Source organism: Durio zibethinus, chromosome 6 (genome assembly GCF_047325235.1).
Source record: "Durio zibethinus cultivar Kanyao isolate XHJ-2024 chromosome 6, ASM4732523v1, whole genome shotgun sequence".
In the NCBI taxonomy this organism is placed as follows: Eukaryota; Viridiplantae; Streptophyta; class Magnoliopsida; order Malvales; family Malvaceae; genus Durio; species Durio zibethinus.
Window position 1 is genome coordinate 10,537,617 of NC_143167.1, and position 72,089 is coordinate 10,609,705.

General features: G+C 29.9%; 3 protein-coding genes across 9 annotated transcripts; 1 reads left to right on the forward strand and 2 right to left on the reverse strand.

Annotated features, from left to right (window-relative positions):
* The first annotated feature begins 13,227 nt into the window (after window positions 1–13,227).
* Window positions 13,228–23,653, forward strand: LOC111284809 (uncharacterized). Of its 7 annotated transcripts, none has more exons than XM_089762122.1 (10): window positions 13,228–13,345; window positions 13,594–13,720; window positions 15,202–15,273; window positions 16,335–16,424; window positions 16,607–16,649; window positions 17,790–17,896; window positions 18,769–18,864; window positions 20,251–20,441; window positions 20,584–20,653; window positions 22,936–23,584. In XM_089762122.1, the coding sequence occupies exons 2-10, from the start codon at window positions 13,643–13,645 to the stop codon at window positions 23,044–23,046; spliced, it is 858 nt and encodes a 285-aa protein (XP_089618248.1). In that variant the 5' UTR covers window positions 13,228–13,345; window positions 13,594–13,642; the 3' UTR covers window positions 23,047–23,584. The 7 variants fall into 7 exon arrangements, 6 of the variants coding, with proteins under 6 accessions (XP_089618248.1, XP_022729506.1, XP_022729507.1 ...); XR_002689596.2 differs by lacking the exon at window positions 13,228–13,345 and adding an exon at window positions 23,620–23,653 and having other exon boundaries at window positions 13,376–13,720; window positions 22,936–23,541; XM_022873771.2 differs by lacking the exon at window positions 13,228–13,345 and having other exon boundaries at window positions 13,376–13,720.
* A 399-nt stretch (window positions 23,654–24,052) lies between these two features.
* Window positions 24,053–30,714, reverse strand: LOC111284808 (uncharacterized). Its single transcript, XM_022873770.2, has 3 exons — window positions 30,538–30,714; window positions 27,431–30,421; window positions 24,053–26,861 (listed from the first exon to the last, which is right to left on the reverse strand). The coding sequence occupies exons 1-3, from the start codon at window positions 30,712–30,714 to the stop codon at window positions 24,282–24,284; spliced, it is 5,748 nt and encodes a 1,915-aa protein (XP_022729505.2). The 3' UTR covers window positions 24,053–24,281.
* LOC149518422 (uncharacterized) lies at window positions 30,358–32,265 on the reverse strand. Its single transcript, XM_089761563.1, has 4 exons — window positions 32,064–32,265; window positions 31,841–31,979; window positions 31,252–31,799; window positions 30,358–31,151 (listed from the first exon to the last, which is right to left on the reverse strand). Exons 1-4 carry the CDS (start codon window positions 32,263–32,265, stop codon window positions 30,757–30,759), a joined length of 1,284 nt encoding a protein of 427 aa, XP_089617689.1. The 3' UTR covers window positions 30,358–30,756.
* Between the last annotated feature and the right edge of the window lie 39,824 nt (window positions 32,266–72,089).

Sequence of the window (72,089 nt, forward strand, 5' to 3'; positions counted from 1 at the left end):
ATAAAATGGTTTCATTTGAAATTTAATAATAATTCATTTAATTTCTTTTGAAAAAAAAAGTAATTTTATTAAAGTTTATTATTTAAGAATATCAAGAAAACCTTTAAGTTAAAATATTACTTTAAAAGTTTCCAACATCTAGATAGAATTTAAAATAACTCTTTTCATTTAAGATTTATCACAACATTCCTTATGAAAATAACATTATTTGTAAAAGATGATTATTGGTGACTCTCTAACATCTAGCAGAGTAATAAGAATTATTTTCTTTGAAATGTTATTTTTGTTTTATTTGAAAATTTCACATTTTTAAACTACATTTTACAAAAATATTTTTGTGCGAAAAAACTAATGATGGTATAATTAGTTAGCATACGATAATTAAAAGTGCAAACATGTGAAATGAGTACAAATAATAATGAATAGATGCATGTATGCCAATGGATATTATGCAAGGTAATGAAAAACAATTTTGAAATCTGATTCTTAAATATAATGAGACCACCCTAACTCTCCAATATTTAGTTAGAGTTTAGGTGTAACTGTCTATATTTAAAATCCCATTTTATATTTTTCTTAATCATATTATTATTGCTAATTAATGACTCATATGAAAAACTTAATAAAATAAAACTTCTCGAATACCTCATCTTCTGGATGACATTTAGAAGCAAATTACTTCACTTAAGATTTTCATACGTATCCTTAGAGTTTCAGAATGGTTTTGAGTATGGGTTTAGGGTGGAGCTTGAAGGTTTGGTGATGATTTAGGGTTTTGTGTTGATTTTAAGGTTTAGGTTAGGTATAGGGTTTTGATGAATTTTTTATTTAGGGTTTTAGTTTAAGGTTTCAAGATTTTAGGGTTTTGAATTTTAGGGTTTGGTTTTAGGGTTTAGGATTTAAGGTTTTAAGGTTTGAAATTTTAGGGTTTTAAGGTTTGAAGGATTTAGGGTTTGGAGATTTTAGGATTTTAAGGGTTAGGGTTTTGAGTTTTAGGGTTTTAAAAGTTTGAAAATTTTAGGGTTTAGAGGTTTAGAGTTTTAATTTTAAGGTTTAAGATTTCAAGGTTTTGGTTTTAGGGTTTTAAAATTTAGGATTTCGATTTTTTGAATTTAGGGTTTCAAGGTTTTTAGGTTTTGAAATTTTGGATTTTAGGGTTTTGAAACTTAGGATTTAAGGGTTTAGGGTTTAGAAGAGTTTGAGATTTTAGGGTTTCGAGGGTTTTGAAGGTTTTTGTTTTTGAAAAAAATACGAATATTTCTAAAAATCTTAACATTTAAGTGAACTTTCAAAGCAAGTTTGGTTTTCATGATTCCTGAAAATTAATTAAAGTTTTCATATATATATTTTATAAAAATTTGTTATTATTATTATTATTATTAATATTGTTTACTCTTTTTTTATTATTATTTAATAATTTCCAAACATCTAAGCAAAATTATTATTGTTTTTTTAAAAGATAATTTTTGTTTCCTCCATCATTTAGGTAGGAAAATTTTTTTTATCACTTTATTATTTTTGTATAAACTTATTATTGTTATTATTATTATTTAGTTATTTTTATCAGGTTTATTTTAATTAAATTGTTTTAATAAAACTATAAAAAATTTTAAACTTTATTACTCATTATTTATTTTTATTTATTTATTCATTTTACTTTCATTTTTATAAATTATTATTATTAAAAAATAATATATTTATTCTAATAAATTTAAGAGTTTTAAACATGCATAAATAACATTAATAAAATTTAAAATGATACAAATAATAAATTAAAAAATTAAAAAAAATTTTTTACTTGAATCAAATCGGTCAATGGTTCTGTCAACGCCAGTCTAGCTGGACTGGTCGACTAGGCTGAGGGGCTCTCAAGTTAAAATGGAATTGTTTTGACCTTTTTTTTTTTTTTACATTATAAATTTCTTAAGTTTTTTTTTTTATCATTTCAAACCCCTTTAAAAAAAAATTTTTTTCTTCTTTTTTTTTGAAAAAAGTAAAATCTTTTCTAGCTTTAAGTTGCCAGTGAAGCCCCGCCGTGGCCACTGCTGCTCCGTCACTAGCGTAATCACCAACTAGTGGTCTTTTGGCTCTCAAATTTCACCCCAAGCTTCTTTACACTATTCTCTTCCACGTCTTGGCCTTGGTTTTACCAAAAAACACCCTAAATGGCGTAGATCAGGTCTTTAATTTTTGACCAAAAACTTTTTTTATTTGATTTTCTTTTTTTTTTAAGCTGTTGTGGTTCATTCCTTTTAGGGAAGATTGTGATTTTTTTTTGGTTTTTGGGGGAAGTCGTTGAGTGAGAGGTGTACGATGAAGGTTAAAAGCGAGAGATTGGCTAGGCACGTAGTGGTGTTGGGCACGCTATAGGGGATTTTGGCTGGTTGGCAGACTATTGTAGGTGTCACAAGGGTGTTAGGTTAGACACAAGGTAATGGGTCTTGGCTACAGCTAGAGCTGGGGTAGTGGCTGGTTTGTTGGGAGATGGGTATATACATGGGTGTGGATCTCTGGTGCTGTTGTGTTGAAATATTGGGAATTGGCTTCTTATGTCATTAGGTTGTGTGGGTTTTCTAGCTTGTTGATGGGGTGCCTAGGACTGGGTGAAAGGATTAAGAGGTTTTGGGATTGGGGGAATGGTGAGGGGTCGAGGCTCTCAAATGGTGCATAGAGCTAGCTAACTAAGAGGCTGATCTAAGGGAATGGTTGAGTGGGTGCATTGGTGGTGCGTAGGTATTTAAATGGCTAGGACTAGTGTCGATTCCTTCTGTTAGGTTATGGCTAGGTATGAGGAAGTGGCTAGATGATGGGGTTGCTGGACTGGTGCCAGATGGAAGGTGCTTAGGTGTACACCTATTTTTTTTCGTCGGGCGCAGGAAATGGCCTGGATGAGTTTTTTGCTAAGGGTGGGGTTTCTGTGCCCAAGGTAGAGAATGGGGTTGGGGGTTTTAGTTTCTTTCTAGGTATAGGTGAGAGGCTGTGTAGAGAGATGGTAGTGGACTGTGCTGAGGTCAACTGGGTTAGTATATGGTGCTATGATAGTTAGAGTAGGTGAGTAGTGCTTTGCATAACACCATTGTCTCCCATTTTTTTGATTAATTATTAATATATTTAATATTTAATTATTAATTTAAAAAAAATAGAAATCGAGACCTAATCTATAGGTATTGAACAAAATTTGGTGTCTACAGGGTTTGATTTAAGATTTGAGTTTGGTTTAAGATTTATGATTTAGTATTTATGATTTATGGTTTGGTTTAAAGGTTTGGGGTTTGGTTTCTGTTTAAGGGTTTAAGGATTAAGGTTTGATTTAGGGATTTGGTTTAGGGGTTTAGGGTTTATAGTTTGGTTTAAGAGTTTAGGGTTTGGGGTTTGGGGTTTGGTTTTGGAGTTTCCATGATGTTTTTGCAGTTCTAAAAAAATCTTCAATATTTAAGCTGGACTTTCGAAACAAGCTAAAAAACCATGATTTTTTTTCTTTAATTAGGTTTTAAATGAATAAATAATGTATGACAAATGCTTAATGCTCAATGCATGGTGCATGGTAGGAGCAAATGATCAAACACTAAAAAATTCATATAGCCATTTCATCGGACAGTTGAAAAACTGCTGAAAACTTAAATTTTTATTTATCCAACAATTTTAATACACAATGAACAAAAACTTCCTAACTTTGTCAATTTATTCAAACACCTAACAAATATTATAAACATTGAAAATTAAATCCAAAAGGTAGCACATATCAAGCACACATCAAGCAATTAAAGAACGATATTTTATTCAAAATAAAACTTTTATCAAACACCTAATAAACTAACAAAAGAGAAATCAACAATCTAACATTTGTATTCAATAAGACTAAATAAAAATATAATCAAACGAGGCAAACAAAATAATCATAAGACCAATAAATATAAAATTAAATAAATATTTTAAAATATAATTATATATGTATATATATATATATATACTTGAGGCAAGATGGAATATCTTAAACTCGCCTCCAATCCGATCTTGATTTTATAAAAGGAAAAACTTTAATCTGATCTTGCATTTTTTAAAAACTAGCACATATTAGATCGGAACAAATTGAAACTAATGAGATATGAATTGTTTTATCATTCCTACATCTATTTTTTTTTTTTAATTATCTAACTAAGAAAAGTCAAAAACTAAAAAGAAGAAAAACAAAGGAAATGATGAAAAAAGAGTAAGATAAGGTTGTTAGATAATTTATTATATTAAGGTATTAAATAATAACTTTATTAATATAATACGTATATAAATATAAAATTAAATAAATAATAAAATATAGATTTATATATACCTAAACGAGACAAAACATTCAAAATTCTCATCTGACCTAACCATGATTTAAAAAAAAAAAACTTCTATCCAATCTCAAAATTTTTTAAAAAAATGCACTATCATATTCGAGCAAATCAAAGTTTATTAGATACAAGTTATTTTGTTATCCATGCATCTATTGACATTTTTTCTTGACAAATTTTTTTATTGGTTTCTTTTGACGTGAAATTAATCTAATTAAAAAAAATAAATACAAAATAAAAAAGGAAAAATACAAAAAAAAATGAAATACAATACCACATGTACACATTCATTGGCTTTTTAAAAAAAAAAATTAATCTAATTAAAAAAAAAAAAGAAAGAAACTAAAAGAAAAAAATAAAAGATAAAAAATGGAGAAAAAAAAAGAAAAAAATTAAGTTTCCAAGCGACGTTAGCAATGATGAACTCTTTTTTGCCAATTTATATAATAAATTTTAAAAAACAAAAACATAAAAAAAAGCAAAAGTAAAAAACTAAAACTAAAAAAATAGACAAGAAAAAGCTAGATTCAGATACTACATCAACACTTTCGTTAGTATCTTTTCCTTAAAAATTATTTTTTGTCCTAATTTATTAAAAACTTATCTAATTAAATAAAACAAAAAACAAAAAAAATCCATCTTTGTTAATAATATCAAATGAGCCCCACACCAAAAATTTAACATATATAAAAAGTGTTTATTAAATATAGTGAAAAATAAATAAAAAAGATTAAAAAAAACAAAAAAGAATCAAATGGTTTGACATATGATATACTTTTAGTATCAAAATGATACAACAAAAAATTTAAAATATAAAAAAAATTATTAAATACATAAAAATTAAAAAAAAAATGCAAACATATGGTATATCTTTGATATCAATGAGATCCACACAAAAAATTTTAAAATCTAAAAAAATATTTATTAATTATTTAAAAAAAGGAAAAAAAAAGGTTTGGTATCAAGTGAATCTTAAAAAATAAAAAATTTAAAATCTTGAAAAATATTTATTAAATATAAAAGTTAAAAATAAAAAGTAAAAAAATAAAAAAAGTAAGTGACGACACGTGGCAAGACAAACCTATCATATATATACAAAATTAATATATAGGATAACTCTGAAACTTGTAAAAACTAAAGCTTCATTCGGATTTAGTTTTTGTCTAATGAGTTGTGGTTGGAGGCTTAACTACGTTAATGGACAATCTTCAGTGCATTTGGATTCTTCTCATTGCACTGCAGTAGGGGTGTGGAGTCGATCAATTTGGTTAATTCGGTTTGAAAAAATCAATAATCGAATTAATCGATTTTTATTTTATCAGTAACCGAACCGACCAACAAAATTTTAACTAACCGATTTAATCGAACCGATCAAAATCGATTCGATTCGATTAGTTCGATTAAATAACCAAATTTTTCATCATTTTTTCTCTTATTTTGAATAATTATTTATCTACAAATTCAATATAATAAAACTCAAATTGACATACCATTCAAACTAAATCACTAAAGAATTTAATAATTTCTACAATATTTTACAAGAAAAAAGACAAATAAATACTCATTTAAACTTATTTAATCAAAATAAATTAAACAATAAGTTTTAAAAAATATTACTCTAACATATATCAAATAACCAATAAAGCCATCAATACATAATAATTGTCATTTCAACACATAAACAAGTTTTCAAGGATCAACAAGCCAACTTAAAAAAGCAAATCAAGCAAATATGCATCTCATAACTTTGGTGCAAAACATAAAAGACATTTTAAGTTGACAAATTAAGCTAACAACTCATACAAAACATAAAACAAGCTAAGAACACTCCGAGTTGACAAATGGATATAAAAGTTCATAAAAAAACATAAAACAAGCTAATTAAAGGACATTCCAAGTTCTAATAGCATTCTTCATACATGAACCCCATAACTTTGGTGCACATCCTTCATTTTTTCCTAAAATGTTAAAGAGATTAAAACCTTAATTTGTTGCCAATGAATACAATAAATATTTTTTAAATGTAAATATTCATAGAAATTAATAATGAAATTACCTCAAAAGGTCCATGCACCTTTGTTTTAATCAATTACTAGATCTAAGGCAATTTTTGACAAATCTAAAAATATATAAACAAAAAATAACAAAAGTAAGCTTTAAATAAATAAAAAAATAAAAAATAATAATCTTTAAAAAATAAATGATAGTATAAATAAAATATTACCTAAATCCATTTTGTCAAGCTGTATCAAATCATCTTCAAGTTGACATGAATCAAGATTAAAAGATCTACGTAACCAATCTTGAGTACAAATAAGGGCTTGCACAATTTTAGGAGTTAAAGAGCTCCTATATGCATCAAGCACACGACCACCAGTGCTAAAAGCAGATTCGGAAGCAACTGTGGATATAAGAATTGCTAACACATCACGAGCTAGATGGGAAAGGATAGGAAACCTATGGCTATTAAGTTTCCACCAAATTAAAACATCAAAGTCATCACTATCATCATCATCAGGCTTCTCACTCAAATATTTAGCCAATTCTGATTTATGTTCATCTTTGTCATGTTCAATCCTATACCTCTTGTACTTGGACTTAAAGTTTGCCTTTTTTTTTTGTCATTCCATTTCCACTTTCATCATCGGTGGGCTGTGACATTTGGCTCACTTGACTACTTTCACCAACTCGCTCAAACTGAGGTTCTAACATTCTTTTGTATTCATTAAATAAATCCTCTATTGCTTGTTGTACTTTTTTAATCATCAATGAAGCTTTATCAGAAGAATACATTTTCATGAAGCAATATTCAACAAAAAAATTTTTTTTTGAAGGATCAAGAAAAGAAGCAATATAAACCAACATATTCATCTTCTCTATATTTCCCCAATACTTATCATATTTATCCTTCATTCTCTTTGCCATTGCATTCAACTCAACATCAGGATTTAATTGCCATTCTCGCAAAGTGGAATAAACATCACATATATCATCAAGAAAAGTATTAGATGTGACGTAAAAAGTACCTGAAACTTTCACAGTGAGATTATAAAATTATTGCAAGAAAAGGCAAAACTTCCTAACAATTGCCCAATCATTTTGATCAGGTACCCCATCTCCCATCAAAGCTCACTTCTATAATAAGGATCAACATCATCAAATGCATCAAATGCCTTTTCAAACTTTTGAGCTGCATCCAACATCAAATAAGTAGAATTCCATCTAGTGCTAACATCCAAACACAATAAACTTTTACTTTGAATATGTTCATTCACAATACAATCTTTAAACTTAGCTAACCTAGAAGGTGATTGTCTCACATATCTTATTGCCCCTCTAACACGAGCAATTATTTCATTCATTTCCTTCAATCCATCACAAACAATAAGATTAACAATATGTGTAATGCATCTCAAATGAAGATATTTACCTCCCAAAATATTAGTTCCAGCATTGTTAAATTTTTTCCTCAAATATGTAATTGCAACATCATTAGAACTAGCATTATCAACTGTAACAGTAAAAATCTTATCAATCCCTCAATCACGTAAACATTTTTCAACCGCTTTACCAATAGCTTCACCTTTGTGACTAGAAATGGGATAAAAATTTAATATCTTTTTATTTGGTTTTCAATCTTTATCTATGAAGTGAGCTGTAAGACACATATAATTGACCCTTTGTAATAAGGTCTATGTATTAGTGGTAAGAGATACTCTTGTAAAAGATGATTTCATGAATTGTTTCAAATGAGTCTTTTCATCAATATAAAACTGATAGCAATCCCTAGCAACTGTCCATCGTATGGTACACAAAATCTAGGACATGCAACTGACATGCAATGCCTAAATCCTTCCGACTCCACAAATCTAAATGGCAACTCATTTAGAATGATCATTTTAGCTACAGCTTTTCTAACAGTATCTTGATTAAATTTTCAAGTGCCTAAAGATTCCACTCTTCCTGACGGTAACACCAATTTTGTTTGAGTACCATCATCCCCACTAACACGAGGAAGCTTTTTACAAGAATTCATGTGATTCTTTAAAACGATGGTTCCATTCTTTTTAGGATCAGCAAAAAATTCTCTGTCACAATAATTACACCTAGCTTTATGATTACCTTTCTCATTAACAAATTTAGTAAAGTGGTCCTATACCTCTGACCATGGCTTAGATGCTCGTCTCATCACTTTGAAATTTACAGTTTCACTTTTTGTTACCACATCATATGCAGGAAGTTGAGAGGCCAATTGTGTTGATTAGTTGGAGAATCCAAAATCATATCATTCACTTCATTTGACATCTTAAAAAAAAAAAAAAGCAAGTGATCAAATTATATCCAAACAATAAAAAATAAATAATTAAATTATATTAAAATAATAAATAAAAATAAAAGTATATTCAAATAATGAAAAAATAATAAAGTAATATTCACACAATTATTGAACACATTAGATATTCAAATAATGAAATAGTTTGTTAATCAAACTATATATTAGTTGCTTATTTTATCAACAAACAATGTAAGTGTCTAGCATAGTTTAGGCTAATTTATTTTAACTTTTAATTTAAGTATCTAGCATAATTTAGATTAATTAGTTGCTAGATCTAGTAAGAAAGTTAAAACTTAAAAGTGCTAGATCTTTGATAATAGATTTCTTTAAAATCTTTATTCCCGAATAGTTGTGTTTTAAACTTATTTCTTTATGTATACATTCAGTATTTACACACTTTACTTCAAGGTGTAAATCACTTAAACTATTTCTGTCTTTTGCTTATGAGTTGTGGGACCATCCTCGAATCGTCTTAGTCCACATCATTACCATGTTGCCATACCATCAATCATCCCTAAATTACCAAAAAAAAGCAACAAAATCTGTATTTATTAAAGCTACATCTCATTTCATAACCAAATGATCTCATCAATCCTTTGATTTCATTTCTTCTCATTCATTCCAAGTGTGTTCTTCACACTTTCCATAGCACCCTGAGCCATACCCTTCATTTGCTTTCCAGTCTATAACAGTACGAATTCCTATTTCATTAGTTTCCTAACCAAAGCTCAAAATAACGTAAACTTTATCAATTGTCTGTTTAATGTACCCTAAAATGAGGTATTATTGTTATTGAAAAGCAAAAGAATTGATGAAAGAGAATGACAGGTAAAGAAGAAACCTGCTGAAGGAAACCAGCAGTCTGCTGCTGTCCTTGCTGAGCAGACTCTTGAGCTGATTGAGTAGCATTTGTTGCCTGGTCTCTAGCTGTATTTGTAGTATCCTTATAAATGTAGAGCTTGAATTCTGCTTGGGGAATAAACTTAACTGAATCAGCAGATAAAATTCATCAATCTGAGAAAGGTGCACTTCACCACACATTAATTGGTTTCCCCAATCGGCCTCCATGCTAGAAAATAGCATTTTCTTTTACTTTTTCTTGAGTCCACATCATCTTAGTCTGAATAGTTGTTGCTTTCTTTTGGTAATTTAGCGAAGCAAGTCAAAACTGGCAGAAACTGTTATTGAAAATCTTGCTCTCTTCATTTTTATAAGTTAAAGTGCTTTTCTCGACTAAAAGGAGTATTTTCACAGCTTGCTATAGATACTGTAAATCCAGCGTGAGGCGTGGAAGGTTTTGACTTTTGATCTTTTTGTTCCAGAACCTAGTCAATCAACTGGAGGAGTAAACAAGCCACTGAAAGTCCTAGACCTATTCCTTCCAGGCTAGAGATAGGGTCAATCTATCGAATCACTCTAAACAACAAAAGGTATTGAAAAATACCAATAAAAAAAAATTACCGTGGGCACACCCTGGGGCTGAGGTTTGGCTGTTTGGGTTATGCTTTAGCTTAAAACATATAGGAAGAATACAGCTCTAATCATCACTCTAAAAGAAAAAATAAAGGTTATTAAGATTTAAGAACTTACGATGGCATCTTGGGTAGATTGATCTCTACAACTATCTGATATTGTGTAGCAAATTAGAGGGAGCAAGAGATTATGAGGCAACTAGCCAAGCAAGAGAGTAAGAGGGAGGCAAAGATACAACAGATTGAAGGAGAGCAAACTGCAAAGGGTAGAGACACAATAAGCTACAACATAGGAGGAACAAAGAGCAGAAAGGGGAAAACGGCGTGGGTGGATGAGTTAAAAAAGGTAAGTTAAATTTAGGTTTTTTTAAGAGAATTTACATATTTACCCTTAGTTATTATAAGATCGGTTAATTCGGTTAATTCGGTTATCAATTTTAAAAATCGATAACCAATCGATTTAACTAATTTAACCAATCTTAAAATCGATTACAATCGAAAACCGATTAAACCGAACCGAAATGACCATATTTCATAATTTTAGTCGATTAAATCGGTTAGAACCGATATATGCTCACCCCTACACTGTAGTTTAAAAAGCTAATTGAATCTTGTAGGCTCTTTTTTAATGTTCCCCCCTCACCTGATCTTTCTTTCCATTTTCACCCATGTTTTCGTATTTTTCTTTATTAACCTTGTAACGATAATGCAGGGACAAAAATGTCCCTGTGACTTCTAAGTTTTGATTTTGTCTTTTTTAATTATTTGATTTTATATATTATTTAAATTTATATTATAACTTGACAAGTCAATATTATTTTAATTAAAAAAATATTTGATATATTATTATCATTTTTATTAATTTTTGTTAATTTATTTGTAAAATTATTATTTGATATAAAAATAATTTTAATAATTTATTAATTTCATAAATGTCAAATGATCTAAATTTTTTATTCTATACAAATTTTAATATAATATTCATAATGATCATTTTCTTTTATTATTACACTTCACCTTAGTAGTATTTGCATTTAAACATATATTTCATCACTAATTTTAATTTTATTGTTATAATACTTAATCTAATTATTATAGTAATTAATTTCATTGTCATAATTATTTTTAATTTTATTAGAATAAATCTCATTATTCATTCAAATAGATTCTAAATTTATAAAAAGTGCCTTCTGACTTATATCAAAAACCTTAAAAACTTTATTTTCACTTGATCCACTTAGTTGTTTAACTTGATTAGCTTTGATGATATAGTTTCATGAATTACATATTTATAGGCTAAGTTAGAGGATTTTTCGAAAGTGATTCTTTGAAATTGTATCCCGCCATCAAAGAACAAATAATTATTTAAATAATCTTGACTAAATTTATTTTTTAGTTTTCGTCAAATATGTGGATCAATATATGTATCTTTATTTATGTAATTAATGATACATATATCCTTAGGAATTGAATGTGAAAAATACATGTAATTTAAAATTTCTTAACATATGGGTCACATTAAATTAATTTCAACAAAAAGGGTCTAGATTTATGAGAAAAAGATGATACAATTGATTAATTGTCTTTGTTCAAAACACGATTCAATCATTTTAAAATTAAAGTTTAAGGTTTAAGTTTAAATTACATTATCAAACAGAAAGATAAGGATTCAATTGCAAATTCATATAAATTAGAGGGTTAAAGTTGAAAAATATTTGCCTTGTTGATTCCTATAAAACAATGGTTCAATTATGTTAGAAATTTTTATATTTTATGAAAATTTAGAATTTAATCCTAATATTATAATTCATATAAATTTAGTTTTCATATTATTTTAATTTGATAATTTTAGTTTAATCACAAATTTTATCATTTTTTATGGTTAAAAATATTAATATGACCATTGATCGGATAATGTAAGTATTGATTTTGCTGATGTAACATTGATTTATTGACTTGATAATTGAATAGATGAAATAAATTATTAAATTATATAAATTATTCATATACTTAAATGAAATTTAAAATTTAGTTTTTGTACTCATATAAAATTTAAAATTTAGTTCTTCTAATATAAAAATATTTTTTTTATAAATTTTTTAGTTTTTTTAAAATATTATATTTATTTTTTCAATATTTTAGTTTTTTTAATTTCATTTTTGAAAATTTTTGTACTTTTTAAAAATTTAACATTTTGTTTAAACAAAATATTTAATTTTACTATTTTTGTTTTTTTGAAATTTTTATAAAAATATTAATTTTTTTTAGCTTTTATGTTTTTTAGAAAATTTTTATAATAATTTATGTTTTAAAGAAAGAGTTTATAAATTTTAAAATTTTTACATTTTTTAAACTTATTTAAATGAAAATAAATCAAACTAGGAAACTTTTTGTGTTTCATTATTTTTTTTTTTGTTTTACTAATATTTCTATGTTCTTTCATCTCAAATATACCAAACAGAACAAATTCTAAAAAGTCATGTTTTTTATAGTTTATTTATTTATTTATTTTCATTTAAATATTAAAAAATAGAATATTTCTAAAAAAATTAAAAAATAAAAAATAAAAAATTTTAGAAAAATTCTAAAAAAGTTAAAAGAAAAATTTTAAATATTTTGATTAAATAAAATGTTAAACTTTTAAATCATAAAAAATTCAAAAAATTATTTAAAATTTTAAATATTTCAAAAAATTTCAAAAAATGAAATTAAAAAAATTAAAATATTATAAAAGTATTAAATTTTTAAAAAGCAAAAAGGTTCTATAAAATTCAAAATATTTTTATATTAAAGAGACTAAATTTAAAATTTTATATAAGTATATGAACTAAATTTAAAATTTTATATAAATATAAAAATTATTTACATAATTTAATAATTAATTTTATTCATTCAAATTTTTTCATCAATAAATTAATATTATATCAGTAAAATCAATATCACATCAATAAATCAATAACTAAATTAATACTTTTAATGACAAAAAATTAACAAAATTATATTATATTAAAATTATTAAATTAAAATAAGAAAATAAATGTTGGTAAAGCATAAGAATATTTTGAACTAAAAAACACAAAAAAAAAATAGTAAAAAAAAAAATGGGGACAAGAACAAGACAACGAGACTCTGAAACGGTAAACTCCGTTACTCTGCACCCTAGCTCTCGCGGATGACACGACCAAAGAGATTCACGCGCAAGAAATGTACGTGGCTTTAACACTCTTTACTGTCTGAACTCAAATAGAATTTTTTGTTAGTTTTTTCATATTCTCTCTTTCCCTCATTCAAAACAAGAATTCATTATTATTCAATAAAAAAGAAAACCGCAAGAGAGAAAGTGAAGCAAAGGTTTTGTTTTTGCTTTTTATTTTTTTTTTCCATTTCTGTAATTCATGCAAATGGTAAATCTGCCTCAATCTCTATCGGTGAACGCATCTTATGGGGGGCCCAGCGCGTCGAATCTAGCTGCCGCTGGAGCTCCGGCGAATAAGGATCGGAAAATGGAATCGGCGGAGCATTTGGTTCTCGATCTGAGCAACCCTGATCTCCGAGAAAACGCTCTTCTCGAACTATCCAAGGTAATTTAATCTAACAAAAACTTGTATCCTTTATAGAATTTGAGTAAATGATGGTTCTGTTTTTTGGTGACAAATGATGGTTTTTTTTGTCTTCTCTTTTCCGTGTTTGACAAAGTGGGGTTCTGGTTTAAATAAAGTATAAAATTTGGGGTAAATTTTAATTTTTTTTTTCTCTTTTTAGTTGAGGAGGAAACCCATTGAAATTATATGCAAAGGTGTCATTTTTTATATTTGAGTTATTTCTAGAAGGTAAAAAAAAAGATTATAGAAATGGGGATAGGAATAGAAACAGCACTGTATCTAAGATGAAAGGCAGAAACCAATTCCTGTAAACGTGTTACATTTTTTGATTAATTTTTGGGTTTATGGATGGTTATATTTTGAAGAGAATAAAATTCATGAAAATGGGTATGACGTACATTAATGGGAGTTATCGTGGTTTTGCAAAGTAGTCATTGATGGTGTGTGGAAATGAATACGTATGAGAAAACGACAGTGTTTTTGGAGGATAAGGACTATTGAATTATGATAATGGTAATTTGGACGAAATGAGAATATGGAGAACAGTTATTATTAGAAGTTTGGATTGAATTAGAAGAGGGCAGAATTAAGAATGTGTTAAATATGTTCCATATAGAGCTTAAAAATTTTAGACTCTTCTTGCTGATCTACTCTTTATCTTGCATGGTTTCAAGTGTTACCAATCCTCTTGTTTTTTAATATGTGGGTTAGTTATTTGTATGAAGATTGCATGTCCTTTCTTATGTTTGGCTTCTTAAAGGAACGATGGCCTTGAAGGAGATCCTATGTATTCTGCATTTGGTTTGTTTTTAAGATAATGCTCTCATATCTATTCTCTAAGGAATGATGGGTTGGGAACTGAAAATTGCTTCGGCTCTTTCTTTTTTCTCCTTTTCTTGTGATGCATTATAAGTTTTCTCATGCAATGCCTATGGTTTCATTGTAAAGCATTTAGCATTTCATTTAGCTACATTTGCATGCATTATCTTCTGAATATTGAGGTTGAAATACTTGTCCTACCTTGAGAGTAGCAAATTAATCAACTTTTCATCAAAGCGAGTAATATGGACATTTGGGTGGTTGATTGAATTGAATTTATCATCTAGGGTCATCATCTTTAAAAATAAAATATTTGGGTTCAGTGTTATTTATAAAGGTCTAAAAATAAGATAAAGAGCCCCAGATTAGTGGGTTTTATTTTTTTTTTTTTTGTGCATAAAGCTTATTAGGTTAATATCTGTAACTTAATCTTCTCTAATGTTCTTTCTCTGTATGCGGTTATGCAATTTAGCTGTTCAAAATTTGTCTGTTACTACCATAAACCAGTGTCTACCTTTGGTTTATTTTTTAGAACAAGGAGTTATTTCAAGATTTGGCTCCTTTCGTGTGGAATTCTTTTGGTACTATAGCTGCACTCATACAGGTATGCCTAATAAACTTGTTTTTGTTTTTATTTTTAGAAGAGAGAATTATTTCAAGATTTGGCTCCATTGTTGTGGAATTCTTTTGGTACTATTGCTGCCCTTTTACAGGTATGTTATTTATAGTTGATAGTTCAAAATTATTCCCCTCTTTCCTTTCATACCCATTCTCTTTCTCTGCAATTTTTGTAATTTCTTATTCACTGACTTCTATTGAGCTTGATAGAGAACTTGATCAGTTCATTTGATGATTTTTCTTGAATGAGTTATTGATGCCACTGCTGTTCTTTTCTATGCTCTAATTATGGGGCATACCTTTTAGGAAGTTGCTGTCTTTCATGTTTCTGATGTGTTAGTACTGTAAGGTTGGAGATGAATGTCAATGAAAATGAGGATAGGCATCTAAAACATTTTTCGAAGTTAAAGTGAAATGTAATGGTATTATTTCTTCAAAACTAGAATATGAAAGCTGATATGTTTATGTTTATGCATATTGGTTAACATGCTTCATTTTACCAGATCCGTGCATATTGCATGTCTGCATGATTACTGCTGATGTGCCAGTGTACTGTTTGAGTGTTTCCATGTTTGACTTGGGCTTCGTTTGTTTTAAGAGATTTTACAATGTTCAACATTTTCGCCGTAAACATAAAGATATGAGTTCCTTCTGTTTCTTAGTTGTTTGTAGTATTTCAAATTCTTATCTGGTGCAATTTCATTCACATGTGTGTATTATTTCAAATATCACTCAATAGGGCCTATTCAATAAGAAAGGGGATAGGAACAGGTAGAAGAAGTGGTTGTATAAATAGGGGATATGGTAGAAAGGCTTATTACTTTTTGTTTAATGAGAAACTGACTTATTGGGGAAAAAAATCCGTAAGTCAATTTTTACTTCAAAACAAGGGTATATTTGATGTAAACTGAAATTTTAGTTTATTTTACATTTTTATCATACACTTTATTTTACATGGAAACATTTTAAATCATGGATTTTTTTGTCAAAACAGGTGGATTCTTGTCATTTTGAGTCTAATGAACACTTTAGACATGCTAGATGCTTCTTATGTATTCTTTTATTAATTGAGTTGCAAATTGGAAATTGAAAAATTATCATGGTTAGGGGCATACTCTATCTAAATTCATTGATGCTAAACCATTTTTCTTTGCAGGAGATAGTTTCAATTTATCCTGTTCTTTCACCTCCAAATCTAACTCCAGCTCAATCAAATCGAGTTTGCAATGCCCTTGCTCTACTTCAGGTGATATGTTTTTGGCCTTTTCTAGTGCTTCTGTTATATTGAATTTTTACTTTACTAATAGTAACTTATTACTCTAATGTTGAAGGGAAAAAGATAAAGTTTTGTGCAATTTTTGTTTATTATCGTATTTGTCAATTCAAAGGCACTGCCAATGCATCATGATCCTTCATCTTTTCTTACAGTGTGTAGCTTCACATCCAGACACAAGGATGTTATTCCTAAATGGTATGTTCTTAGCTGATGAGCTTATTTGGTCTTGAGTTGTGTACTTTGTTGCTTAAAACATGACAGGATAGTTACTGGTTTCACTGTGCGTTGTTTTTTGTTTAAATTGATTCTTGAAGTTGTGTTGAATGTCAGAACATTGTGAGATTAATTATGGATTATCCTCTGAAATAAAATAATGATGCTGTCATAATGCTTTTGCCACTAAGTACCTGGGTACAAGTCATTCGATTGAGGTTTCCTGTTGCTAAAATCATAGAAGTGGAATATCCCTTGGGGAGAGAGAATAGCCGTTTGAGATTGTGGAATAAACATTTTAACTGATACTTGAAATATTATTTTCACTATAAGATTTCTTTTCTTAAGGAAAATTATCCTATACACCGTAGTGGGATTTTTAAAATTCCACAAGTGGGGTTAAATGGACATTTATGAAAATTGATATTAAATGGATGTAGGCAACCATTTAACCTTGCTTGTGGATTTTAAAACTCCAACGATGGTATGTAGAATAATAATCCTTTTTTTTATGTTGTTATTTGTTAAATTTGGTTTTGTGCTAAAGTAGAAGCACCTCCATAATTCTTATAGTTTTACTTCAACTGTAAGTTCAGTGAAAACTGAAAAGACTGCTAAAAAAATTGTCAACTATAATTTAATGCATTTTCTTAGTCTTTTGAGCTTTTTAAAAGAGAAGAATATTGACAGAGGGTGTAAATCGGTTTCTTAATTGTTCTTAATTCTGAGGTTGTAAGGCAGAAAGCTTGAATTTATGTTGAACATTTGCGTCATTATATTTTCTAGGTAGCTTTGAACTAGAAGTCCTTTCCTCTGCTGACCCTATGCCCTTTGGGCTGTGTGCATATCTTGTTCGTAGAGGGTTCCATTATGTTGGTGTTTCCACATCATCTGTTGGTTGCTTAGTCCATTGCTGGTTATTTAGTGTGTTATTTTCTCCCCTTCTCTGTCTCCTCTCTATAAAACAATATCTTTGGCAAATTTTAAATGCTTTTGTCTTCATGATTTTATGTTCTTTCTTCCTGTATTTACATTAACGAATGACAGATAGTCTTAACATCACCTATATAAAATTGTACGTGTTCTAATTGATGTCTCTGACTAATTATTTTCCATTTGCAGCTCATATACCCCTGTATCTGTATCCTTTCCTTAATACAACTAGTAAATCAAGGCCTTTTGAGTACTTGAGGCTTACTAGCTTAGGTGTCATTGGTGCCTTGGTGAAGGTAATTCATTCTTGCTTTGATTTAAGTTGATTGAGTTGCCAGCAATGTGATCATCATGGATTGCAATGCCATTATACATTTTACTAGAACATGCTAAGCTGAAGGAAATGCATGATCCTAGAAGAGTGTGAAAGAATTCTAAAGGCAAAGCAATGGTCTATGATCATGGGAAGAATTGAAGTGGCTTTGTATAAGATCTATGATAAAAACATAGAGAAAAACAAAGATGTTCTTTATTCACTGCTGAAAATAGGATAGAGGGACTTTGCATGATCTGCAACAGATGATAATAAACTTGGATGGCAGCCTCTGTAGCTTATTGTCAATGAGACTTGCATTAATTGGTGTATAGAAAAAGCTACATAGCTATACTTGAAACTTGTCTGTAATTTGGTTTCCTCATATGTGTCACTTGAAGTTTCAGCTTGCCGGTAGGAATTATCCATTGCTTGCTTATTAGGAGCTAATTCAGTGAACTACATGAACTAGTGAGTTGCCCCATTGTTATGTGCTGTGGTTCATCTCTTTAGTTCAGAGGGTCCTTTAATTTCTAGGTAGTTAGTAGTGTCTTTCCACTTGTAAAATGAAAATTGATGTATAAAAAGAAAGAAAAGAAAATCACAATATTTCTTTTCCTTTGCTTTCTCTAATTTAGTGTCTTCGAAATTTGAGAGGATGCAATAGATGCTCTGTATGTTGGGTTTTGTTTATTAAAGTATTTCTGCTTATTACTTGTAATAATATTTGCTTGCTTGCAACATTTAATGTGTAGGAAAGAGAGATTATAGCAGTCAAATTTGAGCAAAACTAGCAATTATCTCTTTGTTGTTATTAATAAATGTTGTCTTCATAATGATTTCTTTCTTTTGCAGGTTGATGATACAGAAGTTATTAGTTTCCTTCTTTCGACAGAAATAATCCCGCTGTGTTTGCGCACAATGGAGATGGGTAGCGAACTGTCGAAAACAGTTGAGTTTGTTGATTTTGTAACTTCTCTTTTCCAATTGGGTTGAATTATCTACTTTTATGTTTCCCTATGTTTTCCATCTTAATATGTTTGTTATTCAAGGAGCAAAATTTGGGTGGAGTCATGTGATAACTGACATGCATGGCTGGAGGTGCCCATGTAAGGGCAGCCTGCCCAGGCCTGCAATTGCAGTCCATATTATGGGTGGGATACACCAAATTTGCTTTTTTTTTGGCAGACTTGGACACATTCTTCCATGACAATGCCAAAAAAAATATTTTGTAATGCATATTTTTTGCATTCATTATGCTTTATTAAATTTTTTATAACACCATATATATTTTTAATTTAAGTTTTGTACTAAATGGATGGTTTGTGTATCAAAATTTAGGCTCTACTCAAGCTTGGCCTAAGGTAGATTTTAAAATTTTCTTGGACCTGGACTAGGCAAAGTCCTGCCTGTACACACCTGATAGTATGCACATGCAACACATGCAATGTTTCAACTTTGCATAAATTATATATCTGCAAAGTTAATTAGAATATATAATTTCTGGTTTCTAGCATCTTGAAGCGTGTCTTGTCATTTACTCTATATTTAAAGTCAGTTTGGGGTTGAGATAGCATGTCTTTGGGGCCGATGTTTGTGCCATGTATTGTCGGTCAGACCCCCTTTGGTTGATGCCAGAGGTGGTCTCCATTGTGGGTTAAGTTCGGTTTTGGGTGGAATCATTTCAACTCAATGGAGTTTGGGTGTTTGATTCATGCATTGCCACTGTTACTACTATACGTGGGAACTGGATTTGGGTTTAGGTTTAGGCTTTTGAGTTCTTAATTTTAGGTTGGGCTGGTATTGAGGTGATCATTTGGGTAGGTTGGCTTTTGCTATTCCTAGCTGATGCCCCTTTTTCTCCAAAGATGTCTTTTAAGTTATGAACAAAATTTTGCTATACAAATCTTGCCAACTATCTTCACATTAAGAAATTGGGATATTGAGGTTTATATCTTTTGCTTCTTATGTGGTTGCTGAGTTTTGTCTAGCATGACTAGTTCCAAAGGGACTTTGAATGTTCTCATTGTGTTGTTTACTCTTCAAAGAATTAGTCATATACCAGCAAATAAATATGGTAATGAGATCGCCAATTTGCAGTTGTTCCTTTTTTGTCCCCACCCCTTTTTTAGACATTGACTCGAGCTGCATAGGAGGCGTTAGATTTTGTTGAACCTCGAAATATCTGAAATTGATGTGCACTTGACAGCTGTTGTACCTTATTGTTAGAGTTGATTCTGTTGTAGTTAATTCTATTAAGTGGTTAACCTGAATTCATGGGATTATATGTAAGGTTCTTGCTTCCTTGAAGTGTGACAAATGATTGTTTGATGGCAGGTTGCCACTTTTATAGTTCAGAAGATTTTGTTAGATGATGTTGGCTTGGACTATATTTGCACTACTGCAGAGCGGTTTTTTGCGGTTGGTCAAGTTCTTGGAAATATGGTTGCAGCACTTGCTGAGCAACCCTCTTCACGACTGTTAAAACATATTATTCGATGTTATCTTCGCTTGTCAGATAACCCGAGGTTCGTTAATCAAATTGGTCATACGGTCACTTGTCAAATTTTGGCTTTAGGCTCACTCTCTTTCTCTTTCCTTTTCAATTGTTTTGTTTCTGAGGTTTGTGCATTAAATTTACATGTTTTTGGGTCTTTGTTCATAATACAGGGCTTGTGATGCATTAAGAAGTTGCCTTCCAGACATGTTAGGAGATGCCACTTTTAGTACTTGTCTTCGTGTAAGTACTGCACGTTTAATTCATTTTTATAGTTGTTATTTTTGGCTGTAATCAAATTCACATTATTCAAATTGTATTTTACCTTGAAGAGTTCTGCTATAGTTATCCTGTTTCATATGCCTTCATTTATCAACATGGGATAATTCCTAAAATGCCCTTGGATTTCACCCAAAAATACAAGTCACCATCTCGTATTACCTTCAATTAAACATATATAAGTCTATTTAAATGCATAATCTTTTAATGAAGATGTGTGTAATAGTCTACTAAAACAACTAGACTAACTCCTAGTTATGCTTTGTTTGCCGTCATGTGGCATTTATAATGATTTGTTGTCAGCCACATTGGTATTTCCTAGAGAAAAGTTAAAGTAAAAATTAAATATTACTCCTACTATTTTTGTCTGACTTGCAAAAATATTCAATTTTTTCTTTTCCTTTTTTCCTTCTTTCTTGTTAGCTCTTCTTTTTCTTCTTTCTCTCTGTTTTCTTGCCCAGTATGGGTTAGGGCTATCTCTAAAAATCCAAGAAGTATAAACTTTAAAAATTATCAGCACTTGTTTTGCATCATTTGAATTGCAAGCTAAAAATAGAAAAAGTCACCATAGCTTAATAAAACTGCTTCTTATGCGTTTCAAACTTTTCTGGTGCTTGATTGATTTTGCAACAGGATTTGGATTTTGGTAATTGTACCATAGAAAGAGGGAAAGAAAGACCTAAAACTTGGCCTTTGTCTTGTTCAGCTTGTTAATTTGCTTGGTTTTGTTGGTTAATCTAGTGTCCACGTGGATTTGTAAAGGAGATAACTATGAGAGAGAAAATTAATCAGGATTATCATATAAAGAATTTAACTTAATACATCGGATAATTATATTAGGTGGTAATTATTTTATTTTTGTTTGGTGGGAAAGTGAGATAGAGAGAAAAGTGGTAGAGTGGAATTAAAAAAGTATGGAGCCTAAGAGAGAGTTAGGGTTCTTGGAGAAGACTCAGGCCAAAGAGCAAAGCTATTGTCATTTTCTAGGTGTGTGGCACAAGCAAGCTGACTGGTGGCAGGAGAAAAAAGAAACAAGTTTTTTTCTCAAATTTTGTTATCCAAGTGGTTGTACCTAATTTTATGCTGCATTTTTTAAACTAATTTTTTGCCTGCTAATCATGTTTAACTGATTATGCATATTCCTTAATGGGTCAATTGTACAAAATTTTTGAGTATGTAGCCTTAATTGAATGCAATAAAAGATGGATGGGTGAATTACATCTTTGAGAGAAGCTCGAGGGTATTTTCAGGTATTGTCATGTACATACTCGAGGGTCAATAATTGTCAAATGTCAGAGTTACTAACTTTTATACCAATTTGTGACATTATGATCTATATTTAACTACACTGACTTATATTTAATTTTTTTTTTTATGTTTCTCATTTGAGTCAAATTTCAAGTCAATTGAATATGTTTAACCATTCTTTCTCTTTTCTTTTTTTCACATTAAAAAAAAATGTAGAATTGAGTTTAGGAACATTATAAATTCAATTCTTATAGATATTAAGTTGACTAATTTTGTCTTTGATGTTACGTAGAATATTTTGTTCAACCATTAGTTTTGTTAAATGCTATTATTGATTTACTCAAAAGAAGAATACTACTAATACTATGGAAGTCATTGATCCCTAGTCTTTGCACTTAAGTTACTATAAAATGAAAAGGTGTGTACTATTAGTAAAATCTTTTTCTTGACCTAGTTTAAGTTGGTCTTTACTTCACATATCTGCCAAGTGGGGAGTCTTCGTTATGTTCAAATTGATGTGTTTCAGTATTTCACTGGTGTATCTTATAACTTGTGGTTGTTTGTCAACCTGTGGTGATAGTGTTCTTGAATGTTAAATCTACATTGTCACACTAGTTTAACAAGTTTGCTTTTTGTTGACTTCTTATAAGGATTTAGCATCTTCAGATGTTTAGGAAGATTTGGCCCATAGTTGAACAGAATGGGTAACAGAATGTTGTTGCTGGTTTAAGTTTGTTTTAGATAAAGGCTTGATTGAGTTGTGCTCATTGATGACTGCTGGTTGTGGCTGCCTGTGAAATTTTCTTTCTTCATTGTTTTGTGAGGTTATTTAAATCCATTCCATCTAAACTTATCATTCTTGGAGAAGTGATGTCTGTGCATGTTTCAAAAGAGAAATATGGGTTATCTTTGTTAATTGGGTGATGGAAAACTTATCTTTACCAATGCGTCTGTTCTTTTTTTTTTCCCTCCCTTATTGTCTTTATTGATGTTTATAGGAAGATCAAACCACTAGGAGGTGGCTACAGCAGTTGCTTCACAATGTTGGGGTGAATCGGGTGCCAACTCTTCAGGCTGGTGCAGGATTTGATCACATGCTGGTTAACTGAAAATCGGGCAATTTTCTTTCAGTCATTGCCTATCTTTTCCAAATTCAAAGCTGGTTTCAGCAGGCAGGGAGGCGCCCTTTACGATCTTATCTAACTTTTTTTTTTTTTTTGTATGTTAATTTAATTAGTTGTTGTAATTAGTGATTGGTCCTTGAAAGAAATGCAGGAGACTTAAGCTTGGTCTGGGGTGGAGGTGCAAACATGGTTGGACCATTTTGAATGTTTTGAATCCAAATTGTGTACATTTATTTAACCAATTTTCATGTATAGTGAAAATATGATCAGGCAGCTCCGAATAAGAATATAAAAAAAAAAAAAAAAAAGATCTGGCTGCTGATTGGTACCATCGCTTCCTTGATGGTAGCCCTTGCCTTATATGTATCATTGATTTGTCCTTCCAGGATTGTGTTTTCCGTGAAGAGAAATTGTAAAGCAAATATGGTTGGCAAATGCCAATTGTGTTACGATAACTCGTAACTCTCATTTTGTTGAGAGGTGAAGTCAAATTGGATGTTCTATGTTTGTTTTTTTGTTTAAATTTTTTTTATTTATTTATACAATGCTTTGATCTAGGCTTTGTCCTTGTTTGGATGCAAGGGATTTTCCATTTCGTGACTGGTCTTTTTCCCATCGGAATCTCAAAGTCCAATGTCAACTGTCACTGCCATATGACCTTCAAATTCTGTGAACCAGATCTGGACTCGATACCCCTGTTTCTATGAGCATCTTTGTCGTGATTTTGAAGAATATTGTCCACGGAAATTTGGTGCCATTTCAGCAAGGCAGCTGTAATAGCTACTGGCTTTGCATCCGCAGCAGTCGACGATGAGTAGTTGCTCAGGGATAGGATCCATTAGATTTCACGTTTTTGATACTTGGAATGCTACTCAACTTTCAATAATTAGAGCCAGAAGTGCTCCATTTCATTGTGGGAAAAGGATATAGAAATCACAACATGCCAACTACCAGTGGGAATGAAAAGATTTATTTGATATCAAAAGTTAATGGTACATAGAAACTGTGTATAAACCATTGGTATTAGGCTTTTAATGGACGGAGCTGTTTTATTTTCTGGATTCTACAGGAGCTCCAGAGACAGAGAGGTTGTGTGTTTCACCAGTAAATTATCTTGATTTATTGAGAAAGACCAGCAAATTTGCATTACATTATAAGCTGAGAGGGCGTGTCACTTTTGCCACAAAAAAAGTGACAAGTGGCCAATGATGAAGAAATCCTTACCTTGACTTAACAATCTCCTCTTTCATGGCAAGGGAGAGAGCACTGATACTCCCTCCACTCTCCACTCTCACCCCAGGCATGACCACTGCTCTACTTCCTATAAACCCGCCTTCACCAATTCTGATTTTCCCAAACTTAACTTTGCCACCTTCACCTTCATATACGTGTCCAAACAGCAAAGCTTCTCTTCCTACACATCCTCCTCTCTCAATCTCCACCATTTCAGGATTCAGTAAAGCTCCCATGCTATCCACATAAATCCCTTGGTCTAGTTCAATTTCTGAGCCCATTAGCTTCATCCATAGCACAAATAAAATAGATCCACTAGTCATGTCCATGAAATAGTCCCCGACCAGTATTCTAAAAGCTTGCCAGACGGTGTCCATGAAGACTCCTTTACTCCAAATCTGTACTGTTTCACCTTCATTCTTCTTTCCCACAAGAACCCATTTGGCCACAACACAAGTTAATGCAGCAACAAGTCCTGAAGAAACCCAAAGCAAAGGAAGCAACCAATGAAGTGGGAATTTCTTTGACCCCTTCGTGTGAAGAACATAACTTAAAGGTGCAAAGATAGCTAACCCAAGAAGGAAATAAGGAATCACAGTTTGTAAAAATGGTTGGACAAAAATCGCCCACGACGTTTGATACCACTTTCTTTCTAAGGTCACTTTCCCTGTGTCCTTTTTCTCCAATACTGCTGCTATTGGACAGCCTGAAAGATCTACTTTTACATCAGATTGCTCAAGAAAGACCTTCCAGGCCTCAGGAAGTGGTTCCTTGTTTCGCAAGCGCTGGCAAATCTCATAGATCAGAGAACGACCATGATCAATAGAAGCACTTTGAGAGGATGCCGAAGCCCGAATGACATCAACCTCATGGCATTTGAGAAAAGGATTAAACTCTAGTGCTTCTGCTTCTTCCGCAGTGAGATTTTGTTCAATATTAATCTCACCCACATTGAAATATGGGAACTCAGTCTCATCCCATGGTTTGGTGCAGTCAAGTGCAATTTCACGTGTGGCTTCATCCTGTGGAACTGGCCGGACTTGTAGCTGGAAGATGTAGCGAACACCATCAGAATTTACGCGGCGGTGGAAATCTTCAGCAAGGAAAAGTAAGGGGCGGGTGTCTTTTTCATCCCTTGGAATTGCACCTGTTTCTGGTGGGAGAATCCCAGTAGGTTCCACCTTCCCAGAATCCTCACTGATACTTTCATCAAAAGGTCTCAACTTGAATTTCACATACCTTTCCTCTCCATCTGGGAACCGAAGCAGCCTAACAAAATTTGAGTAGTAATGCAGCTCTGCATATGAGTTAGCTTGGCGAAGGGACATCCACACTGCATCGCGGACATGTGGGACTCGCTTCACGTGCTCTTCTCTTGCAGCAAGCCCACACACAAGCCATGTTGCAAAATCGGCTATAGTGCGAGCATAGAATGCCTTGCCAGTTTTAAGTGTTAAGTCAAGGAATGGGGGGTTATCACCAACCTCACCTGAAAGTATTCTCACGGCAGCACCACGGGCATCTATCCTTGCATCATCATCAGCACTCAAGCTATTGCTATGTCTAACCACGACACGATAGGACTTTCCAGGGTGGAAAATCTTGTGATCTGGAAAGCCTTCAATCTTGTCATTTATTTTCAAGTAGCCATTCCCTCCAACACCAATTCGATGAAAATATCTTGATTTAACCTTCAAAGTTGTAGCAGCTAAACTTGCGGCAAGATTTCCTACTATTTTCTTATATTTCACGTCCATTTCTTCTATCCGATCATCTAAAGCATGCTTGGTGTTCTTGACAATGATTGGAGTTTGAGATCCAACATAAACACCACCTCTTTGGAGAACTGAGTTTTCTGGAGCCACTGAAAGTGCACCAAGGATTACATCCTTTTCAACCGAGGAGCCAGGGAGTACTAGGGTTTGACTCCCAACAACTGAATTTTCTTGCACCTCAACTTTCTTGCGAATGAAACCACTACGGGAATAGAATCCTGTAATGATTCTGCTAAAGTCACCAAGATGAACACCAGCACCGATTTTTACCAGTTCTGGATCTGAAACTGGGTTGATAGCTCTGATTGAACAATGTTTCCCAACCTTTGCACCCAAAAGCCGTAAGTACATACAAAAAGTTTCAGTTCCAGAGAGAAGCTTGGCAAATCTAAGGTGGCAGGCAATGGTAATTCGGTGTCTAAGGAATATCTTGACATGAGATTGCTTTGACTGCTGTTTCTCAGTAAGCAGATGGGTCAAAGCGCATGTAAGGAAACTGAGTATCAGGCCATGAACTAAGTAAGCAACGGCAACCGAGATGGCAAAGCTTGCTGGATTCAAAGTGACGCAATCAAACATGGTAACATATGCAGTAACCGTAAAAGGAATCCAATGCAAGGCTCCCGATATGCAAAGAAACGCGAAGTGTTGAAGAGAAGGAGGACGTTTAGAGAGCCAGATATACAGGAAGTACAGAATAGCGGCTGAGAAACTGCTAACGAGACCGACCAGGTAGATGCCCATGAAGTGGAACATGGTCTTATTTGGCATAGCATTTGACACCATTGTACTCTGAAACCATGGTAGAAAATAATCTATGATCAGTTTCCAACTTATGCCAGCAAAAAAGAAAGAAGTTCCAATTAATTAGATCATTTTACTAAAATGCTAAGTTTGTTAAAAGCTGTTTGCTTGTAGCAGAAACTCTGTCTAAGCTCTATGTGTTGAGTTCAATATTTATGATAGTCCTATACTCCTATCTTTTCCACCCATCCTTCCAAGTATCCATCTCCAATTCTCCACTCTTTGTGTGTCGGGCTGGTTATTTTAGTGATTTAGGAAACAACAGGAAAATCATTGTCGTCTTTGAAGACAAGATATTTTTCTAAAAATGAAAGATATGTGCAAGATACTGTATTTCTCGTATAAATTTTGATTAAGAAAACAATTGCATCATATGTATTTTGTAAATGATGAAAGTTGCAACAATAAAAACTAAAATTAAATAAAAGAATTCGTAACAGTTTAATGCAATAATATTTCTTTTGCAGTCATGGTAACTTCTACATGTCTTGATCATGAGCTATGTTATTTTCGATTAGAAACATAAACCCGGAGATCTGAAAGTGCTAAGTACTTACTTGTTGGACGTTGTTAGCCTTAGCCGATCTGATTATGGGTGTGCCTCCTTCACTCTTTTGCAGGGGCAGTACTTCAGCTTCTTCTCCCAAAACGCTTCCCTTTTGGATCACTGCATATGGCCCAACTGATGAATTCCGTCCAATTCTAATGGACTGGAAGCTTAATATTCCATTCTTCACCTCATGGCTTTGAATTAATGCCCCTTCTGCAAGCACGGCTCCATCTCCAATAGAAACTAAGGATGGGTCTGTAATATCAACAGTATCTAGCAAAACTGATGACCCAAATTTTGCTCCAAGCATCTGAAACCAGTAATTTAAGAACACTGTTCCTCTCAAATGCTCTGCAAGAACTTTCGAGGCTATTTGTTGGACCTTGTAAAGTGCCCACCACTTAACAAAATCAATTGACCATACGGAAACTTCATGGATGAGGGCGTAGTTTGGTCTCAAGAAAGGATTTCCAAATAGAGCAATGCATATGCAAGTTGAAGCTATGCAGAGGATCCAAACAAGTGGTGCTAAAGCCAAATATATCAAATAAGCTAGCCACTGCATTCCATCTATTGTTGTATGGCTCACTGAGGTGAAAGTCATGAATGCAGAAATTGATAAATATGCAGGCGCATTCAACATGAAAGACACAAAGATAAGAGCCAGAAACTGTAAAAACCAGATGCCTGCTTGACGATATATGGAAACCTCCACAAGAAACTCATCAGAGTCGAGATCAGGTTCAGGACGAAGGGATGAAGTTGTCGTAAGTTCAGGTTTAGACCTTGCTATAAGATTCTCTGAGAAGTTTGCCAAGTCTGCAATGCAGGTTGCTGTGAAGATATCTACTGCTCCAACTGGCACGCCTAGAAAATCTGAAAGTTTTTGAGCTGCTCTGACTACACCAATTGAATCAATTCCGTATGAGACAAGGCTCTCAGTAGCAGAAATATTCTTGGTGGGGATCCCAGTTAGCTCGGAGACCAGGTCTTTAAGAAATTCTATAATGTCTTTGTTTCTCAATTTTGGACTCGGTAAAGGAGAACTGAGAAGCTGACGAGGTGTTCTTCCTTCTGCACAAGTACCAGAAGTGAATGACCGGACCAAAGTTCTCTTTGAAAAGATCGGTTCTGGGACTATATTCAAAGTTCCCTCAGTAAATTGTTTAAGGCAATCAAATCTCTTGATCTTTCCTGATGTTGTTTTACTGATAGTCTTGGGCTTGATCAGTTTGATGGCAGCAACATTAACACCGTGTTCTTCTGCAACACGTGTTTTAAGTTGTTCAATGACGTCCTTATCAACAGGTTTTCCATCTCTAACTTCTGCAATTACAACAAGGCCAACATGGTCAGAACCATCTGGAACTGAAATTCCTTTTTCTGACAGGACTTCCTCTGGAACACCAATGACAGCGCAACAACCAGGCCGTAAAAGTTCAGATGAGCTCTCAACCGTCTTTTCTACATCGGCTGAGTAAATATTCCTTCCTGCTACAATTATTAGATCCTTGATTCTTCCAGTGATGAACAATTTTCCATCAATGATTCGTCCCAAGTCTCCAGTTCTAGTGTATTTTCTTCCAGTGTGATTTTTAAGCTCATTTCTGAAAGTTTGATGGCTATATTCCTCCTTACCCCAATACCCAATGCCAGCACTTGGACTACTAATCCATATCTCTCCTTCTTTTCCAGTTTCTTCAAGCTCTACTCCAGTCTCTGGATCAATTATTCGGATGTCAACATCTTGATTATCTGAATCAACATAACCACAACACACTCTTCCCTGCCAATCAACCAAGATAGGCTTCCCTTCTCCGTATGCACAACTGACAAAGACACAATTTTCAGCCAAGCCATAACCAGGTGCCATCACCTTTTGAGAAAGGCCAAATGGATGAGTGAGCTCAATAAATCTTGTCAGAGTCGTCTGCCTTACTGGTTCAGCAGCTACCATTAGGAAAATAAGGGAAGAAAGATCATAGTTCCAAGCCTTATCCTTATCAGACTCAAGTCTTCTAGCCAATAGCTCAAAAGCAAAACTTGGGCCAGCACTGTGAGTTGCCTGGTATTTGCTCATGGTCTGAAGCCACATGAGGGGGTTTCTGATGAATGTAATTGGGGAAAACAGTATCGCCGATCCACCACTAACCATAGCAGTAAAAAGTCCCCCGATTAGCCCCATGTCATGGTATTGAGGAAGCCAACTGACTAAAACTGTCTTTGAGGTGCTCTTGTATCTCTTTCGCATCAACTTCACATTATGAACGAGCCCACCATGAGTAATCATGACCCCTTTAGCATCACCAGTGGACCCGGATGTGAATTGCAAAAAGCTCAGATCATTTGGTTGAGGTTCGGGTTGATCAGCTGTGTCATTTGGAAGAACTTTGTTAAAGTTCTTGATCCATGAATCTGTGTGCAACCAAGCAAGGTTAGGCCACTTAGCTGAAGATTTGCCATTTTTGCCAGTCAATGAGATCATATTCTTCACCAAGCCAGCCCGAACTGTTGAGTGATAGACAATAGTTGATAATATTGCCACTGCACCACATGATTTAGTAATATTTTCAATCTTCAAAAGCGCTTGTCCGCCTCTTTGTAGAGGATCTGGAGGAAGAACTGGAACTGGTAACACATTTGCTCTTAAGCAACCAAAAAATGCATCAATGAAGTCCAGACCAGGAACATAGACTAATAGAACCCTGTCACCGGGCCTGATGATTGGTTTTCTGCTTGTCAAGATCTTGCGAGCGATGAAAGAAGCATTAGCATGAAGTTCGGCATAAGTCCTTCGGCATACTGCTGCCCCTTCTTCATTAATCCAGGTGTAAAGCGTTTTGCTTTGAGTGACTTCATGAGTTCCCCAGTGCTTCAAATAGCCATCAAGTGTAGAAAGATCAGGGAATTCCACTCCAGGATGTTCACCAAATTCTTTAGGATTCCTATTCCCACTGTCTGATTGCAATGGAAATAAACTCTGCACAAAAAAAAAAAAAAAATCACATTATAAGTCAAGTTCTGGTTTTGGATCTCTGATTTTAAGCAAAAAATTCAGAAAATAAATTTCCTAAGCTATCATCAATTACCTCAAGCAAGTAACAACTATATTACCTTAACATAAGGAAACACTAGTGAAGAATTGTTATTTGCAAAGTGCTTGCAGATTAGGGCAATTGCATAAGAAGAATTCCTCTCTGTTAGCTCAAATGCCATAAGCCCACCAACGTAGTAAGTATTCCTCTTACCTTGAAGTTCAGACTCGAAGCGCTCATAAAATCCATCCTTCATATCTGTAGTAAAATTAAAATATCAGCATCCATCTGGCATAGTTCAATGATCTAGCAGCAGCGGATGCTTTAGCATACCTTGACTAGAAACATGAGGGAAATACTTAAATCGTCGTTGTAAAACCACCTGCTCAACTGCTCCTCCCATTGTTTCAACTTCCTTTATTGCAAGCTCACAGACAGTTGCTCCCTGAATATCCCGGAAGTTGCCATATGACCAGAACAAGAAAATGTCAGCATCAGCAAAGAATCTCTGCATTGCAACAGGATGTCCAATTGTAGCAGGATCGTCCATATATTCACCAAAGTAATAAAAACCGACAGGAATATCTTCTAGCCCTTTTATTTTCAAGACTGTAGTGTAGTAGTCAATTGTCATTACTTTACTGAATAACTCCATTTCAAGATCATTCAAATCCACTACTTCGGTTTCATTTTCTGTAGCAAAAATACCTGGTTGAGCATCTTGTGGGAAGGGGAGAAAACAAAGTGAAAGGAGGGAAATAAAAAAAAAAGCAAGCTAAAGCCTTTCACGAACCTGTATGATTTAGAACTGGTGATCTATATGTTTTCCCATTCTTGAAAGGAAAGGCACCTGACATGATAATCTTATCGAACTCCATAACTTCAGAATCCCCTTTAATGTTCTTCACATCAATACTGACGCCAAGAGCATTACGTTTTATTGCTATTACTTCAGTGTTACAAAGGACTTTAACTGGAAGAGATTTACTGATCTTCTTCCAAAAACTTGTGTATCCACCTTTAAAACGTCGTATTTTTCCGGCCATTGAAGTTCTGGTGAACTCATGAATGTAGGCATAAGGCATGTCTTGAACGAATCCATAACCAGAAGCAGTGTATCCATAAGCCACAGATTGTGGAACAGATTTAAATCCATGATCCTTGAGATAAGTTGGTGTCAAATCGGCAGCTAAGTCGCTCACAGCATGTACACCAATTCGATTTGAAGCCTTCGCCTTATCCTGTGAAAAGTAAAATGGATTCTTAATCTGACTACTGATATAAAAGTCCAAAAACAGCAATGAAAGTAGCAACCGACCTGAAGTTCTAACGTCAGTGCGATCATAGAGACATAATCATCCGCAGCTTTAATATCGTGATACTTCCCTGTAGAACTTTCAATAAGGGCAAGCTTGTGGGACTCCATTTCTTCCAATTCAGACCCAATCTCTCTTGCCAAGTGAAATATGACTGGTGCACTGTTTGCAGCAAGAACTTGGCCACCTAAATCATAGACCTTTCCTGCAGGTTGACATATGGCACTACTATGACATACAGAACATTAAACTGTAAAAAGAAAAAAGCTCATTTTGGTTCATTTTGTACCTTCTATTTCAACTGATTCACACATTCCACCTACTGTATGATGCTTCTCTAATATGGTTACATTATTATAACCAAGCTTGATTAGCGCATAGGCAGCAGATATGCCACTAGGACCAGCTCCTATGATCCCAATACTTGTGTTTACAGGGAGGCATGGATGCAGCTTGGAGAATTGATCTTCTATTGATTTTCCTTGGTCCATTTTCAAGAAGTTGAGACCTTGTACGAGCAATGACGTTTAAATTCAAGAAACAGATCTTGTCCAACTTCTATACATAACTAATTTCCAACTTCAGCGGAGAACCACGGTGCAACTATATATCAAATAAAGTCCTGAACTTTGGAGAAGATTAACAATAGAGACTTGAGGGTTGAAATAATGCTCTTATGCATCTTCTTGTCTATTCTGCTAAAGATGAAAACCTATATAACCTCACACACGACAGAATGCAGGACAGAGAAATTGAAGACACAGTTGAGATGACAATTCTTCTCTTTACCCCCAAAAAAAAAAATATTGTAGCTCTTAGTCATTTGCCAGAGACCAAGGGAAAAAGGTGCATAATAGAAATTTATCAGGAAGAAAGTCCAATATGCAATAAAACCTGATGATAACTAGGTGCATCACTGCTACTATTAAGAATATTAATCAATTTACTTTAATAAATACTGCAGCCTGGTTATTCTAAGCATCTCAACAACAAATCAAACACCAAAAACCTGTTTTCATAGAGTTGTTCGGCAAGGTGGTCTTCAAAAACCACAATTTTGTGTCTATACAGAAAAGAAATTTTTTTTAGTGGGAGTAAATAGTTGGCCTAAAAACAAAAATGCCTGAACAAAAACTAGAAGTGACAATCTTGTCTGATTAAAAACATGTGTGCATGAAAACTTCCATGGAAACAACTCTTACAAATATAAAGAATGGAGAGTATGGTAAGGCATGAACAACTTGGAACACAGTGTGTGAAGCATTCCCGTAATGCCATGATGAAGCAAGGCATGACCACCACAAGGTAAGAAATCAAACATTCTATCTCGCCAACAAATACAAACACATTGGTTCTATATTGATTTTATTATTTATGCTCCAAATAGAAACTAGAAAGCAAAATAAAAATAGAAAAAGCCAGTAATAAGTTCAGAATTGGTATCTAACCTCCGGAGCTGAAGTGGGTAAAATGGTTTGAGGCCAAATTGGCGAAAACACGAGGAGAAAGAAAGATACAGAAAATGTCAAAGATGCTGAAGCTAGTTCTAGAGCTGAAAAAGCCGTATCTCCATACATTGAAATCTGCTGAGATCATATTCGAATTTAAACACGAAAAGATTCGTGTAGCCCCCCAAAGGAAGACGACAAACCTGAGTGTTCGTGATTTTAATATTCTCGTTTGCTCCGAGCATGTTCTTTCGGTTTCATATATTCGGATTCTTTGATGCACATCATTCCCTGTTGAAGCTTGGGAAATCCGTCGCTTAAACCAAACTCCATCAATAACGCCACAAAATTGCCTCTTGTTATACATTGATTTGTGCATGCAATGCATAAGCATGTGTTTTTTATGTATGTTTATATTCATTTTAAGAACAGTTTAAAGGAATTTGTGGCGATTCAACAGATTGGGAAAGAGATGAATTGGATTTCCGGGGAACTCTTAGATATCTTGTGTGGATTCCAATTTCAATGGGACGAGTTACTGTCCTACTAAAATTGTTGTTTATTTCATTTAAACAGCCTTAAAAGCGGCGGCCTAGGATTCATGTCTCCTAAAATTATTTTATACAAAGGAGGCTACAGCTTGAATATGAGAAGAGATTTAGATTTGTTGGATATCACTTTTAAAAGTAATTATACGAATCAAATAAATTAAATTCAGAATTAATTTTTAAAACTTATTTTACAATCTAAAGAAAAGCAATTTTTTTTAATAGTCATATGTGGACTATTACAGACTAAATTTTTAATTTTACTTATTAGACTTCAAATTTTAATAACTCAAGTATAAATAGTAATTTTTTAATATGTAGGAGTTCTTTGTTTAAAGACCAAGGTGGTAAAATTTCAATTCTCAATTCTCAATTAAATAAATAAATAAATAAATCTAAGAGGAAATTAAAAAGAGAAGAATTAGAAATTGTAATTAAAGACGTGAGAATTGTTATGTTCCACCATGGAGTATCTATGAATGTATAAATTACATCCCAAAACCTTAAATTAATACCTAAGAATCGGTATTACTTATATAAACTTTTCTTTGGTGATATGTTTAAAGTCTATAAATTTTTTTTTTTTGCCCAGAAAAGTCTATAATTTATGATATTCAATTTCCCCTGGATTATTGGCCATCAAAAAAATTCCTGGAGGATAATCTATGACGCCATTGTCTCAATGATAAATAAGAAGTTTATATATATATATATATATATATATGTTATAATAGATGCATTTTAATATTAAGTTGTAACTAATTAATTAAATACGAAAAATTATAACAATTCAAAATTAATATCACATTGTTACTGATCTTTTAATAAAAAATTAAGTTCAAACTTAATTTTTCTAGTCTCCTTGAATGTGTGTATATATTTATATACAATGTTCTATATATAAACGTAACAAAAAATTTGTAAAATTCTCTAAATTAAAATTAAATAAAAGTGTATTTGTTATTTAAGAAAAAAAAAACAGTAAAAATAAAATTACTGTGGCGGTATAGAACATTAGGATAGCGAATAATAATGATTCATATATTATTCATTTCCATATTCAATCCTTGGCCATTTAATTTGATTAGTACATCATACTACTAATTAAGAAATAAGAAAAATATTTGCATTGTTCCAAGTTAAGGGTTCTTTCTATAAAAAGTTATAGGTCTATTTTTTTTTTTAACAAAACCTTCATATAAATATAAATATAAATATATAAATTTATATAAGATTACATCCTACGTGTTGCCATGGATTTTTTTTTTGAATTATTTTAATATTGAAATATAAAAAATTAGGTTAAAACACAACAACAAATCATAATTTCTTTTGAATTTATAAATTGATAACATAAGAAATTATGTTCAAATAAATGTTATAATAAGAAAAAAAATGGTACATTATTGACTTATAATTTATCTTGTTCTTTGTTTTTTGTTGGAAATTCTTCGAGGAAAGATCTGGAACTAATGTATGAGAGACGGATTGATTTGGATTCTTAGGTCAAGTTATCCTTAAACCTTTTATTAATTACTATAAGTTAAAAACACATGGTATGATATAATTGTTATTTGCCATAAAAAAGATTCCTTAAAATCTTTTTATATCTAGGTAAGATTCTTAAAGAGATATTTTTTGCCTCTACGATTTTATAAAAGTATATCTATAACCATCATTTCTTTTCTTAGGCTAGCTTAAGAATGAATCATATACATGTTATAGATGCATGGCATAGATGCATTAGAAAATGTTTAAACACGTAATATTAAGTTATTATTGTTTTCTGTAAAGGGTTAAAATCCTCTAATATTTAGGTAGGATTTTTTTAAGAGTTCTTTTTTTGCCTCAAAGGTTCGATGAGAGCATATTTACAACCATCATCCTTTTTCTTAGGTTAGCTTGAAAAATTAGTTACATGCATATTATGGATGTATTTTTTGGGGGATACTCACTTTTAAACATTTCAAATAACAGGATCTTTCATTGATTCCAAAGTACTTAAGATTGCATATCATCTAACATTCTTGAATTAAATCCATAAAAATATTTTTAAAACATTTAACGTATTCATATTGCTCATTGGCTTCATTCAAGAAGTTCAACAAACATTGACTATATTTGTTGGTTGGAATGGCTTTTTGTTGCTGAGCTTATGCTTTCTCAACCTTTTCTCTTGCTTTTCTTACTACTTTGTAGATCTGAGCAGTCAAGTGATCTATATACATTTGCCTTTTAAGCTTTTCGCTTTCCACTTTATATGGACATCCATTTCCATGTCTTATGTATACCGCTAATCTATTTCTCTTTCTTGCCATTCATTTCGCATTGCAACAATATGACTTTTATATGTCTAAATCAAAAATAAAAATCAAACACGATTGAATTGTCATGGACAAAAGTATCTATACTGCTTTACGTGAAAAGTTACAATTTCCAAAAACCTAAAAATGGTTTCTCTTTATATAAAAAGTTTGATTATTCAAATGAACAAATATGTCTATAATGTTTTAAAGAGACATATGTTTAATAAAAAGAAGTGATCTTTGATTGAAACAAAACAATCAAAAAGTCACAACCTTAATATTCAGTCTCTATAAATAGAGATTGATGTTAGTTCATATGACACAATTTAATTTATAATAACTCTATTCTTTCTCTCAATCCTTTTTCAATTAAAGGCAAGTTTCTTTAGCATTGTTTGCTACCAAAAACCTTGTTGAAGACAAGGTACTTTTGTTTTTACCAAGGGCTATTCAATAATTTGTTTTAATATGCAAAGTAAAAACAAACATGACTTCATTATATCTTGCAGGTATTTTGGAACCTCTTTTACATGCTATAACTAGTTGAAACAAAATAAGCTCTAAGGAAAGTGACATTTGCAGCATACCTTGAAGTTATTTTATTTGTGTTTGAAAGTTGTTATAATGTATAAATCTATAGACTTATTGCTAGATATAGACTTAGAAGTCACCACCAATATTTTTTGTTTAGGTGTGATTGGCCACTGAATCTATCCCATTTCAAAGAGAAGTCTCAAGCTTGACTTGAGTATTTTTAAATAACAGATTCTAGTTCATGAAACCAGATCTAGATCTGGAAATAGTTATGTGTAAGAAATGTTATAACACCCTCACAAAGCCTACCCAAAGAATGGTACTAGTTTGATTTTGTATTATCCAAAGTTTAAAACATTTTTGTAATTTACCATATAATTTAATTATTGAAAATTAATCTTAAAATTACTCCAATAGTTTGGTAGCAATTTAAGTTAATTTCTTTACCTCAAGAGTATTCATCGAGGTTAGTGTCCTACTCTGAAGAGGTTCAGTCATCGGATTCATTAACATAGTTTTTAAGGAATTAATCATAAAAAATAAAATCCTATAATAATTTGGTAGGATTCGATTTTGATGCATATTCCCAATAGTTTGGTGGGATATTTTATTTGAAAACATTTTCATGACATTAAAAATTAAATCTTCCAATAGTTTGGTAAAGTTTGACTTGAGATTTAAATTCTTCGATTGTTTGGTAGGATTGAAAAATAATTTATTTTTCATAAAATTTCATTATGAAAATTTTCAATAGTTTGGTAGAATTCATAATTTAAAATTTCTAAACCTATGAAAAATTTTTAGCAGTTTGATAGGAATCATAAGTTTATTTTGAAAAATTCTTTTTTTAGAAATATCTATTATAACGTATAGATCCGTGGACCTATCGCTAGACTTGGAATGAAAGGGAGTCACCACCAATCTTTTTTGTTAGGTGTGATTGGCCACCTGATTAAAGCTGATTTGTAAAATAGAAGTTAGGTTTGAAAGTCGTTTATGCATAGGAAAAGTTGTAGCACTCGCAAAGTGCCTATCCAAGGGATGGTACCAGTTTGATTTCGAATTATCCAAGCCTTGCTCATTTTATAATTTACCAAATAATTTAATGAATTATTGATTTTTTTTTCCCTTTTTTGTTTTTTTTTTCCTTAGAAAAATTTATCCTTTTCCTTTTTCTCTTTTTTTTTTTTTTAAAGTCTTTTTCTTTTTAAGAAATGACAGAATAATTTTTTGTTTTTTGCCTTTTGTTTTTATTTTTTAAATAAACTAGAAAATAAAAATATGGGTGAAAATAAAATAAAATAAAAATCAAAAAATAAAAAAAAAATGAAAAAGGAAAAACCTACAATCGGGTCGGGTCAAGACACGGGTCAATGCCTGGGTCTTCGGTTGACGTGCGGATCCTGGCTTACCAAAATGGTGTAATTCTGGAGTGGTATAAAAAACACCCTTCTACATTTTTCCTCAAAAATTCTAGAGCCTCTCTCTCTTTACCCCTAAATCCTCTGACCTCTCTCTATAAAACCCATCGAAAAGTTCAACTGAAAATTGAAAAACTCATCGATTTTTGGAAACTTCATCAAAAAATTCACCCAAAAATTGGAAAACCCACTGGTTTTTGGAAAACCCACTGGTTTTTGGAAAACCTACTGGATTTTGGAAATCTTGTCAGAATCTTGCCGAAAACTTCAACCTTTGTAAGAAAATTCCATCTAAAAATTAAAAGTTCTTCAAAAAACCCAAAAAAACACAAAAAATTTTAAAAAAAAATCCAAGAAAATTTCTTGATAGTTCTAAGCCTTCCAAACTTTCTACAATCCTAAATTCACCTCTAAAAACCTGAATTCACTCCCAGAACCATAAGTTAACTCCCAAAACCCCAAGATCAAATTCCAACACCATTTTCTGCCTGAGAATTTCCCAAACCTACTTTCAGTGATTTTCACTCTATTTTTCTCTATCTCTCTGTGTCTTTGCTTTGTAGAATAGGTCTAATTTATAAACAGCCTATGATCAATTCAGGAAACGGACAGAATCAATCCCAAGCTTGATTCATGGATTGCATTTTGTCCATATGAGATTTTAAGTCCAAATTTTTAGCAATCCTATTAATTTGATTCTGTGTTGACCTGAAGGTTTGTGATCCTGATCTCCATTCACATACAAATTGAGCAGAAAAGGAAACAAAAAATAATAATAATAATAAAAGTATCTAATTGGACAAAAATGGGTTGTAATGGGCCTAGTTGGGCTTGACCAAAATGGGTCCAGTTGAATCTAGACTAAGATAGACCCAATTAGGCCCAAACCAAAATGGGCCCAATTGGGCTCGAACAAAAATGGGTGTCTACAATATCAATTAAAATAAATAAAATAAAAAATTACCAATTAAAATCAATTATAAAATAAAATAAAACAAATAAAAATTTACCAAAACAGGATGGCTCAGCTTGGCTTGTTTCACAACTTGGCTACAAGAATGGAAACTAGTTGGAATGGCTTGGGTTGTGGCTTGGCTTGGGGCAATGTTTGCTAGGAACCAATTTTCAAGTCAGGTATTGATTGGATCGGGTCGAGCAAATGGAACTCACAAATCCTAGTCTTCCTTAATCTTAAAATGCTGCCATTTTTAAGGTAATATTAAGGCTTCAAAACTTAATTTTCTCTTCAAAATTCCTTTGAACTTTCTCTCACTTCCTTTTTTTTTATATTTGTCTCTCTAAATAAGGATGAACATCAATGGAACTTTTCGTTGGATTCTAGAAAAACACATTGGAATCTAAGGATTTTTGTCGAAAAATCATCAAAACTTCAAAATTGACCCAAAAATTTTATAAAAAAATCTAAAATTTCCAAAAAAATGTAAAAAAAAAAGCCAAAAATCACCAATTCGAGTATTCTAGGCCCCTTGGATTTCTACTGGTTGAATAAAACTTACAACTTTTCAAATTTCCCAAAAAACCTTTTACTGGAAATTTTTTTTATTTTTTTTGCTTTTTTTTTCTTAAATTTTTTTATTGCTTTGATTTCTTTCTACTTGTTGTGTGATTTGCTGTCTATTTATATGAGAAAGTTCAAGCTTGATTGGTGTTTCAATTGAGACTGGATATTTTAAAAAAGTATATCTGATCACCAAGATTAACACTTAGTTTTATCTTTAAGAAAATCCTTTTATTCAATTTCCAAAAAAATATGAATTATCATTTGAAGATAAAAAAACTCAATTTCCAACTCTATCACTGGCCACTTCTCTTTGATTTTTAGCCATTCATTCTTTATTCAATTATCTTTTTTTTTAAAAAAAAATAATTAGATAATAAGATAAATTAAAGCTAAGGATAATCAACCTTGAAGATAACAAATAAAATTAATAAATAATAATAAAATAAAATAATCAATAATAAAGATAATAAATAAAATAAATAATAAGAAAATATACTAAAATAGATAAAGTAAAGAAACTGAAAATAAATAAATAAATAAGATAAATATATATGATATATATACACAGATAAATGTAATAAAAGTAAAACATCAAATAAATAAAAATATAAAAATAAAGAAAATTTGATAATTGGGCTTGGATAGGATCTAAACCTAATTAGTTTTGGTATCAAACTAAATAAGACATATACAATTGTCTCACTTTGTGCATTTTTTATGTAACAGAAATTGTGTAAAGATATAGATAACCTATTACATCTAGGCCCAAATTATTTATTTTTTTTTTTTCTTTTTACATTAGGCATCTTGAAAATAGAGGCACACTATTACTAAAAGTCAAGGCTTTTTTCAACATGAAGGCACACAACTTTAAAAATAAAGGCTCTTTCAACATGAAAGCACACAACTTTAAAAATAAAAGGCCCTTTCAATACGAAGGCACACAATTTTAAAAATTAAAGGCTTTTTCAACTTTAAAAATCAAGGGCTCATTCAACACAAAGGTAAACAAGTTTAAAAACAAATGACTCCTTCAACATAAAGACATAGCTATAAAATTTAAGTGTTCTTCAAAACAAAGGCACACAACTTTAAAAATAAAAAACAACACCCGAAGGTTTTAACAATCATGCTTGGAGGTTTTATGGATCGTGTTTGAGTAAACTATGAGATTATGCTTGAAGGTTTTATAAATCATTCCTAATATTGAAAAATGTTATTTTAAAACAAAGGTTTCACAACTTTAAAAATTTGAAAAATCTTTCTTAACCATGATTGATTTTCTTAAAATATCATTTTCTTTCAAAGATTAGAATCTTACATCAGAAGCGTCTTTTCAATCGATAATTTGAAGTTTCTTTACTAAAAAGTCTCTGTACTCATTTTTCCATGCTGGATCTTATAATATCCCTGTTTTCTAGATTCATGCAATAGGTATTTTTAAATGCAATATATTTAATGCCAATATCAATTAATGCATTTTTAATTATGGTACATAGGTTTTTAAGAATCCCATTTGGATTCCAAACCCTTCAAGTTTTGGGTAATGAGAACAAAATCGGCTTGATTCTTAATCTTCTTTCTCATTCAATGTTGGCACCCATGTTTTACTTTTTAAAGGAATCTTTTTTTTTTTTCATTTCCAAAGTCAGTGTCCTTACCAAGCCTTGAATATTTCATCTTTGCCTTTATCATTTTCAACCTTCCTAAGGTAATGTAACAATCTTTCATGCCATTATTCATTTATCAATCATTATTTCAATTTCAAGATGTAAAATGCAATCACACATTTCTTCTATTGCAAGGCATTTAAAAAGAAAATAAAAGGAATGGACTAAGACTGAGATATAGGTATTAGAAACACAAGAATAAGGAAAAAAATGAAATATTTCTTATTTGAAAAGAATGATGGAACAATTATGGCAATTGAACAATGTAAAAAGGAAAAATTACAAATATGGATATTTTGGACAACAGATTCTAAAATGAATGATCAGATAATTATGATGACATATCTTAAATTTATTTTTTTTAAATTCAACCACTTGATGCAGTTGACAACTCAAAACTCGTCAAAACACGCTAGCCTTTGGTGAATTCTCTAAATGATATTGTATTCTTCTTATCTAAACTATCTTTTTAGGTTTTCAACTTAGATAGACTCCCATTTAACTCAAATTGCCTTTTTAAGTTTTCAATTTGAGTTTTTTTTTTTTTTTTCAAACAAAATATTTCTTCATAGTGTCATAATTTATGGGATTGGGCAAATCATCTCCATCCATATTTGTTAAAATTAATGCTCCATCCAAAAAAGCTCTTTTCACAACATATAGCCCTTTCCAATTCGAATTTTACTTTCCTTTACTATCATGTTGGTTTGGGAGAATTCTTTTCAAAATCAACTCTCTTTCTTAAAAATGACGAGATAGAACTTTCTTGTCATGAGGTCTCATCTTCATTCTTTGATATAGCTGACCATGGTACAATGTTGTCAATCTTTTATCTTTAATAAAATTCAATTCTTCGTACTACTCTTGAATCCACGCAGTTTCTTCTAATCTAACTTCTCTTAAGACTCTCAAAGATGGGATTTTCACTTCTACTAGTAACATGGCTTCCATCCCATAAACAAAGAAAAATGAGGTGCCCTAGTAAAGTTACGTACTAATGTCTGACAAGCATGTAAAGAAAAAAGCAACTTTTTATGCCAATCTCTATAGGTCTTGATCATCTTCTCAAGAATTCTTTTAATATTCTTATTTGCATCTTTAATTGCCCTATTCATCTTTGGATGGTATAGTTTTGAGTTATGGTGCTTGACCTTAAATTGGATACATATTTCTTTTATCATCTTACTATTAAAGTTATTGGCATTATCTAAGATAATCTTCTCTGAAAGTCTATATCTGTAAATTATCTCCCTTTTTATGAACTTGCAAATCACATATCGTGTCACATTTCCATATGAGGTTGCTTCTATCTATTTTGTGAAGTAGTGTATCATCACAAAAATAATCTATGCCCATTTAAGGCATTTAGGGTGGTAAGACCAATACCATCCATGTCCTACATAGAGAATGATCATAATTGTGCCAAAACATGTAATATGATGGGCGAAGCATAAATTTTGTCAACATAAATTTGGCATTTATGACATTTTTTAGTATAGCTGATACAATCATTTTCCATCATTAACCAAAAATACCTAACCTTCATGATCTACCTTACCATTATATATCCATTCATATATGCCTTACATATTCTATCATGTACCTTTTCAAGAATTTTTCTTACCTCAATTGCATTTACACATCTCAATAGCATCTAATCTTAGCTTATCTTATAGAGAACATCACTATCTAAGAAGAAACCTATAGCCAATCCTTGATAACTTTTTTATCATTATTTGTTACTTGGTCTGGATATCGATGATTCTTAAACATACTATAAGATATTATAATACCATGGCCTCTCATTAATTTTTTCTTCATACTAGAGTAGTACATTGGCATATCCTTGACATTTAATTTAATGGGTTAAATCTCGATATTATCATCAATCTAGATCATTATGGCCAAAGTATCCAAAGCATCAACAATCTAATTCTTTTCACATTGCAAATGCTCAAATTAGATTGCTTCGAATTGCTTAATCAGTTCTAATATGTATTTATGATATGGGATGAGGTTTGAAGCTCTTGTCTCCCATTCTCCCTTCGACTAATAGATAACTAAAGCTGAATCTTCAAGCACTTTTAATACTTTATTTTTTTTTGTCTATGGCAACTTGTAAACCTATGATATAGGTCTCATATTCAACCACATTGTTAGTGCAATTAAAGTTCAACCTTACCATAATAGGATAATAATGTTCTCTAAGAGATAACATAATTACCCCAATTTCATGCCCCAAGGCATTAGCAACTCCATCGAAGTACATTTTTCAAGACTTCTCATTATCATTTTCTTCTTCTAAAATAACCATTAAATCTTCCTCAAAGAAATCAAACTTTATCAGCTCGTAGATTTCATCAACCTCATTTGTGAGGGATTTGGTTATTACACTTTCTTTAATTATTTTTTAGCCCATATATTCAATGTCATATTCTGAGAGCATTACTTGCCATCTAGCAATCTTTAAATAATAAAGGTTTATCAAAGATATACTTGATTAGGTCCAATTTTGCTATAAGCCAAGTGTTTTAGTAGAGCATGTACTATTTGAGTTTTTTAGCTGTCCAAGCTAAAACACAACATATTTTCTTTAATGAGGAATACTTGGACTCATATTTTATGAACTTCTTACTCATATAATAAATAGCTTGCTCTTTTTTTATAGATTTATCTTGCTACTCCAGTATACATCTTAGTAACTTTTCGCATACTATCAAATATAAGATTAATGGTTTCCCTTGAATAGGTGGCACCAACATAAAAGGATTTGACAAGTACTATTTAACTTTATCAAAAGTATTTTTGCATTTCTCGTTCCACTCCCCAAGGTTATTCTTATGAAGAAGCTTAAAGATGGGGTTATATTTAGAGATAAGATGAGAAATAAAGTGAGAGATGTAGTTCAATATTCTTAAAATTTTCAAACTTCTTTCAGTGTGCTTGGAGAAGACAAATTTTAAATAGCATGTATTTTATCTAGATCAACTTTAATCCCTCTTTCATTGACCATAAAGCCTAGTAACTTTACTGACTTAGCCTGAATGAGCATTTGGACGGATTCAGCTTAAATTGGAATTTTGTTAATCTCCCAAATAATTTTTTGAGATTGGTAATATGATCTTCTCTATTGCGAGATTTTGTAATTATATCATCCACGCATACTTTAATCTCCTTATGCACATGTTGTGAAAGAGCATCACCATGGCTTTTTGATAAGTAGCCCTAGCATTTTTCAATCTAAAAGGCATAACTTTGTAACAAAAAGTGCCTCACATAGTTACAAAAATAGTTTTCTCCATATCATTTGGACCATATTTATCTGGTTGTATCCTGAAAACCCATTCATAAAGGAAAACATGGAATGCCTAGCTGCATTATCTACCAACGTGTCAATGTGAGATAGAAGGAAATTATCTTTTGGGCTAACTCTATTCAGGTCATGGTAATCAACACACATTCATACATTTCTATCCTTTTTAAGGATAAGTATTATATTAGCTATCCATTTCAGATATTTGGTCACTTGTAAATAACCATGTCAAACTACTTCTTCACCTATTTTTCAATCTTTAGCAACATCTCTGGCTTTATTCATCTCAATTTTTGTTAGATTGGTTTATATTTTGACTTGAAGGGCAACTTATGTTTCATAATTTCAATACTAAACCCAAGCATATCCTAATAAGACTAAGTAAATATATCCATAAATTCTTAGAGCAATTCTTCCAACCTTTGCTTATCTACCAATTAAAGTTACATGCCAACCTTAGCCTCTTTTTTATTCTCATTATTGCCCAGATTTACCAATTCGATGACTTCCTAATAAGGCTTAATCAATTTATTTTCTTGTTTGATTAGTCTCATTACATTCAAAGGCAATGTATATCCTTAAAAGTCATCTTCCTTGTTAAATTCATTGATGTTTATTGAATTTTCAAAATTAAATCCTTGATTGTTATCATGATTATTTTCATATTCTTTTGATGGTTGATTGAATGAAATGAAAGATATTATCTTGAAAAAAATGGAAATTGAAAGCAAATAGAAGAAATGAATGAAAATGCATATTCCTACTATTTTATTAAAAAAAATGACTCACACATAAAATATCATCCTAATGCTTTTAGACATAGGCAATTAGGGGTTGTGATTACATTGAAAAGTTTTCAAAGATAGCAAGCAACTCAATGACACTTCAATTATTTCAGTTTTAGTCTAGAAAACAAGGATGGTTGAACATTCATGCTCCTGACCATTTTCATTCTCTTCATCAATTGCATATATAGATAGTTTGACAAAAGATTCTTTCATACTTAACTTTGGCTCTTCCTTAAAGTATTTATCTGAACTTAGATACATATACCTTTTAGGTTTAAAAGTGTCATACAGGTGCAAGATGACCATTGACATGGTTTCTGGTATGTAACCTTTAAGGCTTGCTATCTTTATTTCCCTTATGTTTGCTTAAATCATTCTATTCTCCCACCTTCTACTTTATATCTCAAGCCTAGCATCTCATTGTTGTCCACTATCATCAGAAGTTCCCTTATTCCTGAAAGATTTTTGCTTAGCTTAGCTCCAAGATACCAACCCTTGTTATAATCTGATTTACCACTATTTTTGTAAAGCATGATTGGTATAATTTTAATCTTTCACCTATAGTGTTGATAAGTTTGAAAGATTGGTAAGAGAATTCCAATGCCTCCTTAGCAGCTTCTACATATAAGACATTTATGGGTTGGGTTACTAGCAAATCTTCTTCTTTAGACACAATCACCAATCAGCCCTTCACATTAAACTTAACTTTCTGAGGTAAGAAAAAAGGAGTAGCACATGCCATATGGATCTATGGCCTTTCCAATAAGCAGCTATAATATAAGAAGATATCCATTATTTGAAATTTTACATTAAATGTGCATGGCCCAATCTGTAAGGGCATTTCAATATCTTCCAATACTTCACTTTTGATCCCATCAAAAGCATGAATAATTATGTGGCTGCTCTTTATGTAAGACATCTCAATGGATAGCTTTGTTAAGGTCAACATAGGCATGCCATTGATAGTGGTGCCATTATTAATAAAGACCTTGGATATGGTGTGTTTGCTATATTTGACAATAATATGTAATGCTTTAGTGCTTTATTTTTCTTTTAGAGGAATCTCGTCAACCTTGAAAGCTATGTAATGTAGCACTACCAGGTTTCCTACCAAATGATTAACGTACTCCACAAATACATTATGTGCTATACACACTTGATTTAACACTTCATTAAGGAGTTATGATAAGGTTTAGAGTTCAACAATAGCAATAGCAACGAGATTCGAGTTGGCATCTTGTTTAACTATTCATTATGTTTTCTTAACTTCAAAAACTCACATGTTTCTTTTTTTGTCATCGATTTTTGACACTCTTTCTTGAGAACTACCATAGGTTCATTTTGCTCTTCTTCAACTTTTGCTTTCTTTTTTTTTTCAATGTATCTGGAGTATAACATCTTTCACTTTGAGTTATGCTACCTACACTAGTTATATTGATGATATTTTTCTTGTGTGTTGTTTTTTTTTGCCCTTGTACTATAACATCACAGCCAAATCTCCATGGCATAGCCTTCTCATATAAGGAAAAAGACTAAAGACCTTGAAAGTCACTAGTTTGGGAATAAGCTTGTTTATAATCGACTTTGGCTTTTCACCATAATAGATTGTTATTGGTTTTGGTATCAACTTTGATGGTTTGTCGATCGCAGACACTTAAGCATTTTTCAAAGTTTTTTTCTCTTCATAAAATTCAATCTGGTAATAATCCATAAGCTTTTGTACCTTTTGATAAAACTATTTACAAGTTTTAATAAAGTGGCCAAGAGCCATACTATGGTATTTACATATTTTGTTAGGCACACATTTTTCATGATAAATGCATGGATCCATTATATGTATCATGCAAGCTTTATACAAAACATTGAATAATTAGCTAAAAGGAGTTTTGATTTCTTCCACTTTTTTCTTCACACAATGCTCTTGATGCTCGTTTAGAGTGTTATGGGTTGCCACTGATATTTGGTGCTATTCTTCCACTTATTTCAAAATTAATTATCTAGGTTTTAATTATTCTTTGTAGCTTATGCTTTAGGGCGAACAATAAGATCATATCACTTATGATAGGAAGGCTTGAGTGGCTATATACTCTAAAAAAAAAGTAGATGATTCTTGAAAAGTTCTCAAAATAACTCTGAATATGTCATGGGGATGGAATTAAAGGTAGGTTTCTCTCAATTATTTTGTGGCTCTCTCAGACCACTTGTTGCGTTAATTGGGCAAATTGAATGTCTTGCAGTAGTTTGGATATTCGGTTTGTATATGTTGGTAGGTTATCTAAATTTTGGTTAGTAAATGGATAGGTAGGATGGTTGTAGAACTAGTTGAGCTTCACTCTCTTTCTTTTTAGGCATTTTTTTAGTAGCAGTGGATTCTTTTCCTTCAAGTTTGCCATTATTGATGGCATTTTCAATGATTTTGTTCGAAATCACCATATCTATAAAATTTTTTGTCATATTCTTTATCATATTCCCATAATAGGGTAACTTTAATGTGCTTACAAACAAAATAGTTATTTTTTCTCGGCCAATGGTGGTTAGAATTGGCCACTATGTCCTTTCACCTCTTAGCATAATTTTTTAGCAATTCTCTAGCCTTCTTCTTTATACTCTACAAAAAAAGATGATAAGGAGCTAGGTCTATGATATAATGGTATTAATTAATGAAAGCATGGGCTAGCTTCTTCTATGAATGGATATGGGTTTGGTCTAACTGGATGTACCACTTTATAATAGAACTGGTCAAGTTATCTTAAAACGCATGGATTAGCAACCTCTTGTCGTTAGTGTAAGTTGCCATTTTTTGACAATACATAGTGACACATGTGATAGGATTTTGTATGATCGTACTTTTTAATAGTATCCATGAAATCATAGAAATGAATTCTTTCCATAACTCGTAACCTTTCTTCGAGTATGTTTATTTTTTAATCAACTTTTGAGTTCTTTAGAGAGTCGATCACTTTCAATTTCAATTTTTCCTTCTCCTTCAGATCATCTAAGTTAGGGACTTGGACTGGGCTAATTGTTTTTTCTATAAAAATAAGGTTAACATAACTTCTATAATGCTTTTGACTTGATGCAGGTGGCATTCTTGGGTAAGTATGCCCTATCGAGAATGTGAACTATTCTAGTGGAATGCCTTGGTTAGATTAGGCCTGATAAGGATCATAGTAAGAAGGATAAAGATAAACAACAACATCCTATGACAGATGGTCTTGAAGGCTAGCATCTTTTTCTACGACCTTCTCTTTGTTCAGCATATTCAATGCTTCAAGGGTTTTGTTCAACTCCCCTTTAAGCTTTTTTTAGGCCTTTTCTATTTTTTGAAAACTATTAACATTTTCTTGCTCCATTTGTCTGGCTTGAGCTTGAGTGTTATATTGGTGGTGATTTGATTGAGCAAGGTTTTTAGATGGTCAAGTTATCCTTGAACCTTATGTATCATAAATTTTAAAATTAGTGGACTTATTCATGTACTAATGTGAAAAAAAAAAACTAATTAGGAATGGATACAATGCATAAAAGATAATGTTTGCCCTTTAAAAAATTGCCAACAAAAATGAATTTTCATTTATTCCAGAGAAGTTTGTTTACATAAACTTTATTATTTTTAATTTGAAAATGTTTGACTTGTTCATATTGGTCAATGGCTTTCTCAATAAAGTTCAACAAACATTGTTTATGCTTTTTGATTGGGATGACCAATATTTTTAGAGCTTTAGCTTTTTTAGCCATTTATCCTACTTCAATCATTGCCAATTTATTTGGGTCACAAGATGCTTTATGTACCTCTATTGTCCCAAGTTTTCTCTTTAGCCAAACCAAACTTGATATGATAACTCCTAATGCTCTCTTGTAAGTGCAGCAATGTGATTCCCTTCCCTTGCTCATTTAATTCTTACTTTAAAACATGAACATACTTTTTGAATGCCTTATTCTCCTTTTAGGCTTTGGCAAATTCATGTTCCATCTAAGAATATTCTCTTTTCAATTTTTCCTTTTCACAAGTCAATTCAGTGATGTTTATATTTTTGGATATGTAGTCTTTTACATTCTTGATGTGATTCCATCAACTCATTGAGGGCAATTTCACATTCTCTAGCCATCTTTTGGGCCTTAACCCTTTGTTTTTTTGCCTTAAAAGTCATCTTCTTACATATTTGGTATAGCTCTGTTAAGTCATCAATGGCTATGTCACTTTCCTTGATAACCTCATCCATCTTGACTTATTACTTTTTTACTTCTTTTTTCATTTTTTTTTGGAGCTTTTGAATCTTTTGGCTCAATTTGCCTCTATCAGCCTCAAATTATTTTCTTGCAGGCTTCAACTCTAAGGGTAATTCTTGCACATATTATTCCACTGTTTGGCAAGCAACTTTAGAAATAAACACAACTTCTTTACTTCTTCTTGCTCTCCATGCCAAATATCCTTGGGTGACTTTGTCGATAAACGATCTAGGATTTACCCTTTTTTGGGCTTTTTCCATACTTTGATTATGTTATCAATTTTTTAAAATGTTTTAGGCTCACCATATAAACAATCTAATTGATTAAGCTTATGTGTCATAGAGACAAACTGTTTAACTTTATACTACCTTTGCACAATAAACGGTGTATAACGGTGTATAACTTGTTGATCCTTACAAGCCTAAAAGCGAGACCCAATTTCATCTCTACATTGATACAGCATAAGTTTTCGACTCATCTATGAAACTAACCATTTCACTTAGCTACTTGTGAGCCTCTACAGCAAACCCTCCCATTATTTCTTAATCTTCATTTCTAGCCATTTACTTTCATAAAACTCCTTGATCTAATTTCAATTGTGATAAATAAAGTCTGGAAAAAGCATTTTTTTTTTAATTCGATATGGCTCTTCATCTATAAATACAGTAATGGTGTGCAACTTAGAAAGTGCCCTTTATCATATTGTCGATAATAGTTCAATGACCTAATGGTTTCTGCCAAGATCATCGATGAAAGATTGCATCCTCTTTCTATCTGCTCGAACAAATCTATCACCTTTATCTTAATGTAGCCCAAGACTTTAGGAAAGATCACCATACTATATATTGCTAAGGTGAACATATTTAGTCATTGGTCATCATTCAAATGTTTTGTAATGAAGTCATGGAGAAATTCCCAAAGAATGCCCTTATGTATTCTTCTTTCTTAGACATGTGAATCTATAACCTCTTTGTCAACAGGCCAGCTTCTTGTGATATCCTGGCTTTTGTTTCTTCACATAAACTCTATATGGATGTTAGAGATGCATACTTACCAAAATTAAATACTCTTTTATGGTTGGCACCATCTCGACTTCATTAAAAGTAAAGCAATGATAGGAAAGGTCTCAGAACTGCACCATTACCTTAATGAGTGAATTCTCCACCTTCACTAACAAGAGGTATGCAATATGGCTAAACTTTTAACAAAAGGTTTGTTATCTTGATAGATTCATGTTCTTTCATATGTTTATCAGGTCTACTAGATCATTTTGTTTGAGGAACAACTAGACTTCTTTAGGTAGTGTAGAAACATCACCAAATGGTAGACACTCTCTTTTTTTTGTTGCATTTTTTCTGATTTAATCTTCAACTCACTTGGTGACTCACACTTGACAAATATGGACAAAGCACAAACTAGACATTTGGTGGGTTCCATGAAAGCTTTTTTTGGAAATATCTTTAAGGTAGGGATGTTATGCGGTCTGTATACATGTTTTATAAATATGCAAAAAAAGAAAAACAAGAAAAGAAATCGATTAGTTAATTCAATATAAGAAATAAAAAGAAGCATGTTAGCATAAAACAAATATAATACAATAATATGATCCTAAACTTAGGGTCAATTCCAAAATGAAAGGGAAAACATAGCTCTACCTATAGGGTTATGCTCGTAAGGTTAACTACATGTTGTTTGGGTTAATTCTAGGATTTTCAAATTGTTTTTTACATTATTATCCATCACAAACTAATAAAGCACCTTAATCTTCATCCATCATAGGCTAGAAATGAAAAAAGATTCAATTTGAGTGAGAGTATTTCGCTAACTTATACAGCGATATGAAATCTCACAAAAGCATAGACATTTTACTCTTTCATAAAAGACCAAACTCAAGTATAGAGCTCATGTTATGCATATGCAAATGAATGACAATATATAACAAAAAATAAAAATATAAGATACAAAACACAAATTTATAGATTTATTAAGTTAGGTTTTGATAATACCAAATAATTTACTAGCCTAACTCAAAGCATTCCTAATAGAGTTGTCAAACTATCATAATGTATAGATCCGTAGACCTACCACTAAAAATAGACTTAGGAGTCATCATCAATTTTTTATTTAGATGCGAATAATCACCTAACTAAATCTGTCCTATTCTAAAAAGAAGTCTCAAACTTGATTCGGGTATCTTTAAATGGTAAATTTTAATTCACAAAACTAGATTTAGATTCAGGAGTATGATTATGCGTAAATGAGATTATAGAACCCTCGCAATGCCCATCTAAAGGATGGTACTAGTTTAATTTCGTATTATCTAAACCTTAAAATATTTTTGTAATTTACCAAATAATTCAATTATTGAAAATTAATCTTAAAATTACTTCAATAACTTGGTAGCAATTTAAGTTAATTTCCTTACCTCATAAGTATTTATGAATACTAGTATCTCACTCTGAAAAGGCTCTATCATCGGATTTATTAACATATTTTTTAAGAAATTAATCATAAACAAGTAATAAAATTCTCCAATAGTTTGGTAAGATTATATTTCAATGCATATTCTCTAATAGTTTCATGAGATTTTTTTATTTGAAAACCTTTCCATAAATTTTTTTTAAAAAAGTTATTAAATCTTTCAATAATTTGATAAGATTAGACTCGAGATTTAAATCCTCCAATTATTTGATAGGATTGAAAATTAATTTATTTTTCACTAAATTTCATTATAAAATTCTCCAATAGTTTGAAAAAATTTATAATTCAAAATTTCTAAACCCATGAAAATCCTCCAATAATTTGTAGGAATCATGATTTTTTTAAAAAATTCTTTTTTTTAGAAATATCAATTAAAATAAATAAAATGTATATAACTAAAATAAAAAATAAAATAAAATAAAAAATTTACCAATTAAAATCAATTATAAAATAAAATAAAACAAATAAAAAATTACCAAAATTGGATGGCTCAGCTTGTTTCAAGGTTTGGCCATAGGAATGGAAACCAATTGGAACGGCTTGGTTGCAGCTTAGCTTGACTTAAGGCAATGGCTATTAGGAATCGGTTTGCAAGTTAGGTTGCGATTGGATCAGGTTGAGTAAATGGGGAAATGCACTGATCCTAGTCTTTCTTAATCCCAAAATATTGTCGTTTTTAAGCGGTATAAAGGCTTCAAAACTTAATTTTCTCTTCAGAATTTGTCTAGACTTTCTTTCTTTCTTTCTTTTTTTTCTTGTGTTTTCTCTCTAAGTGAGGATGAAGACCCTGGTGGAACTTTCATCGTATTCTTGAAAAACACATTGGAATCTGGAAATTTTTGCCAAAAAGTCGTTGAAAACTTCAAAGTTGGTTGAAAAATTTAAACGAAAATCTAAAAGTTCCAAAAAATTCTAAAACATAGCAAAAAAAATTCCAAAAATCACCAATTCAAGTCTTCTAGGTCCCTAGATTTTCTAATGGTCAAATGAAACTCACAACTTCCTAAAATTTCTCAAAAATTCTTCAGCCAGAAACTTTTTTTTTTCTTTTGCTTTTCTTCTCTCTAATTTTTTTGCTACTCTAATTTCTCTCTGCTTGCTGTACGATTTGCTGCCTATTTATAGGGAAAAGTTCAAGCTTAATTGATGTTTCAATTGAGAATGGATTCTTTAAAAAAGTCTATCTTATCATCAGATCAAACTTAGTTTTATCTTTAAGAAAATCATTTTATTCAATTTGAAAAAAAAAATGGGAATTATCATCTAAAGATAAAAAACTCAATTTCTAACTTCATCGTTGGCCACTTCTTTTTTATTTTCAGCCATTCATTCCTTTTTCAATTATATCTTTTTTTTTTTTGGAAAATAACCAAATAATAAGATAAATTAAAGTTAAGAATAATCAACGCTAAAGATAACAAATAAAATAAATAAATAATAATAATAAAACAAAAGAATCAACAAAAAGATAATAAATAATAATTAAAATATACTAAAATAAATAAAGTAAAGAAAAACAAAAAAATAAATAGATAAATAAATAAGATAAATATACATAAACGCAAATAAATGCAATACAAGCAAAACATCAAATAAAAAAATTTGATAATTATGCTTAGATAGCATCTGAGCCAATTAATTTGGACCTCAAATTAAATAGGATGTTTACAAAAGAGCATATTATTGTTCTACTCCAATTACATAACAAGACTACAAGAAGTTCACAATATCCAAGTATTTGCAAGTTGGTTTCTTATAATCTCGTACAATATTATATTTCTAAGAATAATTACTTAAAATGCATTTATTTAAATGATAAATATGCTTGTAGAGTTTTAAAAAATCCACCACAATATATGGGATAATAATCCTAGAACTTATACTTTCGATTCTAGTAGACTGTAGAGCCAGCAATTTGTTTAATAACTTGTTTAAGTAAGGAGGAAGGCAAGAATATTGTTGCATTGACTATTGAGTTTTATAACAAGGAAACATGCAAGTTGCTCTTTTAGGTGGTTTTAATTTATGAGCATGAAAATGACTTACACCATTTTCAATGGTGAAAACTACAGGCACTATAGCCTCATCCGCAGGCGGAAGCCAAAGGTTTTAGGCAATTTCGAAGGTCGTTGGCACCTTATTTAGTGATCTAGTTGCTTATTGGCAGACGGATTAGCTAATGATACTTTTTGAGCAATGAGGAAATTAAGATTAGCCACAACAAGTTATATCTTGACAATTTGCTTTTGATTATAGTCTCAATGTTTAGCGAAAAGGTCAAGAAAATTGGTTTGGCATAACATGGTCGTCTCTCGAATGAGCTTTTGGATGTGATAATTTTTAAGATATAATAGAAAAGTCTACATGACTTCGCTCAGATTATAATTTTATTTAATATAAATAAATAATAGATATTTACAAAATAATATTTAATGTAAATAAATCAATAAATTTATTCAACCGAAACTCCATTGATCCACAAACAAATATCAAAACTTAATTTCTAAATCAATAGCTTATACTTTTACAATATTTTCAAACATTAAAAAATCTAATAAAAATATAACAATATGAATTTGATTTATGGGTATTTATATTATTCAACTAATATTTTAAACTTCACTAATCATTAAGTACATTTATCCGCAATTAAGATTCACAAATGATTAAGTTCATGAATAATTAGATTTATTATTATTTGCACTACTAAATATTAGATATAAATCTTGACCATAACATTAAAATTAAATGGTACCAAACACGAAATTCATTCATCTGCAATTAATTAAGTTCATAAATGCTTTGAATCAATGAATGGTTAAATTCATGAATAGTTAAATTCATAAATAATTAGATTAATGTAATTTAAAATAAAAAATAAAAATATTAATAAATAATATAAATGAATCCAATTAATTACAAACTATACAATATATATGTCTTATAACTCATTTAATTAAACCTAATCAAAATCTCACAATTAAAGACAAATATCATTCAATTAAGCATCTTAATTGATCAAATGTCAATTCGTTTCTACTTATCCCAAAATAATAATAAGATATAGACTAGACGTGTTTTTTAATTTTCACTATTTTTAACCTTTTAATGTTTAAGTAAGTCCATTTTCATTTTAGACATATAAGAAAGTATAATGAAGAGAGTGAGATTTGAACTGTTGATCTCAATCCTGTTAGACAGGAATAATCTCTGACAAACTAAATCTGAATTGTGCAGTGTCTGTTGTTTGTTATGGATTAGAGTCACTCAAACTCAAACATTTATTTTAAAAATGGAAGTAAAAGTTTATTCAAACTTCATTATTGATGCTTTTACTGCTTGTCTTATGAAACAAAAGATGGTCTTCATAATTATACGAGTACAAATTTTAAGATAAAAAAAATTTCCCAAATCCAATGTCAAAAGTATTAATAATTTAGTTTTTAGTTTAAAAAAAAAACTAAAAGAAAAAATAATTTGGGTAAACGTGACTCGCATTAAAAAGTAAAAATTTTTCAAATAAGCTAAGAAAAAAAAAAAGAAAAGAAAAAGAAAATTGGAAGAGGTCTAAAAAAGAAAGAGACTCAAACCTTCAATCTACAAAGTACAAACCCACCATTGTTTATATATAAAAAAAAAAAAAAAGTCTTTTTCTCTTCTTGAAGAGCTTATCACAATTATGTTACGAATCATGGTAAAAACTTTTTCTAGTGGTAGGATCGCTACATTTTTGTCTCGTTATCTTAAGGCTATTTATAATAAGTCAAGCTTCTTAATTTTTAAATTTGAAAATTAAATTTATTAATATTTATGATGAAATTGTGCATATTTTGATGTACGTACAAGAATAGAGTATGAAAATTATTTGGATTTCTTTTGGCATAGAAAGTAAAATGAAAATCTTTATTGATTTAATATAATGGAACTTTTTTTTATTTTAATTATTTTTCATTATGTAAGAGTTGAAATTATTTTGTTAATGTTACTGACTTAAACTTTCTGCATTATATATATATATATATATATATATATATATTCAGAAATTAGATTATAAGAACTTGTTTGATGGTTATAGAAATATTTTGTTTTAACTTAATTATTTTTTATACCCTAAATAAATACCATTATATAAAATGTAATTACTTAAAACTTAAAAGAAATAATTAACTAATATAATTAATTTTTATATAGATATTTGGATGAGTTTCTTGCATATAACTTTGTTACCTATATTGTGAGAGAAATTGTTGAAGCATTTGGGTCGGTGCTTGATGATTTTATTTTTATTAAAAAGCATCGTGCACAATTTTGAATAAAGGTATTTGACTTTTTATGAAATTCTACATTTCAAGTATTATTTTTTTAAAATTTTCATAAGATAATGACATACAAAATATAAAATATACATTAAAACAAATTTTTATGTTACATATTTAATTTTAGGTTGGTTTGGTTTAACTTAAAATTTTGAATCCATCACTAATTTTAAAGTTATTAAATTCTATCAAACAATTACAAAGTTAGAGTTTCCTTTTCAAGAGATTCTCCTTGGCATTGAGGTATTCTAACAAATTATTGATAGGAAACTTCCAATATTTTTACATTTCTTTCGATTCATAATTGGAGTCACTGACAAATCTCGCGAGACGTAAGGAAGATTGGAAAACCATTACAAATGATAGAATTATGCAAGCAAATAACTCAACCCTAAACCCTAAATCATCCTAACTTATTACTTGTTGCCATAAATTGAAGTCCCTATATACAAGAATGAAAGATTTTAGTTAATTATAGTCGTTTTCCTTGCTTAAAATATGGAATTCATGAATTTTTCATTAAAGAAAAATAAAGGATTAAGGTCAAATTTTATTTCAATTTCATTCAAATTTGCCATTACATTTTTAATGTTGTTCATTTTTATTTAAAATAACAAAATTAATGAAAATCCCTGTAAAATACTTATTTTTTTATCCGAAAGTCAACAAAACTAAAAATATAATTGCAGTATCTTGTAATTTGCATTATTTGAATGTTTTGTAGAATATTTTAATTTCATTGTTTTCATTCAAAGATCAATCAAGAGTGAATTACACTTTATGATTGGTCAATTGCTTTTTCAGTTTACCGTAACTGTAAAATTGTTTAAGATTGGTCAATCATATTTTTGTCATGTGATATTCATATAAAGATTTTTTAAAATATTTAATATTTTTATTTAACAAATAATATGTATATAACAAAATTATATTAGTTAGATACCATATAGGTGAATTAAGTTAATAATGTTATAATTTAGATTAAAATATTATATTATTTGAAAGTTCATATGTAAATTATTATTTTATTTTTTTAAGATATCAATTTATATTTTTTTTTCAAAATTTAAGTATCAAAAGCATAATTAACTCATAGTAAAATTAAAAACAATCAATAAAATTAAAGTGCAATGATAAAATTCAATATTGAATCATAATATCATTATAAATTTCACCTTAATCCTAAAATTAATGATCAAATAAAAACAAATTTCAATATCAAACTAATAAATAAATTGATAGATTAATGAGTAAATCAAGAAAATGTAAAGAACTATAATTAAAATAATATATAATAAGCAAATTCTAACATAATTTTAATTAAAGCGTTTACTAAATGAAGTTGCAACCTGTTCAAATTAACAAGTTCTACATCTACTGATCAATTTTGACTTTTAGTTTTTATTTTTATTCAATCCCTTTTTGATGGGGACTTCACCAACTCACCTCAATTTTTTTTTTTTTTTAATGCAAGACTCACCTTAATTTTTCCCATTTGTAAAATAATCAGTCCTCGATGTTTCCGTTGCATGTTTCTCTTTTAAATTGAACTATGTTAAAGGTTTATATTTGAACATTTGGGGATCGAAATGCAAGTAAGACAAATATCTCAAAATTTTGTAAGTTCAATGTAAATTTATGCTGAAGTCTATGGCATACCCTGAAATAGGATAACTTCTTCTAATCTAAACTTGTGTACATAAAAAGGTATATATCTCAAGATTTAGATTATTAAGCAAATATAAATGAATAAGATTAGCACTATATATTTTATTCCCTCTTTATTTATTTATTTTTTTACATCCTCTTTATTGTCTTTGAGGCTGTACAATATAGTAATTGTATTTTGAACTATTCGGGAGGATTTCATCGGTCATTCTCTTTACTATAATTTTACAATTAGTCAATAATAAAACATTATTTAAAAATTCATTGCTTAAAAATGTGAATTTCAATACAACACAATGCTGCATTATAATTAGTTAATTACATTATATTAATTGTAGGTGATATATTGAGATTGCTTTTGATTGGTACTTTTGTTATTTATTTTTTTTTATTTTCTTAGTAAAACCTATTTATCATTAAATGAAAATTAGCTACATAATTTATTGTAGCTGACTTTGCATAAAAAGCCACCCATTGGTTTTTTTTTTTTTTTTTTTTTTGCTTTGGATGCAACTAAAATGAGTTTAGGGTTTTGGCAAAGATAACTGATTTTTTTAATGTAATTTTATATTTTTTTATTTGTAGGGCCAAATAGCTTTTAATTTCTTTACATGGATTTCTTGTATTTTTTTTGTTCCCTTCTTTTTTAGCTGTTATTGTTAAATATTTTTATGAAAAACAAAAAAAAAATGTTATCAAGTATACATCTTAGTTTTAAAATTTTATATTTAAAATACAATGAAAATTTTTGAATTTTTTTATGAAAGAAAAAAAAAAAAAAAACAGATGAGCCACCTACAAAAGAAAAAGAAAAATATAAAGAAAATTTTAAATTCAATATTATCTTTGCAACTATTTATAATTTATAAAAATTATTTTTAAAATTTATTTAATATAAATGTTTATTAACTAATATTTTTAAAAGTAAAAATAGAGTAAATAGAACCCATCGTCTCTAAACTTTAAGTCAAATTTTATTATGATTTTTAATTTTTTAAAAATTTTTAATTAGATCTTCAATTGCTTAAACTGAATTTATTTTGGTTTTTTCTTCTATGGAACTGTTTAAATTAATAATAAATACCACTTAATCCCATATAAATGGTGTAATAGGCATCTCACGTGGTAGTTGGAGAAGCCAAAATAAAATTTCGCTTAAAGTTGAAGGGCAAATGATGATACTATCTCGAATTTTTTATATTTTAGATATATTTTATAAAATATTAAATTTAAAATAATATTTTTATATTTTATTATAATATATTTTGTTCATTAAATATTTTTTATTTTTAATAAAAAATACACTTTCAAAAATAAATTAAATTAAAATTTTCAAAATCCTTTTGAAAAGAATTCCATATCATTTTAAAAAATCAAATAAAATTTTTACATAGATTTTAAAAATTAAATAAAAAACTTCATACTTCATATCGTATCTTTTTAAAATATTTAGTAAAAGTTTTCAAACTATTTTAATAAATTGATTTATTAATCTATTCATAATATTTTTTCTATTGAAAAAATATTTTGAATATATTTTTATTAAATTTTATATTTATATAAAAATGAAAAATAAACAATGAAAACGGCCCTTAACTCCTCAAGTTTAGTAAGGAAAAAAAAAAGAGTTATTGAAAACAATATTTTTATTTTATATAAATATAAAATTTTTATTAAAAAATATATTCAAAATAGATTTCTTGGATAGAAAATAGATTTTTAAACATATTAATAAATCTATTTTTTAAAATGATATAAAATTTTTTACTTAATATTTTAAAATGATATAGAGTTTTCATTTAATTTTTTAAATTGATATAAATTTTTTTGTTTAATTTTTAAAATTATATTTAATATTTTATAAAAATATATTTGAAATAAAATTTGAGATCACAGCATCCTTCATCCATAAATTTTGAACAAAATTTTATTTTAAGCTTTCCGTCTGTCATGTATAATGCTAGTTAACACCGTCCATATAGTATCAATTGGCATTTATTGACAATTTAGATGATTTTATAAAGAAAAAGATTAAATTTGGATAATTTTGAGTAATTGAAAATGTAATTAAATTTTTTAAAAATTAAAATTAAAAATAAAAATAAAATTTGACTCAAAATTTAAAAATTATGGATGTTATTAACTCTAAAAATAATAATAACTCATAAAACAAAGCGGAGATTTTAGTATTATGACTCGAAAGCTAAACACAAAAAATTTAAATAAACAAGACAAATGACAAAAGTATCTACCGAATGATGCCTATCAAGATTTCTTTTAACTTCTTAGCAATGTCCTTCAGGCTAAAGAATGACGAGTCACGACCTCAAGTGTTTTTTTCCCCTTTTTGGAACATTCATTGGTAATTCAGTGAGTGTTTTTTTTTTTTTTTTTAATTTTTATTTGATAGCGAAATTCATTGAAAGTTGAAGTATGAGAAAAGTATATTCCTTTGAGAGTAGTAGGATATCCATATCAAAAACATTAAATTTTAAGTTTAGGACTATCCTCCATTTTGTAGTAAGCCTAATAATAAAACCCAAAACGGGGTATCATTCTAGTTTTATTCTTTTATACTGTTATTAAAGTGTTTTTTTATTAATTTGGTATCACTTCAACTCATGGTACCAATCAAGAAAACTGCCAAAAAAAATTAAAAAGGAAGTAATAACAAAAATATAATATCCGGGTACTTATATATTTTTATTTATAAAACAATTGTTTTGTTTCTTGAGTAATACTGAAAGGAAAATAAAATTAAATATTCACGAAAATAAGCTAGCTCCTGTTATGATATATAATCATATCAAAATGCTGTAGTTAATTTATATATACATCTCATCATATCAAAATGCTATTGTTAATTTTTATATATGAACTCCAAGTATGAAATTAATATTATTGTTATAAAATTTAAAATTTAACTCAAATGATTGATCAATCACTTTTTAACGATAAATTCACTTTCACTAACTTTCTTTAAACCTAAACCTTTTATGTAAAAATAGAGTATTATTGTAACACCACAAGATAACATGAATTGACACCTTTCTCTTATCAAAGCCGGTTGTTTTGCTCTAATTTTTGGATTTTCACCATCTGTTGTCATGTTTAACTTGTTTTCTAGATGAACTTATATCAAACTGGTATAAAAACCATAAGCTGCCTACATTAAGTTCTTTCCACCTATTTTGTCTCTTTTTAGTCATGAGTTTCTACTTTCTAGCTCATAGCTTTTAGGTGTTCTTAAAAAAAAATTTTAATTTGTTTATCAAGAAGTCTGCAAGATTGAAGAGGCACCGTTCTGATTCAATGAGCTATGATGTTTTCAAAATCCTTTACATACTCAAAAATAATGACACATTCATTATATAAAAGTTTTAAAATGGTTCAAATTTGATATGTCAATTTTCCACATTGTAACAAATTTGAGTTAGGGCCGCACAGCAGGGTTGTAACATGTGTTTTGTTAAAAAAAAAAAAAATTATTTACACTTTTAGTATATATTTTTTAAAGGTAGCAAAATTAACCCCAACCTGAAAATCACCCACCCCCCCAAATAAAATTCAAATTCAAATTTGATAAAAAAAATTTTAAAAATAACTTAAATCCAATCTCAACTCGAACTAAAAAATCATGCTAAAATAATTATATTTTCCATAAAATTTAAAAAATGAGACGACTAACTCAAACCAAAATTTAACCCAGATTATTTTATAATACAAACTATAAAACTTTTCAAGAGAAATCAAATTTCTCTAAAACTTTACAACCATACATTTCTTGTGCATACAAGCTGAGAAAATGTAGAATTAAAAACACATACATCTCTTCTATCTTTATTTTCCTTTGCACCATCAAAACTTCAATTTCTTCATCATCACTACCAACATTCAATTTTGATAGATGGTTCCACACCTCTATTCATCTTCACTCTCCTTTCCCTCCGCTAGCCCTCATAAAATTTCTCACATCCCCAATTAAGAACTTCTTACAATAAAGTTTTGTGTGCCATCTCTTAAAATAATTGTTGACACCTTATTTTGATTGAAAAGTTTTCTCGATATCCAATGGTTTTTGAATTTTATTTCAATAATAAATTATGAAATTGTTCAATCGAATTTTAATTTATGAAATTAGATTTTAAGCCCATATTTAAAAGCCAAAAAGTTATTTTTTAAATTTATTATATTATATTCTTTATTTATTTATTTTTATTTATGTTTTGTTATTTGGTAAAAATGACATAAATTTTAATTTTTTAAATGATTGTGATTTTATTTAGATTTCAAATTTGAAGATTGAGTTTGATTTTGGTAATTTTTAGAAATCAAGTTTTTACAAGAAGAAAAAGAAATTTTGACAAATCTTAATAAATTCAGTTGACATTAAAATTTTTCAAATTAAAAAAGAGTTTCAATCTCTATATAAACAGCCCAATTTCAAACTAAAAAAGAAGCAATACAATCAACAATCATCAAACAATTGACACAACAAATAGAGCAAACATAAAGTTTTGAGCTTTGAAGGAGAAACTCTCGCGTAGAAAGAAGGAAAATCAATAAGTAACTGGAGGTGGAGATCATAAGAACAATCATCAATTCCACAAAACAATAAGCAATTGAGCAATTAACAACAATCAAGAAGAATATAAAGTAAAAGAGAGAGAGTCATATAAGTAAACATTAAAGCAAATAGAGTCAAGCAAAATTTTTATTGACAATAGGCTTTATTTCAGGTTGGTTCAAAAGCATTGATTATGTACATTTTCTTTTATTTTTATTTATTATGGTAGTATATTTACTTCTTGTGTAATGTGATTTAGGTAACATTTGTGATAACAATTCTTTTATAAAATTATTTTGGTTTGCTAGTTTTTTTTCTTATTTATTTATCTCTATTTATTTATTTATTCATTGATTATTTATTTAGGTTTTAATTTTTTTTACCCAATTGATTTTTTTAATTGATGAAATAAAAATTGAATTATATTTTTTTAAAAAGTGTAAATATATTATTATAAGAAAGTTATAAATATGTTTGTATCATTATTTGTAATTAATATTTGGACTTGAACGTTATTACAGTTTAGCAACTTCAATGGGGAAATTAGAAAGCCAAGCTACTTATTAGTCATATGTGATCTTAAGTCTTAATTTAATGAGTTTTATTTTGGTTATTTATTTCTATATTTATTCATGTGTACTAATCTATTTATTTATTTATTGTGTAGCATTTATTTGGAACATGTAAGATTTGGATTTGTGAAAAAATGTTAAAGGGTACTTTAACACACAAGCTTTGCCCTTTCTTAAGAGGAAGTGAGTAGCTACACTCTCATGAGATAATAACATCTATGTAAGCTGGCGAAAAACTTCCACTTAAATTAAATCATTTTCGTCTAAGCCTAATAGGTGAAAATTGTAGTGTCTTATTAGTCTATGATGGATAATGATGTAAAGAACAATTCGAGAATCTTTAGATTGTCAAAACCTTCAAACCCCACATGTAGATAAACCCTAAGAATCCAACCCTAAATTAGAGCCCTACCATTCTTTTTGTATAGAAAACTCTAAAATAGGACACATGAAAAGACATCTTTTATCTTTTACTTAAAAATTGCATTTTTTTTTTCTTTTCTTATTTATTTCTTATATGTTCAGTTGTATATTCATGCATCATCACAGTTAAACTTTTATATTGTGTTGTATAATACTCATTCATGCATATTCACTCGTAATATGGTATCCTAATTGTGATAATAAAAGTTCAAGGATAACTCAATTTTAGAATAATCTAAATCACTACAACATTAGATATCAAGCTAGAATTATGGCAAAAGAATAAGCTATTCACATCTAAAAGGTAGAAAAGTCACAAGAAGAGATAAAGAGGCAATTAAAACACATAACTGAGTTATTGAAAAAGTTGAACAAAGAGAAAGCAACTGCTGAAGATGTTGTCAAAAAAAAAAATGTTGATCCACTATATACACATGGTTTTGGCTTATATGAAGCTTAAACATCTCAAAGGGCACCACCACAAATGTTATTCACTTAAAGAAATCCCTATTTGTATTCTGGCATCCCATCAGCAATTGCTCAAACTCATTTTCAAGGACACATCACTCTTATTCTTGATATGAAAGCATCTGATCCAATTCAAGTTCCTAATTAGATGACCTAATGAGCAAGAAAAGCTGAAAATAAATGAATCAGAAACTAAAAAAAACCTTAAATCTCAACGAAAGATGGATCTCATAAAGGAAAGATTTCGAGCTCTTAAAGAGATGAATTTTTATGGTTCGATGGATGCTACTGAACTATGCCTAGTTCTTGATGTGGTTATTTTAGCCAAATTCAAGGTGCCAAGGTTTGAAAATTTTGATGGAATCAAATGCCCAATAACAAGTCACCATGTACTACAATAAAATTGTTGCACATGCACATGATGAAAAGTTACTCATCCATGTTTTTTAAGATAGCCTAATCGGATCTGATACAAGGTAGTATATCCAATTGGATAGAACTTGCATCCATTGCTGAAGGGATCTAGTAGGACATTCATCACACAATACAAACGCATCATAGATCTACCCAATGGTGGAGAAGAAAGATACTAAAAGGTTTAACAAATATGTCCAAAGGTGAAATGATATTGCTACCTAAGTCTAACTATCACTCATTGAAAAAAAAACAACTATTCTGTTTGTCAATAGCTTCAAAGCTCTATATTATGAAAGTATGATTAGAAATTCCACTGAAAATTTTTTGACATGATGATTTCTAAGGAAATAATAAAAAATGCAATCAAGAATGACAAGCTTAAATGTGGTAATGCAACTAATGCAAAGACAAAAGTTATATTGAAAAAGAAAGATAAATATACTTAAGCTATAATTCACGAAAGGCAACAGATTGAAAGCTTTATCCCATATTATCCTTATTCGATATATCAATCTTATTACCCAATCATAACAACATCTTTTCAAGTCTTTATGCTTATCAATCAGTTGTGCAACCAAAATTGTAACAAAATTTCAAGCACCTACATCTAACCCTACCTCTATAAATCAATTAGTTGCTCAACCCAAGAACTTGGTGAAAAGAAAGAAAGCTCTCATAGATCTAATTCCCATAACATATACTGAGTTACTCCCACCACTCATTAAGAGTTACCTGGTTGTACCATTCTATTTGGAGACTTTGAAGCCTTTTTACCCTACGTGGAATAATGCTAATGCTACTTGTGACTATCATCTTGGGTTTGCTAGCGCTAAAAAAAATTTCAAGGCATTGAAATATAAAGTGTAAAATTTGATCAAAGTTGATTTAGTGAATTTCGATCAAAAAGCAGGGCTGAGTGTTATTGAAAATCATTTGCCTAACCACACAGAGGCATAATTCTGAGGAAGTTCTTTTGAATGCCTATCACCTTAAGAAATTTATGAAATAATGAAAATCTTTAAATATTTATGAACGTTTAAGAGTTCTTTGATATGTTGGTCTTTTATTTATTTTTCATTATTTTAATAAAAGGAAAAATGTATTTTCATTACATTTTTTTTAATTCATTGCTTTTATATATCTTTTCATAATTCTACATTCCCAATAATGAATGTCTAGATAATCATGACAATAATTCAAGATTCAATTTTGAAAAAATCATTCATATTGATATAATTGATTATTTGAGATTTTTAATCTATTAGGATTATTAAAGCAAAATAAGACAAATTCTATGGAATGAGTCAAATTTGTCATGGAATTTTACCTAGACGAAAGCAGTGTAGTTTGTGGTCCTTTACAGTGATTTATTCATAAACTTGCTCTTATTCAACAAATGTTCTTCAGTAAGAATATTTATATTTGAAATGAGAAATGACAATTTTTCTTTTACCTTTCACACAAAGAGTTATATTATCTATTTGTCACCTCTTGAAAAAAAAACACCAAAGATTACCTTCTATATTAGAGGCAAATTTTAAAGGCTTATTCTTAAAAAAAGAACATGAAGATCCCTAATGATTTCAAGAGCAAACCCTAATTGTGTTCGAATCCTTCTTGGAAAAAAATGATGGAAAAATGCAAATGAAAAGTGAAAAGAGAAAAAGGAAAAAAAAAATTGATGAAAGATAAGGCAAAATGCCAAAGTGCTTCATTAGATGTGAAATGATCATTTGATTTATAACCATCCCAAAAAGAATTTATGACCTATTTTATCTATTTTTTGCTTAACCTTCACCTAAACCTGCATTATATTCCTTAAAAGTTCATTTTATTAAATGTAAATACTCAAATTGAAGAATAATATATTGAATTACGGTATACTTGTGATGTTATTAATGGATAATGCGAATGATTGGGCTTTTTATGGAAATATCAATGATGAATGGCATAAGGTGTAAGTCTGAGAATTAATCCATTAGACAAAGCACATGAAGTAACTATCTTTTTTTATCTATGTATAATTGACCACCTAAGTAAATCTATCCTTACTAAGAAAATGTTAAGCTTGACTAAAAGTCTCTAAAAAAAATAAGTTCTAATCTTTTAAACAAAATTGAATTTAAGAATTCAATTACATGTACGAAAGGTTATAACACCCTTACAATGCCCACAAATTAGTACCATTTAATTTTAAATTATCTTTTTAGCCTTAATTAACATGATCCTAACTTATTCCTTTATTATTATTTTTCAATTTTAATATTTAAATATTAAAAATATTTTTAAATTTTCTCAACACTTTGGTCTACTTTTTAAAAATATTCCTTACTTCAAGATTACATGCTTATTCCTTGAAGAGTCTTCTTCATCGGATTTATTAAGCATTTTGTGAAAGAAAATTAATTTTATATATGATCAAATACATGATTAAATACAAAATTTACAAACATAAAATCTCAAATAATTAATCATTAAAAAAATCAAAATTTGTTTCAATTTTAATTTTTATCGCAAATTAGAAATAAATGAAAATTCTTAAATTGAACCCAATTTTTAAATCTTTCAATGCCTTAATCGAATTTAGTAAAAATTATCCTACCTAAAAATTTTCAAGAAAATTATACACTCGTAACTTCCTTAGAATTTCATCATGAATCGATTTTTCACTTACTTTCATTCTTTTATTAAAATTACATGATGAAAACGCAAAAGCGAATACAAGAAAATTTAATCTATCAATTATTATCTAATCTATATCTTATTGTTTATGTTAGTAAAACATATCCTAATTTAAAAATTTAAATATGACTAAAAATAAACAAATTAGAAAAATATATTAAAGAACAATAAAGATTATGATATAATTGACCATTGTCATTTAATAATCCCTAACTACCAATATTTGCAATAATATGATCTAATTTGCTTTTCGTTTGGCTCCAGCTCTTGCATCGAGTAATATCACATCCCATGGTATACAACAACAAAATAAATAATTTTCAAAAGCTAAATTGAAATATCACCGGCACCAGGCATCACTGTTTTCCTTACTCATTTTTTTGAGCATGATAAAGAATTTATCCAATGTTTAATTACCTTAAACCAATTCCACACAACAATAAAAGTCAGGTTCAAGTTTGCCCTTAGCGTTTGACTTCTTGGATTGTACATACCACAAATAAGACGTTGATTTTTGCACCAAACTCAATCCTAGATTGGACGAATCTCCCAATTTACCCTCACCATCAACAAACCTAACTTAGAAAACGGGAAATATATTAGAGCAGACCACTATGCTTTTGCTTGATTTTTTGTTGCTTCCCGATTATTCTCTTGATTGTTGATTGTTGCTGATTTTTTCTTCTTCATTGTGGCTATAGATGGTTCTTTAAATAGGGATTTAATCTTAATCTAAATAGAACAAAACTATTAAACCCCAAATCCCACTCAGATTAAATCTTAGATTTTTAATCAACTTCCTCCTCCATCCTTACCCAAAATCCATCCAAATTCACTTTTTGTTTTAATCCTAACCAAAAGTGTAATTGAAATAACAAAAGTTTTAATTTTCACACAATTCCAAGAATCCCTTTTCCAATCCGATTATCCTTCTAGTTTCAGCCAAACTCTTCTTTTTTTGAATTAAAAACAAAATAAAAGTAAAATACTAAACTAAACTAAATCTTGAAAGATTAGCAATTTGAACTTTAAAGATTCTCAATCTTAAAATTCAAAGGTTTGCAATTGAAATTTCTAGATTCCCATCTAGAATTTAAAGATTCATATGTGAAAAAATTTTAAAAATTCACATCTAAAATTCAAAGATTAATCTAAATATTTAGAGATTAATCTAAAGGTTATCATTTGAAATACTAATCAAACAATTTTGGGCCTTAAATTGGGACTACACTATTTTGGATTTTGGGCTACCCATATAATCCAACTTGAATTGAATTGGATCTGATACATGCAAAACGATCTAAGAAAAATAAAGCTCAAATAAGCCTGGTAATCTATTAAAATGTTCAAATATGCTCAAATTGGGTTTTTAAAATTGAGATCCGCAAAGAGTAACCTAAACAAAATTTGGTGCCTACGAATATGCCTATGCCTGGTTTAAGAAAAAATACGAAAGGTTTATTCACTTACTAGAAAAATACATAGAACAGTTGAAAGGCCTATGCTATGCAGCAGTTCATCAACAAATCAAACCCAAGTGGACCTTCAACTCTTTCATATATATGGATGAGGATGGTAAAGTGATGAAAGTAAATTATTTCTAACTCTAATCCAACCCATTTAATCAACAAATCATTACCTGATTTCAATCACTATCGCAAACACACATATTTAGAACAATAATCAAAGAAAAAAGATAAAGAAATCACATTAACTAACAATTGATATATATCAACATCTAATTAACCATCCAAAAATTCAAAATAACAATAATTATCATCCACTTCAAAAGCACTAAATTAAAGAATATGTTCAAACTGGCACTTTTCAATTCTAAAATATAGTGAAAAGGGCAATTACTCAGAAAAATCAACAAAGAAATCTGATATACCCTTAAAAATAACAAATCTTAAGGTGATTTAAATTAACTAGAAAAAATTACATAAAATTGAAGCAAATGGATTACCTCAAAGTTGACTAAGATAAAGCTAAATTCTGCCAAAGAAAAAAGAAAAGGTATTAGCAGCGACAAAAATGAAAATTTGAAAGGAATTAATTAAACAGAAAGGAAGAGAATCGAAGGAGGAAAGGAGGCAAAGCTTGCTGATGGCATGGGGGCAGAAAAAATTTAAGTTTTTCGAGAATACTTTAAATTTTCGAAATTTAGGGAGGAATTTGAGGGATAAGGATTTTAGTTTCTTTGGACAGTGAAGGTTTCGCTTTTGGGTGGGGGAAGGGTTTAAGGTGGGTGAAGGGTGGGCAGAACTGGGGGATGGGTGGTTGCTGATGGAGATGGAGGCTAGAGCATTCTGGGGCTGAAGGTTTTAAGGGGTGGAGGGGGGGAAAGGAAAGGGAAATGAAATGAAATGGACGTGGATGAGAGATAAAGACACCGACAATGGAGGACGAGAACGAAGTTTTCGACGGTGACAAGATGGCAAGTCAGAGTAAAGCTGCTAACGACAGTATGACCAGACTGGAAGAAGGGGAGAGTGACGAGTAGAACAGGGGACTGCCTCTCTTGCGGAATTCTAAATAAACCCACCATTTTTTTTATTATATATATATATCCCATTGTTTTTAATTTTATAAGAAAAATTATTAAAATATCTTTTTCATAAATTTTTTAATTTTATAAAATTCATTCTTGAAAAGCATAATATTTCTCAAAAATGCATTTCAAAAGAAAATTATAGTACAATTTTATAAAAAATTACAAAAAAATTATTAAAATTATTTGTAAATAAGTTTAATGAAAAAATTATTATAAAAAAATCATAAATTTTAAAATTAATAAAAAGATTATTTTTACTATTTTGATCTTAGAGAAAGAATAATATCTTATGAGACCCTAATTAAATTAAAGATAAAATCGTAAATATAATTTTTTATAAATTTAAAATTTATTATATTTTAATAAATATTTTTTGTATCGATTATTAAAATTTTATAATAGCTTTAATTAAACTAAATTCTTTGAAAAAATCCCTCTATCTATTTATCACAATAAGTTTCTCTAAATAAAATATTAGATTTTGATAAAATTGTATAGTATTAAGTAGTATTACAAAATTGTGTCTCTTTTTTCATTAGCATGCAATGCTGATCAAGAAAATCTCCAACTTCAAGTTAGTTTCAAGTCTTCCAACATCCTTCCTATTGATTCTTGAATTAGTATGAAGCCGAGAACATGGCAATGGTGATTTTTTCCTAATTTTCCTACTAACTAAAACATTATAAAAAAGCCCAACAACCATATAATTACATATTAAGGGATGCTAACCAAACTCTTGGTTTAACTCGACCGGTTATGCTTCCATCGACCAATAGCCTAAAAACCTCGCTTGCATTTTCAACAACTAGATGGATAATTATCTTCATTAAGATTTCAGGGTGCCTAATTAGCTCAAAGACATAAACATCCCATGTGCACCTCTAAAATCAAATCAGTAAAAATAATTTTTTTATTAATTTTAAATTTTATAATTTTTTAATAATAATTTTTTTTCATTACACTAATTTATAAAAAAATTTTGTAATTGTTTATAAATATTCACTTTTTCACTTTTAGTAATGCTTTTCCAATAAGTATTATGATTTTTTGAAAATAGTGAATATCCAAAAACTTATAAGAAACGTATTTAAATAATTTTATTTACAAAAAATTTTGAAAAAAAAAATAGAATTTAGAAAGAAAAAAGGTGAGATGCATTTAGAAGACTCTTTCTCTTTTTTTTTTAAAGAGAAAAGAAAATAAAAGAGTGGTAAGGTTTAGTTTAGGGTAGATATATTTACTCTTTCTTTTAAAAAATAAAAAAATTAATTTCTTTAAAAGAAAAAACAATGAATTGGTAATGAACATTTTTCGTCACTAAATCTGTCAAAGTTAAAAAGAATTAGTAATGGAATTTATCACTAATTTTGTCAATAATATTAGCTCCATTTCAAGACTTTGGGTGAATACAATTATTGATGGAATTAACAATGGAATTTGTTCCATCGATAAATTTTTGTCTTTATCGAAGAAATTTTATCGTTAGTTTTGTCGGTAATGGCAGAAACCCTATTCGCCAAGTCCATTAGTAATCTGTCGGTATTAAGAACTTTTATAGAAAATTTTCATCACTAATTTTTCATTGATGAAAATTTTTCGTCACTGATGAATTGTTTTCTTGTAATGATGCTATTGTAACATCATACTTAGTAAAAGAATAAATCAAAATTATTAACTTATCATCTTCCTTAATTATCTCACCTATATTTAACAATTAAGCAATCATTCTACTTAACATTATTTAAGTGTGACCTTAAATTTGTTCTTACTTTCATTTTCAATTTATATAATTCATTTTTTTCATACGAAACTTATTTATAATGGATTTTGACATATAAATTTTTTTTTATTTATCCATCAACTTTTTTAGGATTTTGCATTCAATACATTATTTAATTTCAAGCGTAAAATATACAAATTGTACTTGTTGGCTCTTTGTTGATTCTTTTTCCCTTTATTATCGTTTTATCCCTTTTGGCTTTCATGTTTTAAAAGCATTTTCTAATTCCTATTGTACTAACACATCAATTACAGTACTTTGACACAGTAAAATTATTTGTTACATCAAAACATTCAATCTCAAACTTCTCTGTCCATCCATTGGTATCTTCCATTAGCTTAACTCTTATACAACTATAAGGACAAATACCTTATCAAGCAAGCAAAAAAAAAAAAAAAAAACCAAACAAATAATAGAAATTTTTCTTGTGGAGAAAGTCCACAAATTTCACTAACAAATTTTAATATTACAATAACCTAATCTTTTTTATGTCTCACACAATCCCCATACCTAAAACTTATTACACCCAATAGCTCTTTCTCAAAAATGTCTTGTAACTCTTTGAGTAACCTTGTCATAACATATAAATCTGAGAGCTTGATCACCAAAC

Coding starts and splice junctions, on each gene's coding strand:
- LOC111284808 (XM_022873770.2), bottom strand. CDS start 30,714: ATGAAGGATGGATTTTATGAGCGCTTCGAGTCTGAACTTCAAGGTAAG. Junction 30,422..30,537: donor TAGTGTTTCCTTATGTTAAG/GTAATATAGTTG, acceptor TAATGTGATTTT/TTTTTTTTTTTTGTGCAGAG. Junction 26,862..27,430: donor AGGCTAACAACGTCCAACAA/GTAAGTACTTAG, acceptor CCATGGTTTCAG/AGTACAATGGTGTCAAATGC.
- LOC149518422 (XM_089761563.1), bottom strand. CDS start 32,265: ATGGACCAAGGAAAATCAATAGAAGATCAATTCTCCAAGCTGCATCCA. Junction 31,980..32,063: donor TGAATCAGTTGAAATAGAAG/GTACAAAATGAA, acceptor GTCAACCTGCAG/GAAAGGTCTATGATTTAGGT. Junction 31,800..31,840: donor ATTGAAAGTTCTACAGGGAA/GTATCACGATAT, acceptor ATGTCTCTATGA/TCGCACTGACGTTAGAACTT.
- LOC111284809 (XM_022873771.2), top strand. CDS start 13,535: ATGCAAATGGTAAATCTGCCTCAATCTCTATCGGTGAACGCATCTTAT. Junction 17,897..18,768: donor TCATTGGTGCCTTGGTGAAG/GTAATTCATTCT, acceptor TTTCTTTTGCAG/GTTGATGATACAGAAGTTAT. Junction 20,654..22,935: donor CTTTTAGTACTTGTCTTCGT/GTAAGTACTGCA, acceptor TGATGTTTATAG/GAAGATCAAACCACTAGGAG.